General features: G+C 38.6%; 1 protein-coding gene across 3 annotated transcripts; it reads left to right on the top strand.

Annotated features, from left to right (window-relative positions):
• Positions 1 to 20928: 20928 nt before the first annotated feature.
• On the top strand, positions 20929 to 65384 carry Hif1a (hypoxia inducible factor 1 subunit alpha). 3 transcript variants are annotated; one of them, XM_027418247.1, is made up of 15 exons: positions 20929 to 21292; positions 45373 to 45563; positions 46550 to 46695; positions 46779 to 46863; positions 48999 to 49111; positions 50769 to 50971; positions 54237 to 54343; positions 55851 to 55998; positions 57747 to 57967; positions 58554 to 58840; positions 59712 to 59834; positions 59959 to 60404; positions 62041 to 62155; positions 63068 to 63194; positions 64008 to 65384. In XM_027418247.1, exons 1-15 carry the CDS (start codon positions 21258 to 21260, stop codon positions 64157 to 64159), a joined length of 2499 nt encoding a protein of 832 aa, XP_027274048.1. In that variant the 5' UTR covers positions 20929 to 21257; the 3' UTR covers positions 64160 to 65384. The 3 variants fall into 3 exon arrangements, with proteins under 3 accessions (XP_027274048.1, XP_027274049.1, XP_027274047.1); XM_027418248.1 differs by having other exon boundaries at positions 45370 to 45563; positions 62041 to 62149; XM_027418246.1 differs by having other exon boundaries at positions 45370 to 45563.
• Positions 65385 to 72089: the final 6705 nt, after the last annotated feature.

The following is a 72089-nucleotide window of genomic DNA, read 5'->3' as shown; positions in this document are numbered from 1 at the left end:
GTAAAATACAATTAATGCTCTACTGAATGACATGAAACATAATTTAATCTCTTTAAAACTTCCAATGCCTGTGGATTATGGGGACCCTGAAAATTATGATGAGATTATATCCTGATAAACACATTCTAATTGGAAATATCATATACTATAAATACATTTAATTCATTCAACCAACCAGGAGTCATATCTAGCAGCCTGGTACACTGAAGAGTGTTGGTTGTTCTCCAGATAGCAGGAGGCTACCTGGCAATTGTGATTTGATGCTATGCAACCCTACAAGAGAGTGCTGTATTACAAACCACTAGCCTGGGAAAGAGCAAAATTCTCAGTGTGATTCCCACTGAATACGGATTAGTTTTAAAAGCTTTTTTTTTAAAGGTTTATTTATTTTATTTTATGTGTATGTGTGTTTGGCCTGCATATACATATGTGTCCCACATGCATGCCTGATGCCCAGGAGGGTCAGAAGAGGGAGTTAGAGCCCTTGGAACTGGAGTTACAGATAGCCGTGAGACAACATGTGGGTGCTGGGAATTGAATCCAGGTCCTCTTTAAGACCAGCCAGTGCTCTTACCACTGAGCCATCTCTTAGACCCTGGAATATGTATCAGTTTTACACATTTTACTTTGTAAAATCAAAAGGCTGTTAGGCCAAGTCATTGTAAATCCGTTTTTATTCTTATAGATGTAAACAAAATGACAATATAATTGGCCTGAAAGCATGAAAGAAGGACAGGAAGTGCTGGCTGTGGAAGTTTCTGGGTGAAAGAGTCATACCATTCCACTGTGAGCAAATGACATCCTGCACAGCAGGAAAAAAAAAAATGCTCTTCTCCTGCACTGCTCTCAGAGCTCTGCTTATGATGTCAGAGATAGGAAACAAACAAACAAACAAACAAACAAACAAAAAACCTGCCTTTCTTCTCCATAGTCACACTCTACAAAGAACATTTCTGTGACCAAAATGCATGAGAATTTACCCATGCCAGCCAGATTTGGGTCACTAGTTGGTTGCTCTACACTCAACTCTGATACAATGTGATGGCATCAGATCCCAGAGGTGAAGGGTTCAATCTCAAAAAGCTGCTCCTGATTTCATACACAAGCATTTCGTCCCCAGGCTGTCAGAGCTCAGTGTCACTGAGAGGTTCCCACAACTCCCTCCTTAGACTCAATAATTTGTTACAGTATCACACAGAACCCACAAAATGGTGTATTTACTATAGCTTACTTATTACAAAAGATATTTTGAGTGCTACAGATGAACTGCCAGATGAAGAGGTTAATATACCTCTTAAGGCAAGGTTCAGAAGGGTGCCAAGGCAGCGGATTCTTGGAACTGATGTGTGCTGCCCCCCTGGCACATGGGCATGTTCACCAACAGGGAAGCTCTCTGAATGTCATACATCGGGCAACTTAGTGGAGGCTTCCCATCAGCAGGATTGGTTTTAACTCAGTCTCTATCTATCTCTTCTCCCCTTCCTGGAGGATGGGGCAGAAGTAGGAAAAAAAAAACCCAGACTTCTAATCCTGCTTGATATTTCTTTGGACCATCAACAAGAGTCACTTTCTAGAAATACAAGATGCTCCTATAATCCAGGAAATCCCATGAGATGGCTGCTTCAGTGTCAGAAACCAGGGTCAAAGACCAAACATTAGAATAAAAGACCTACCAAATACCCTAATCACTCAGGAAATTACAGGCATTTCAGGAGCTTTGTGACAGGAACTAAGTCAGAAATCAAATATATATTTTGCTTAACCAAGCCCCTTGTTTACAGGTGTGAATCTGGAGTTCCTGTGGTTTTTAACTTCAGATCCCCACCAGTAAAGAAAGGTTTTGACCACAATCAGTTGGGTCTTAATTTTTATGCTTAACATGTAAGAGGTTTTTAATGGACCTAAGTAGTGTGCTAGAAATTCTGGTCAGAAAGGATGTTTTTTGTGAGCGGTATTCAAAGAATTTTTTAAATTGACACAGCTTCCACTTACCAAGTCATAAAATCCCCCACGGCAAAGAACTCATTGCAGTGCACGTACACACACACACACACACACACACACACACACACACACACACACTGTCCTAAACAACAAAGGATTGAATTTAGGTCAATCTCTTCTATAAGTTCTTTGCTATGGATAATTATGAAACATGAGGCTAAAAGTCTCACTTCATAGAAATGAATAGTAACAATGTGTTAAAAATCTCTAAATCTACTTGACTATCTGTTGATGACATCAGACCAGCAGAACTTCAGAGAGATCTCACTGTGTGAGAGGGAAACCTTTTTCTTTGCTACCTATCTGTCCTTTCATGTTCACCTGTACTTCTTCATCCCAGTTACCTCTGGGGGAGAAAAAAAAATCAATCCATTTTGTACTTAGAGATAAATGCTTGTACTTTTCCACAAGTCACAAACTGTTCTATATCTGTTTATACAACAAGAGAAACTTCTTTAAACATGAGTAAATAAAATAGATATTTATTTACCTCAGACTGACAACAAAAAAAATGTTACAACAGCCACTAGGTTGCTAAGCTCAGTTAGTTTGGAAGTTTGGGTGATAGCTAAAGTAGTTCCTGAGATTGGCTTTCCTGGAAACATACTTGGAACTCAAAAGTTGGGGTAAAAGGATTTCTTGAGAAGAGCTGTAAGAAGTACAAAGAGAGGAAGGCAGACTTGGGGAGTTCGAGAAGACATGGACAACCTGTTTGTCATTGAGGCTTCAACAGGGAGCTCTAGAGCTGGGTTGACCTTTCCAAGTTACTTCAGACTCGGAGGCTGTGCTGTGCCGTCTCACTAGCAACCAGCTAGCTATTGGTTGCAGTCTACCCCATAGGGTAGATAGAGATTTCAGCAAGCCCCTTCTATAGCTAGAGACAGAAGTGCAAGCTTCCAGATGATATTCTTAGCAGCCACAGTTGAATGTGCCAATGATGGATCAGGCTGGGGCAGGGGCATCATGAAAAGTAGTTCCCAGGTTTCATGTGGGCAGCTCTAGCTGAAATAGCACTTGAGGCCTGTGGTCATATGATCTCTTTAACAGTGGCCACAGCCTACCAAACAACATTTTAGATGGTTTGTAGCTCTTCACAGCCTTGTACCAGAGCCTCCAGAGCCTGTGCTGTGACTTTCATTTTAGAACTTGTCACAAACTTCAAATAACATTTGTTCCACTTCAAGTATTTCTGACATAATCATTTTAATAGTTACATTGACCACAAAGGGACAAAAGTAGATTCTTGAGTGGAAAAAAATACCTAAGTAGTATAATGATGTGGTTCTCTCTAAAGTTCAACCATATCTGATAATCTTATTTCTTCATATTTCATTTCTCTTATTGAGTTTCATTGGGCATCATACTAACAATGTTGACAAAGACACAGACTGTATGGAAAATGCACAAAGGTACATAAAATCAGTATGTGTAGTTGACAAATAGAGGGCTGTAACTGGTAGACTTCAAGATGCTGGATTTTGTGTATGTGTTGGCTACTATTGGATGTCTATTGGATTCTATGTACAATTTTTTTATGCTTTTTCCCCCATGGATTGCATTTTGAGAATGAAATAGGACTAGTTTTTAGGCAGGTGGTGCATGTTTCTATCCCAGACCTCTGAGGCAGAGGCAGGAAGATTAGGGGTTCAAGGTCATAGAGATTCAACAAGATAGAGAGTTCAAGACCAACCTTAGTTTTATTTAATTCTACAAGTCCTTTAACCCATCATTAGTTATGTCAAGTACTAAAAAGAATTATTAAAAATACCTTACCATCAGCAAATGACTTTATTGAAAGCTCATTCAACTCAAGGCACTGTATATGGTTGATATTATGATGCTTCTTTTCTAACTGACCCTGTAAAGTGACTAAGACTCTTTGATCCAGGCTGCAGAGATGGCTCTGTGGTTAAGAGCACTGGCTGCTCTTTCAGAGGATCCAGGTTCAATTCTCGGCACCCATGTGGCAGATCACAACTGTCTGTAACTCCAGAATCTAACAGCCTCACACAGACATACAGGCAAAACACCAATAAAATTTAAAAATATTAATTAATTTTAAAAAGGCTCTTTGATCTTGTGAAATGAAAATATCCTGATGGCGTAGGAAATCTAAAAATAATCCCCAAATTTTTATATATAATTTTAAAGAATGCAACATTATTGTTTCTTTAGTTTAAAAGACACACAAACACACAATGCTGATGATGTTGGAATAACTGGGTCTTAAAATTTTTTAGAAATCATTAGAAACCTTGGTCATACTCAAACAATTGTTGAGACTGACACATGAATATAGAGTCTGCAATTATGAAGCAAATCCAGTATTTTGAAAGAACAGTCATTGGTTTGTGACTAACTTTGGAAATATGTCTGTGAGTTGTCAGATAACACTGAAAAGCAACTAATTGGAACATAGCAAACAAAAATTTCCCATTCAGATTGATCAAACAGCTCTGACAAAAGTCTTCTAATGACAACTGTTTGTTATTCCAGTGATGTCTGAAATTGCAAGGAAGTGTTCCTGCCAATTCTTTTGAAATTAACAATGCTATAGCATCTATTTGGTTTAGCCAGGCTTGGGGGTACAGGCCTGTAATTCCAACACTTGCGAGGTTGAAGTGAGGGACTATGAGCTGAAAGCTAGCTTAAGCTCGAGAGTGAGGCCCTGTCTCAGACAACAGCAAAATTTTGGTTTGATGAAACCTAAGTACCACAAGGAACTAGACAGTTCATGAACAAACTATGGGAACTATGCTCTAAAGTTCTTGCATTAAATTTTGTTGTACATCAATTCTTTGGAAAAATATCAATTCACAACTTTGTCACTTTTACACTGTAGATAGAAAATATGACTGCTTTTATAGAAAATACAATGTTGACAGGAAACACTGGTCAATGCTTTTTCTACATACGGAAGTCAAATAATTTCATGAAACCAATTGTCAGCAAAATTTGTAAAATTTCTTGATATGACAATTCATTTTTTACTCAGTAAAGAAATGCAGATTTAGCAGAGGGAATTAGCAAGCACAAAATACCATTTATGTTTGTGATTGCATTTCTTATTCAGTTAATGAAGCACTTAAGCAAAACTAATTTTGACAAGGTGCATATTAGCAAACTTCACTGAAAAACTGTTCAAGTAATTGGCTGAGAAATATGCCATGTTATATAGAAACTAGAAGAAGTTGATGGCTCAGATAGGCTGTGAATTTCTAATCAGAAAGCATGCTGTCATAATAAGGCTTAAAAAGTGTCAAATGCAGAAAAGAACACTCACTGTCTTATAACCCAGGACAATATTTTGCTAGAAGTACCCCCTTCCATTTAGTCAGGAGTTCCAACCCTCCAAAGTATTCCCGAGAACCCCAGAGGAGTGTCTTACGATCCTTGGTTCTTTAGTCTAGGACATTCACTTTCCCAATGGTGCCTGATTGCTGCCATGCAGGGGCTCTGTTGAAAATAATTATCAGCTGGAAATAGGTTCCAGTGTTGCTTGACCCAGGCAGGGCAGCTCACTCCCTCACTCCTGTAATCCCAGCATTTAGGATGCCAAAGCATGAAAGCTCAAGGGTTCTATGCCAGCCTGAATTCTGTGGTGAATTCCAGGTGAGCCTGGCCTCCATAGTTAGGTCTCCAAAAATAAATAAATAAATTTTAAAGTGCTGTCACATTCAAAATGTTCCACACCAAGTATAGCTCCTTGCCATCCACTGCAGCTACTTGTGGTCTTTTTGTTTGTTTCACTAAAGGAAACAGTTGTATCTCCTCAGCATCATATTACATTAGAGAGTCCTTCAGCAAGACTTCTTAAGCCCTAACACACTTTAAAGGGAAACAGAATTACTCTGCCCAACTCCTTAGCTTTTGTAGCTGCATCCATTTATGCCAAGACTTTCCCCTATAGGATAAATCCCCTGGACAGTCAGCTGTGTGCTCCCACGGGGCTCTTCTTAACCTATAGGGACCTATATATACCTGCAATTTGACAATTAGCATTATTCCAATAATTTTTCCTGAAATCAATATCAGTGTAAATATCTGTGTAAATAAAATTTAATGGACTAGATGCAAATAAGTTTAGGCAACAAGGATGTTGTCTGTGTCTGTCCATAGCTGTATTGGAATCTCAACTATAGCCTACTTAGATTGCATTATTACATTCTCGTGGGCATTGTAAAAGATGATGTATATCTAGAAGAGGAAACAAGCTGTAACTAATAGTCTTATATAGTCCCTCTTTTCCCAGGTGATCCAACTTCTTGGTGCACCCTATCAAACATTGTAGTGAGGCTGCTTTGAAAACCCAACAGGGTGATGAATATGAAAGGATATAAAAGTATGAGTATTATGATCCCATGTGAAAGATGTGGAATTTTGTAGTGTTAACAAAATTAATCTTGTCCACCTATTTAGTCCTGATTTTTACCATGTGTTTCTGTGTCTTGTACCTCTAAGGACTATGTGGGATTATTTTTATCTATTTATTGCTGTATTCATTAATTTAGTGATACTTGGCTTGAACTCAGAGCTCATTCGTGCTGGACAAGTGTTCTGTCACTGAATCACACATTTAATCCAAGACAAACTATTTTAGTAGTGATTCATTTTAAGGGACTTTGTGGTGACTTAGCTCAACTCCCTGACTTTTCTTTCTTTTTTTCTTCCTTCCTTCCTTCCTTCCTTCCTTCCTTCCTTCCTTCCTTCCTCTCTTTCTTTCTTTCTTTCCTCCTTCCTTTCTTCCCTTTTTTGGCTTGTTTGTTTGTTTGTTTTTGAGACAGGGTTTCTCTGTGAAACAGTCCTGCCTATCCTGGAACTCTGTAGACCAGGCTGGCTTCAAACTCACAGAGATCCTCCTGCCTCCACCTCCCAAGTGCTGGGACTAAAGGTGTGCCCCACCACTGCTCAACAACTCCTAGATTTTTCAAATGAGGAAAATGAGGTCCAAAAGAAGAAGGATCATTTAGATTGTGATTGACAAAACACAAGTTTCTGGTCCACACAAGTGCTCACTTAATTACATCACAGAGGAGTGATCGTAAAGATATTCTCTCTCACATTCTGGGCCATCTATAGCAACAGGTATCCAATATGCTCATTCATTTTGTCATTCTTATACCATTCCTCATTCTCTGAGCTTCTAGAGTGTTTATGGAGCTCAGTTTTTATAACAGCAAAACAATGGTATCTACTGACTTTCTGGGTAAGGCACTCTTCCAGAAACTGGGAATAAAGACAACTAGACAGACACACCACTGCATAATAGAGCTTATGGTCCACTGAAATGGTAATATAGGTGGTAAAAGTAAGCTGCTTTCTGAAGCCTGTAGGATCCACAAACAACACTAGTCTGAACAGTGTGTATCTTTAGTTAGAAATATCTACAGGTTTTCCCCCTCTATCCTGAAGTAATATGCAAACTTCACACTTCCAATAGGTGGTTCCCAAGTTCTCAAAACATGAAAGAACATCTCTATCTATGTGGATGTTAATTCACACTGTGAGAACCTCCCATGTGTCTCAGTTGTCTACCTCAAATTCAAACTATTTGGCCTGAATGTTAGTGGCATTCACTACCTAAACATGGCTTTGGCTGCATCTGAGCAGGGAGGAGCCAGCTCCTAGCCTCTTGTGTCTGCCTTTCTATTTTCCTTCTATGTTTCTGACCAGTGAGAATTCATCTAGGTAGTTTATCCTCTCAAGGTTTCCATCTTGCTTATTGACAATCATTCTAGTTTGAATATTTTGGTGAGTATAATGATACTATACCAGGGTTTGAAAAGCTTTGAAAAATGGAGCTGAGAGCCATGAGTCAATCTGCCACAGACAAAACCAAGATATACAACGAAAGGCTATGGTGTAGACAAAATCTAGGTGATCAACCAACTGACAATTAAAATGTAGCCTAACGGGATCCCATCAAAGACAAGAACGGAGATTAGACGAGTTATCAGTGAGTAGCGACACAGTCCCTGCTAATTGACTTAATAAAACATGATTTACATGCAATAAAACAATTTTTACTTTATATGAGTTTGGTGTGTTTTGAGGTACGCATATTCTCCCTTATCTACCACAGCACCAATAGTATCATGTTTTGAGATGCTTTTCCATTTTCTCACCACACATTCTTGGCAACTCCCTCTTCCTGCAGGCCCTAGGTTAGCTATGCTCTGGGATTGTCTTCACTCCAGCAGCAAATATCAAAGAAGCACTTTAGCCAGGCCTGGAGGCAGACACTTGATTGACCCTGAATCTAGTGACCACAGGCCTCATTAATGGGATACAAGACAGACAGGGTTTGGAGAAATGTGACACAGATGGGATCAGAGAGGTTCTGCTGCCTAGTGACAGGAAGAATGAATCAGTTCGAGGGACCAGACATTTACCTTCCAAATGCAAAACAAAAACAAGAAACTTCCGTAACTCACAGGACAGTCTTCCATTAGTCACTTACAGTCTCAGAATAGTAGAGCAAAAGTGAGGTGTGGAGCCAAAGCTGGAACTTAGAAAGCTTTGCTAAGAAGTGTATTAATTCCCAAGGTCCACCCCCAAACTTGGCACACAGGGTACACTCTATCATAATATTAAGATCATAAGATAACTCTGCAGAGCTTTGGCTTCCTTGGGACAGCCACTTACACAGGAGGAACCAACCTGTCTTTGCAAGTCCTTGTATGAAATTAATCAAGTTCTTGTGACTGACTCTGATGCTTCACAGGCAAGTTCTGACACACTTAACCATAGGAAACTTTATAAGTTTTCCAATGGAAGAGCCAAACAGCTAATGGTTCTGCATTACCCACCAAAAAGGAAGAAAAAAAAGAAAATCAAAGAGAAACATTATCCACCCGATATTTGGAAAATATGAATTGCCATTGGCTCAGGGCACATAGAAAGAAAACTGAGCTAAGATAAATATTAAACAATGTAAGACCCTTCTTTTACTTCTGCATTAATTATTCTATTACAAGTTTTATTTTAAATGCTTATTCTAAAATCTCAGATGGTTGAAAAAAGAAAAAGATGCAACTTGCACTCGAAACTAACATCTAGAGGAAAGATATTTTTGGATGTTCTATTCACTGGCATTTTTAATGTTTGGATAGTATTTTTCCTCTGATGGAAACCACAGTTGTTTTGGAGAGAGTGATGATGTCACACCAACAGCTTATTAAAGTGAGCACTTCTGTCCTAAGATTCATTCTGAGATTTTCTTTCTTACCTTTCATCACCTGACTGTCTGACTCATGGCATGGAGAGGGGCGGGAGAGAGAAAGCTAAGCTTTTCCTGTACTATGGAAACAAAGTTGGATACAAAATGCACAGAAATCCTGGAGCATTCACCATCTAACAAGAGCTTCTTGTTTAGTGATGTCTGGCCAGATGTCCGGCAGACTGTGTACAAAGCTTGAAATTTTTTTCCTCTACAGGCAGGAACAAATTTTAAAGTTTGGCTTCAAGTAAATGTTAACTACATAATGTTAATTTGTATAATGACTATAACATCCCCAATTTCTAGCAGATGGAATCTTTAAAAGTCCTCCTATGTTACAGAATCTTTAGAATGGTGGGCTGAAAAGGTGGCTTTAGTGGTTAAGAGAGCTGGTTGCTCTTTCAGAGGACCAGGGTTCAATTCCTAGAGTTTATACAATGGATTACAACCTGTAACTCCAGTCCCAGGGGTCCGACACCTTCTTCTGGCCTCCACAGGCACCAGGCATGCACAAGGTGTACAGAGAACATGCAGGCACAACACCTATACACATAAAATAAAAGTAAATTTAAAAAAGAATTCTTAGAGGGGTAGTATACTTTTTACAATTCACCATAATAAAAATCAGATTAAATTTAAGCTGATTCAAACTGCATTATGAAATTGCTAATCATCTGCCATGAAGAGATTTAGCATTCTTGCAGCTGAAAAATTATGCATGATGTACTTGGAGTCTTAACTCTATAGACAGTGAAGACTAGGGAAAGTAAAAGCTAATTTTTAAACTAGGTAGAAAGCAATTCTCCCTATTTGTAATTCATCCAAGGTTGGAAGCTTTCACAACCAGATAAGAAAATTGATATGGCTTGCCCAGAGAAAACTGTATCAGCTTTGCCTCTCTGTAATAATGCATTATGTTCAATCTAGCTAGAAGAACATAGTTTAATTTGAAATCAAATTCAAGTGATCATTGTTCATAAATATCAAGGTATCTTATTAGGGTTTCCTGTTGCTGTGAGGAGACACCATGATCACGCAACTCTTATAAAGAAAACATTTAATTGAGGGCCGAGGTCCAGTCCATTATGGCAAGGAGCATGGCGGAATGCAGGCAGGCGGTGCTGGAGAAATAACCAAGTGTCCTATGTCTTGTAGGCAGCCGAAAATTATCTGATACACTGAGCGATATCCTGAGTAAATAAAACCTCAAAGCCCACCTCCACAGTGACACACTTCTTCCAAAAAGGCCACACCCACTCAAGCAAAGCCACACCTCCTAATAGTGCCACTTGCTATGAGATTATGGGATTATGGGGGCCAACTACATTCAAACTACCACACAAGGCTTTACAGTAACTATAAATACCTTGCAGTTTCACATTTCACTTCATCATAGGCCAAGTGTGTTGGCATATGCTGTGACCCTAACTTTTGGGAGGTAGAACTGAGAAAATCAGCAGTTCAAAGCCAGTCTGGTCTACATAGAAAGTTGAGGCTAGCCTGAACTACATGAAACACGATCTAAAAAGAATAATATTTATATGTGAACTTATAAGATAATACCTAACGATATTGTTATATAATCAGTCTACAGATGGATGATACCTTATCATTTGTACATAAAGGAAGGAGCAAGAAATACAGATTAATAGGATATCTCTAGACCAACTTACAAATACTATCAACCTTGAACAACACAGGCTCAAAGTACAGAGCCACTTACAAACATATGTTTTGTTGTGAGATGTGTAACAATTTGAAAAAACTCACAGACCGCATTGACATTAAAGAAATTAAGCAAAAGGTAAGTCATGAATACATAAAATATAATTAAGCAATGATCTAGCTTATCACATACTACCATTAACATGTGTAAGTCTTATTTAAAAGTTAAAATAACTTTTTAATTGAAGCATAGGAACCTAAACAAGTACAGACATCACGCATGGCTCCATTCACAGTGGAGAGAAATGTAAATAAACGTAAAGATGCAAATTAAGTCAGATTTGCATCCAGTGTACATATGCAGATATGGAACTGGCAGAGCCTTGTACAGCCTTCTGCTGTGACTGATGTGCGCTCCCGTGTCAGAAGTATCTGATTAAAAGAAAGTTATGTGAAGATCATCATCTCTCTGTGAGCAGTAACTAACCTGTGGCCTGCAATGAAAAATAGCCTTTCATAGGCAGGGGAAATAATCAGTGCTAAAATGGTTATTAGGCAAGCACAAGGACATGAGTTCAAGTCCTCAGAATTCATGTAAAGCCGGCTAAGGTATTTTATGTTCATAATCTTTGTGTTCCTATAATTAGGTGGGAGGCAGAGACAGGAAAATCCTTGGAAGCTTGCAGATCAGCTAGTCTGGCATAGACAGAGGTAAACAACCAGAAAGAAACGTTGTCTCAAACAAGGTAGAAAATGAAGACCAATACCTGAAGTTACCATCTGATCTCCACATGTAAACACACACACACACACACACACACACACACACACACACACACAAATAAATAAATAAATAAATAAATAAATAAATAAATAAATAAATAAATAAATATTTAAAAACCTAGTTTATGTTGGGCAGCTTTGGTGCCACAATTTGAACACACCAGCTAGAGAGGTCCTGAGAGATTTCCTGAAAGTATTTGCTCATTTGCTGTTTTTGAAATGCCTTTAGCCATATCCATACCACACTTAGAAATACACACTGCTGTTATAGTGTTGTGAAATAGTTGATTAACCATTTTAGGGTACGCACGCACGCATATTCCAGAGCCTTGAGCTCTCCCAACACAACTATTACAGCAGCTTGAGTAGCAAAGGGTGTGGCATGGTCTAGAACCGTTTCTCCTGCTCCCTAACACTCAACTTAGTTTTTTTTTTTTAACCTGTTCAATCATTAACTTCTGATGCATTCTGTGATCATCATAATTCCCACATCGTGGGGTTATCGTGGAGCTGGAATGAAAAAGCAGCATGGGTAAAATACACAGCCTAGGTTTAGGATGCTTAAAAAAGAGAGAGATTGCATTTGTGTATCGGGTACCAAGCCTAAATTACAGACTGCCAAGATGAAAGGGTGTTCTGGCCCCTTAGTAATTCTCAAATGGCATGCAAGCAGGCAGATTAAAGTAAACTTGTATTTGACTATCATAGAATGGATACTTAATAGAATGACAGAGGGTCATAATCTAAAGTAACATATTGGTATGGTGGGGATAGAGGACAGAAGATGGGGAAGGCAGATTCACAAACATATCCCTTCTGTTCATTCATGTGCTGCCTTAGAGATAAATGGTGAAGCCATTTACTTTTGAAACGAGTGAATCTGACAGCTTAAAATTAAATCTACAGGTGAAGAAATACGGTGAAAACTTGCAAGTGTCTGGGCCAGGAGGGAAGTTACCACTGCTTTTCAGAGCTGAAACTCTTCACCCCTTTCTCTATGTCTTCCCTTTCTAGAACCTTCTCGAGTTGTGGCTTTTGAGAGATCCCCTGGCTGACTGTGATGTCAGCAAGCTATCCAAGTGTCACTTTCATCTCTAGTCAAAGAAGCACTTTATCATTCCTCATCTCAGAAAATTTAAACCTTCTGCTGTATTCACCAAGATTTGAACTCCTGGCCTTGAAAGGATATCTCATTTTAAAAAAATCATTAGACATAATTTCGTAAAGAAGATGCACGTTTACTCAAAAATTGAACAAAAAGCGCAGAGTTTCTACAAACTCCCTCTTTCCTTCCCTACACTTCAAGCCCTGCTGAATTGTCTTGGCTCCCTTGCCAGAGACGGAGTGACTATCTTATGTGTCTGTTTCTGGACTGCTGAGTTTTGCAGTTCTATTCCTTTGTTCTTTGCGAACAGCACACTGTCTTGATAACTACAGTTTTATAGCAGGTCCTGGTCAGGTAGTGCTGGCCCTCTTCTCCTGTAGTCCCTGTTCCGGTCTTCTTTACTGCATTCATTTTAGGACTAGTTTGGTGATAACCGCAAAACAAGTTGTTGGAGGTTTTATTACACTGCACTGAATCTACAGACCAGCTGGGTAGAAGAACTGACTTAGTCGTGGAGGATTTTCCTTTTCATTAATGTGAAGAGCCTCTCCACTTCTTTAGGTTTCCTTTCTTCTTTTTCATCATCATTATTTTGCAGTTTGCCTCCTGTGAGTCACATACATGTTTTGTTACATTTATTCTCAGGCATAGTTCCTGTTTTTTAGTGCTAGTATAAATGATGCTGTTCTAAACTCAAATCTAATTGTTTGTTTTTCTGTACACAGAAGAGATTAATTTATATATTAAATGTATCCTGCAGCCTTGTTACAATGGCTAATTTGTTTGGGGGAGTCTTTATATATGTGTGTGCTCAAGTGTTGTGTGTGTGCCTCTCTCTCTCTCTGTCTGTCTGTCTCTCTCTCTCTGTCTGTCTCTCTCTCTCTCTCTCTCTCTCTCTCTCTCTCTCTCTCTCTCTCTCTCTCTGTGTGTGTGTGTGTGTGTGTGTGTGTGTGTGTGTGTGTGTGTGTGTGCACATGCCCATCTATCCATGCATGAGTGGAGGACAGGAGTCTTCTACTACGACTTTCCAGTCTTCTGTGTTTTTTATTTTATTTTATTTTATTTTGAGACAGGGACTCTCACTAAGCCTGGAGCTCTCTGTCTGTCTGCCAGCAAAACCCCAGGATCCACTTATCTGGGCTTCCCTAGCCTAGGGTTACAGGTGTGTGCCACCTCGCCTGGTCTGGCTGTTACATGGTTTCTGTGGATCCAAACTTAGGCTCTCATGCTTTCATGGCAAGCACTTCATCCACTAAGCCATATCCCCAGCCCAGTATTCTACTTCAAAAATTTTCGTGGTTGCCTTGGAGTTTGCAACATACATTTATGACTAATCCAGGTCCACTTCCAAATATTATCCTGCCTCACTGGTAATGCAAGCAGCTTATACCAGTTTCCTGTTCCTCCCTTCCATCTATTTTCACAACGGTGTCGCTCATTCACTCTTCCATAAGCAAGAAGAAGTCAGAATACTTTTCTCTACTTGTTTTCTAGACAAAGCGTTCCGTGTTCGAGCAATTAAAGGTAAGAAAAAAAAATAAAGCGTTTTCTTTTCCTTTCCTTGGCTCCTTCTATGATTCCTTGCCTTGGTTCCTTTTTTGTTTTTACGAGGTTTCAAGTTTCTGATCTACGCTATTTTCAAGATCTTTCAGTGTTTCGTACAAGGCAGGTCTGCTGGCAGCAGCTTGCCTTCATTTTGCTTGCCTAAGAAAGTCTACTAGACATGTTTTTTGACTCTTCTATACTTTTGAAAGATAATTTCATCAAGCATAGAATTTGGGGTTTCCTCCCAATGTTTTAAACATTTCATTTCACTTCTTGCTAGAATGACTTTGACAGAAAAGTTGATGTCGCTCTCATCTTTGCTTCTGTGTAAGTAAGTTGTTTCATCTCATATCTCTTTATTCCCAGCCTTTTCTTCCTAACTCATCTTCTCTTGATTCTCCAGTTTGAATACACTATTCCTTAGTGCTAAGGTTTTTTTCAATTTTTATGGTTGATTTCTCTGAGATTCTGCATCTATGACTTGGCTTTTATCTCTAAATTTTGAAAATTCTGAGCTTCTGACATCCCCCTTCTCCTGTTACAGCTTAGTTTTATGTTTTATCATTGTCCTATGCTCATTTGTTGGGAATTATTCTGCTTTCTTTTTTTTTTTTTTCAGTTCTCGAAGTTTGTATTGACATATCTTCAAACTCATGGATTCCCTTTTTTTCTTTTGCTTTTTTGCTGGGTCCAGTCTATGGATGAGCCCAACACAGGCATTCTATTTCTATTCCAGTACTTGCAGTTATTCTTACACCTTCTACACCGTGTTTGCACTACTCATCTGGTATTGCCAGCTTTCCATATTTTCCATTACAGTTCTTAATGTAGTAACTGGCTATTTTACATTTCTGGTCTCTGCTACATGTAAACCTGATTCTGGTGTTTGGATTGTCATTTCAGATCATGCCTGGTGTGTGTGTGTGTGTGTGTGTGTGTGTGTGTGTGTGTGTGTGTGTGTGTGTACACCTGTGGAGGATGCACATGCATGGGTATGCATGTGTGTGTAGAGGCCGCAGGTTGACATTCAGTGTCTTCCTCAGGCACTCTCCACCTTATTTTTTGAGACAGGGTATCCCACCAATTTGGCTAGACTTGCTAGCCAATGAACCCCAAGACGCCTCCTGTCTCCGCCTTCCAGCATCGGGGTTACAGAAGCATGCTACTCTCTGCGTGGGCTGTGGGACTGAACACAACTCCACGTGTTTGAGCCAGCTGAGTTATCTGTCCAACCTCTTCCTCTTTCTTTTTTCTCTTTTTGTCTTGGCACTTCTTATTTTAAAACAGATGAGCTATATTAGGAATGTAGTAGACAGGCCTATAGATTACAGTTTCAATCTGACTAAGAGTTAGGCTATTACTATTTGCTGTAGCAATCAGAGACTAAAATTTCCTCCAGTATCTATGTTTTTATTTGCCATGTTGTCTTTGGGTGTCCCTAAACACTCCAACAATTGGGTGAGAGGCTTGAGATCTTTTAGGTGCACTGTCCTGCTATTATACAGACACTCTGATGTGGTGGTAAGGTAAGGGGGTAGGGTAGTGTTCTGTGGTCCTATGATTAGGTCTCAGTCCTCTTGTTACTCGGAGCTGAGTAATTCCCTTCTACTACATGCAATATTAGAACTGGGTGGAATTGGTGTTTCCATTTGCTTAGATTGGTAGACTTTGGTAGACCCCAGTTGATAAGGCACCAATTAAAATCATTTTCCTGGAGGGCTGTTGAGCCTAGTTAAGAAGGAGAGAACTAGAAGTATTCAAGCCTGATTTTTATTTTATTTCTTTATTTTCTCTTGTGTTTTCAAGGTTAGCATACAAAGTAGTGGGTTTTATTGTGACTTTTTATACATATGTATCATCATGCTTTGTTCCCCACCTATCTGCTTTTCCCTGTTACCCCCCTGGCTGGTTTCCCTCCTTCCCCATAGCCCCTCCCCTGCTTTCATGTTGCATATATTTCATTGCCCTCTCTTGTTCCCCCTGCATGCTCCTTACAGACTCCCTTTAAATCTCTTTCTTCTCTCTCCTAGTCTAAAAGCATATTTAAGGACTCTCTCTCATACACACACACCACATATGTACGTGCACGTGTGGCCCTTTGACAAAAGCAGAAGGATATTGCTCTCAGATTTTCATAGCAGGATCTGGTTGAGGGCAACTCAACCAAGTTCAAACAGTAAAACAAAAGGAAAGTCCATAGGTGAGAGCATCTGGAGTCTTGAGTTCTCAAGTTGCTTTACACTGAGCCTGGAAGATCCCTGGTCTGCAGATTCAAATGCTCCTGCTGATACATCTCTGACTATGGTACTGGCTCTGCTCCAGATAAATTAATGTGCTGGGTAGTTTTATGTCAACTTGACCCAGCCAAAGTCATCTGAGATGAGGGAAACTCAACGAAGAAAAAGTTTTCATAAGATCGGCCTGTAGGTAAGCCTGTCAGGCAATTTTCTTAATTAGTGATTAATGGGAGAGGCCCCATTGTGGGTGGTGTCACTGCTGGGCTGGTGGTCCTGGGTTGTATAAGAAAGCAGGCTGAGCAAGCCATGAAGAGCAAACCAATAAGCAGCACCCCTCATGGCCTCTGCCTCAGCTCCTGCCTCTAGGTTCCCGAGCTGCTTGAGTTCCTGTCATGACTTTCTTCAATGATGAGCAGTGATTTGGAAGTATGGGCCAAATAAACCCTTTCCTCCCCAATGTGCTTTGATAGTGGTATTTCATCACAATGATAACTCTAACTAGAACAGCTGATTAGCTGTGATTATCTATATCTGCCTGTCTCTCTAACTTTGGGGACAGTAGTTCCTCTGTGACTTTGATTCTGATTAAATAATTATTGATTTCAGTTTGATGAGCTTTTTTTTCTTGTCATGGAAACGGAAATGACAGCTTGTGCGTTTTGTCTTTGGGTGTTGTTTGGTTTTTGGTGGTACTGAATATTAAACCCAGGACATGCTAGGCAAGAACTCTGCCACTGAGTTACACCCCCAGCAACAGGTCCTATGCTCTTTTCTTTCTTTTTCTTTCTTTTTTTCTTTCTTTCTTTCTTTCTTTCTTTCTTTTTTTTTTTTTATTTTTTTGACTGGGTTTTTCTGTGTAGCTCTGGCTGTCCTGGAACTTGCTCTGTAGACCAGGCTGGCCTCAAACTCACAAAGATCCACTTACCTTTGCCTCCCTGGCACTGGGATTAAAGGCATGCGCAATCACTGCTCAGCTTCCTGTGCTCTTTCCACGTGGGACAGAAAACAGGAAGTCCCTTAGCATTTCTTTGTGAATTCTTTTTTTAAGAAGCCTATCTGGGCTATTCAGATAGGGCAAAGGGGAAAGCACCTGCTGTGCATACCCAATGACCCAAGTTCTATCTGTGGATGGAGAGAAAGAACTGACTCCTGAAAGTAGTCCTATGACTGTCACTAGCAGAATTAGAAAGTGCTACTTTCAAATGTTCTATTTGTATTTTCCATAAATTCAGACAATATACATCTTTACTTTGTTTAGATTCTTGTAAAGAAGAAAAATGTTTAATGGCTCAATTTTCTAAACACATTCCTTCCAAATCATGTACTTTTATCATTGTTGTTATAAATACATAGAAGAGGAGGAGGAGGAGTAGCAGAAGGGGGGAGGAAGAGGGGGGGAGGGACCAGCAACAGCAAAGGACAAAGCTAAGCCGCACATCACTTATCTTCCCTACACACTTTGTTGTATTTTAAACTGTGGGCACTTGGTATATTTCACTTTCAAAAGGCTCATTGCTCCATATTTTTTGTAGCAATTTAAATTTGAGTTTTACTCTGACTCCTTGTGAATCACTGCAAATTGGGTTAAAGGTCAATGAAGTCATTTCACAATGTTCTTTTAAACTCCTTAGTAAGTTCTGCAAAGTGAGTTGGAGTGGACCTTGGACATTGGGGAAGATCATAAAGTGATGAAATAAGACTGCTCACCCGAATGTAGTTATATGGTTGCAACCCAAATGCATGTGTTAATAGGTAGTTTATAAAAAGTGATTTTAGTTTTATTCAATAAGAAAATTTGACTTTTAGGGCTCAGTTGTTAGCAGGATTATCTGAATTAGAAGATAGTATTTGTCATCTTTGTAATTGTGTTAAAACTACTGGGTTAAATATTGCTGCTTTCCATGTTTGTGTCTATTTATTATACCTACCCACAAAATATCGTATTTTATACATTTTACACAGAAAATGGAAGTTTGATGAAATTGTAATATATATTCAAAAATATCTTGTTCACTGGATTATTATTCTGTTTAAACTTTTTGAAATAATTAAAAAACTTAGAAATAATAAAAAATACTTTTAAGTGAGTTAGATCTGCTATTACACAATGTTCATATTTTAATTTTAAGAATATTATATTCTCAAGCTATGATCCCTAACCAGAGAGAATTGCTTAAGAGTTGTAAGAAAGGAAATGATTGAGGATTTCAGGAACTGTCATTTATGCAGATGAAAACATTCTGGAAAGTTATGATGTCAGAAAAAAAGAGAGTCTAGAAGCATCTCCACTAACATAATTGGCATTTTTGAATAGTTGAAACTGGTTAAAGTACAGAAGCCCAACTAATTGCTGCTAGCAAACACATGAATTTGGGGATAATAAAAACAAGACCACCAGAATTTATTGATGGCTTCCTATTGCCGTGTATTGTTCCAAGTGCTTTACATGTGTGATAAATCATCCATAATTCTGTAGCATAAATGCCATCTTCTCCATTTTACAAGTGAATAAACCGAGGCACAAAGTAGTTACCTGATTGTGAGTACTAGTGCTTAGAACCAAGCTCACTCCGAATTCTGGAGCCATTGTTCTGAGCACTGCACTTTCAGAGTGTTCCACTAGAAAGATATTTCCATGATTAAAAACAAATGGAAGACAAGTAATTATTATTGGTCTTTTCCTCTTTTTAGATACGCCCTGTAGCTCTTTTGGAGGTGCATGGTGTTCTAAATTTCAAACAAAAATAGCATTAAAATCAATCTACATAGTTTTGGCTTCTTGTTTGTGCATGCCAGAGGACTGCTCTGCTACTGAGCTATATCCCCAGCTGTAATCGTCTCTTCATGGGTCGATTGAGATGCTTTATGCATTGTTTATTGTCTTATTAGACTTGGACTTTATGTATATTTATAGAGGACATTGTTTTAGATTTGAATTTTATTTAAATTTACCACAGATACCTACATGAATATGTAACCCAAAGTTAGATTGTAACAATGTATTAATAAGGCAAAGATGGGATATTAAACAGTTTAGTGTCAGGAAGAGTCTCAAACAGAGGCTCCAGATAAGGCTCAGCTGTACCCCCAACGTGTGTGTGTGTATGTGTGTGTGTGTGTGTGTGTGTGTGTGTGTGCAGTGTATGTAGTGTTCCTTTGTTGGGCTCAGAATACATAAAACAACAAAAACCCATACTGACCGGCCTAGCATTTTTGCTTCCAAAGCCTGACCAAAACTGATGTTTCATTCCATAGTTCCCTGTAGAGCAGGTGAGCAGTCAGTCGGTCACCAGGATCTGCAGGTTAGGGGACGCATTATTCTTCCTTTAGTCTAATCAGTGAATCAAACTCAGCCTCAAAGGATTCTTGCGCCTTTTTGGGTCCATTTAAGATCATCTTTGTCTCTTTTAAAAGCAACATGGAAGCAAAATAAGTCTCTCAAAGCCTTTTCCCTTCTTCCACTCAAATTCAGGCTTATGCTTTCACTTACTAAAGCCCCGTTATTTGTTTGTAAATGCTTAAGATAGTTTGTTTTAAAATGGCCCTGCAAAATAAGTCTCTCAAAGCCTTTTTCCCTTCTTTCACTCAAATTCAGGCTTATGCTTTCACTTACTAAAGCTCTGCTATTTGTTTTTAAATGCTTAAGATAGTTTGTTTTAAAATGGCCCCGCAACTTCACTTCCTTTGAGAGGTTTTTGCAAGAAGGATTTGTTCTATGTTTTTATTTGCATTTGCTCAGTAATCAAACTTCGGCCCAGAAAAATCTTAACGACATGGAGACTTCCCTTGTTCTGTGGCAGAGCGCAGAGACTGAGCCGCCTCCGGGTCACCTGGGAAGGAAGGACCCCACTCGAACACCAGGGGGCTGGCTGCCACGACGCAAAGTCGGCTTTTTCTTTTTTTTTTTTTTTTTTTTTTTTTTTTCCAACTGGAAACTCAGAAGGGCTGGGCGGCAACCCAGCCTCGGATGACTCCAGATAGCAGGGCGGTGTGAGCCAGGCTCGGAGCTCGGCAGCCCACCATCTCCAGCAGCGCCTCCCAAAGCCAGACGCCGTAGAAAGCTCGGAGTCCCCAGGCCCGGGCTCAGCCGCACCCCTCGCCCCTTTCTCTTCCCTCCCCAGCTGCACACAGACAAGCACGTGAGCGGGGCAGCGCGTCCCAGCTGGGTCTCAGCTGACCGCCTCCTGATTGGCTGAGAGCAACGTGGGCTGGGGTGGGGCCTGGCCGCCTGCGTCGCTCGCCATTGGCTCTCGGGGAACCCGCCTCTGCTCAGGTGAGGCGGGTCCGCGGGCGCGCGCGTCGGGCTCGGCGGGCGCGCGCACCCCTCGGGTCCCCTCCCCTAGCCGCGCGCCCGAGCGCGCCTCCGCCCTTGCCCGCCCCCTGCCGCTGCCTCAGCGCCTCAGTGCACAGAACCTCCTCGTCTGAGGGGACGCGAGGACTGTCCTCGCTGCCGTCGTGGGCAGTGTCTGGCCAGGCCCTGACAAGCGAGCGGGAGGAGCGCCCACGAGCCCGAGCCGGAGCCCGGCGAGAGCAGCTGCAGCTCCCGCCTCGCCGTCTCGGGGAGGAGGGGGGGGCGTCTCGCCTCGCACCCCGCCTCTGGACTTGCCCCTTTCTCTGCGCGTGCGGACGGAGCTAGCGCTTAGGCCGGAGCGAGCCCGGGGGCCGCCGGCCGGGAAGGCACCGCGGGCACCGATTCGCCATGGAGGGCGCCGGCGGCGACAACGAGAAGAAAAAGTAAGCCGGGCCGCCGCGTTCCGGGGGCTGGCCTTTTTTGTCTCCGATCCCCTTCCGTCCCCCCCAGCCTCGCGCGCCGGGCTCCCCCGCGGTCCACGTCGCCATCTTGGCGCGGGGGGTGGGAGTCGCGGGCCCAGCGCTCGGCGGGGCTGGGTCTCCGCCCCGGACACCCGCCCCGCGCCGTCGCTGCCCAGCCTGCCCCGCGCGCCTATCCGGCCGAGCCGGCCGGGGCCGAGTACGCCCCTCGCTTCTGCGCCTTCCCGCCCCCTGTCCTCCGCGTTAGCCGCGAGAAGCCGGCCCCGGGCGGACCCTGCGCGCGCTGCCAGCTTCCTGGGGTCGAGGCCGATCCGGGGCTACCCCCACCCCCCCCCACCCCCGGGCCGTCTTGCTGAGCCGCGGCCGCCGCTGCCTTTGTACGTTAGGGAGTTGCTCCGGGGGCCCGAAGATGCTAACTTTCTAGTTTGCACGTGCAGGTTTCCGTTGTGATGAGGGGGGGGGAAAAAAAAACCTTGCCTCCTCCAGAGTAACGGGAATTTAGGGAAACGGCATCGTTTTAAACAACTTACAGTTTTTACAAACTTGTGCCTGCATCACCTGACTGACAGGAGAGCCCACACGTTATTACGCCTATGTATATGCCTCTTTTCACTCCTGAAAAGAGCTTTCCTGATAGTTTTGGTTAAACTTTGGCCGATGATTTAATGAGATGGGGGTTGGGGGAGACTATATAATGCGAGCAAATGAAACTCATCAGTTAAAATGTTGCAAGTTTGTTGAAACACCTGAAAGAATTGTATCGGGAAATACATCCCAAGTGAGAAATTGCCTCTGAAAACTTAATGTGAGTTTATGAAACGTCTTGTAGTTTTTTGAGTCTAAGGAACACCTTACAGAAGTGTGACTGCAGCTGCTAGTAGTAAGATCGACCCCTGCCGCCAGCACACAGTTTTGTCTGCTTCAATATTTTAACCTTGAGGAAATCAGTTTAAGGAGTTGAAGGTTTATAGAAAGAGCTGTGGTTAGAAGGCTGGCTTAATATTCTGCTGAGTCCTTCCAGTCTTCTGGAAGAGATTAAATCCATATCAGCAGAAGATAAACTTTCTTGTTTTCTTGCTGTTCTGTGGGTCCCTTGTCTTGGTCCTTACTCCATAGAAGGTTCAGGTCTCAGTTTGTGTGCACCAAAGGAAGCACTTCGGAAATGTTTTAAAAGTGCTTAAACAAGTCTAGACTTAACTCCACTAGTTACCAGAATTAGTTGCAATTAATTTTGCAGAAGTTACTACAATGCTTTTGATGAAATGATGGGGCTGCTATAATCTAAACATTAGGCAGATTGCAATTGGGTAGTGCCATTTACTGTCCTTACTAAATGCTGAATTAGATTTAATACAATACACCAGGTCATACACCAGTCATTGTTATATGCAATATTTTTTAATCAAAAGTAATTTTATAATGAATGAGTGAATTAGTTGTGCATTGGGCCAAGTTCTAAATGGTTTTTAGTTTTTCCTCAGACCCATCTGTTATTTAGTTTTTCTCACTTGAGATGTTAGCAGCTTTAGATCAGATGGGATTATATTTCTTAATATAGAGGTTCTTAATATCGCTAAAAGATAATGAACATGAGTGTTGGGTCACTCAACAACCTTTAGGTGCTGTTTGTTAAAGATGTACTTTTGAAATCATAATTTATTTGAAAGATTGAGGTAAAGATTTTCTGTCTGCAGTTTTTCCTTCTTAAATGAGCCTCCAAAGTGAGCATAGGGGAAATAAGTTTGCTTTTTTTTTAATAGAGGGCATAGAAAACCCAGACCTTGAAGATTTGGAAGAAAGCAGAACAGAAAATGCATAATAGATTTAACAGTGGGTACTGAGTGTTGGGGCTGCACTTGACTGACTTAACATGCATATGGACTCTTAGATTTCAAAAACGTGTCAAGCTCATGCTGTTTCTAGCTTCAATGGACCTCATTACAATTCAGCTTTCTCCCTGTTTGAAGAATCAGCATTCTAAAAGTTTAGAGGGTAGGGATGGGGAGGCAGAGAATTACCCACAAGTTGGAGTCCCAGGCCTTTCCACTTGTGATCATTAGCAAGTTAGTATTTCTGGATTATATGCCCCACTCCCAGATGATAATACTAGCCCTCTGAAGATGAGGTAATGCGTTTAAAGCACTTAGGCCAACATGGAATGGGAGTCTTTGTAACATTTCTTACACTTGAAAATATGTGTTAACTGTGAAAGTTATAGTTCAGACTTCCATAACCATTAAACTTTCCTGTCTATATCTAAATATATTTTAGTTCTTATGTGCCTTCATGTAATTTTTTCTCTATAGCCACCTAAATGAAGAGACTAGCATTGAATTCAAAGGTTGAAAAGGGGTTCTTCCCTGTTGAAGCAGTATCTAGCATCAGTTGTTTTACTGAGCATACGATATACTCTAGACCCCCTCATCACAATTCCTCAATACAGTGTTTCCTCCATAAACAGGTTATTGTGAATTTACTGTGGGCTCCAGTCACAAACACATATTCCAGTTATGCTCTTCATTTCAGTAAGAGAGACCTAAAGTAATGTAGTTTTAGGACTGGTAGTAACTTTTTCTTGTTCTGATGCTGGAGTTTTGAGTAGACTAATTTCTGTAGGAATTCAGTAGCAGTATGGTGCTTTGCTTATGCCTACCTCAATAGTTAAGACCATTCATTGGCTTTCATCTCAAGGCAAGACTTTGAATTTGTATTGGTCAGATGTTTGAAGCTCATTTGTTTGAAATATGGGTTAGTACACTCTCCTGTTTAGTGTTTACTGAGCTGTCAGGGTATTTTAACATGTTCCAGTTCACTTCTGTAAGCACCTTATGCAGTCTAGAGAGCGTCCCAACTTTCTGTGGGTTAACTTCCATTGTGTTTGTGCCTCTGATGGTGTCCAGATTCAAGGTTTTAGATATTGTGCTTACATTCCAAATTTTTGTATGTCAAGGATGGTGTATAGGAGGCTAAGGTAGATTAGTCTCTTGACTTTTTTTTCTTAATAATTTGAAACAATTTATGATGTCTGGTTGTAAGATAGTATTTCCATACATGAATAGTAAAGATTTAGGTTAAATCTCTAAATATAGTTTTTAAAAAGCTGGATATTGGAAACACTGCATCACTTTTTTATCTAAGATTGTTAACAAAGAGAAAGTAGTCTAAATATAGATGTGGGGTTGTACTGCCTTCCTACCAAGAAACTTATTTTAATTCACAAGAAAAAAAAACTTATTTTGTTTCAGTCCCCCCCCCCCTTGAAACTAGATAGCAGTAGGTGGGTTTTACCTAGCCTTTGCTACTTGTGGTATTAGGTATTTAGTGCATGTTTTCTGCTTGATTCTGAAGGGTTTGGAAAGGATTTTAATGAGCCAGTGTTGTCATTGCTCAGTGTTTTTGGTAAAAGAATAGTGAGAATGTTTCAACAGACCATAAGTTTTTCATTGTAACAACAGTTTTATAACATATCTTGAAGTATCAAGAATGAAATACTTTGAGTGTGCATTGAATTTAATATTAAAGTTCATCCTTTCTCCAATAAAAATTAACAAACTTGTCTGTTTGCCAGACATAGTCTTTTAGACAAATGTAATACAAAGAATTCAAAATTCTAAAACAAAAATTAAGAGATTACTCCTTTACTACTTTCCTACAACTTTTGAAGTGATTGTGTATGTCTTATTTAGTTGTTAAGAAAAATACAACATAAAATTTCCTATTCTGGCCATTTCTAAATGTAAAATTTATCAGCGGCATATTTTGCCATGTGACCAATCTTCTTGCAAAACTTCATCTGTAGCCATTTTACAACTCCCAGCTTCCCACTAGTCTTAGCCCCTGGTGCCACCATTCTCTCTGAATCACAAACCTGGCTACTCTGGATGCCTCATGTAACTAGACTCATACGGGTTTTGTCTTTCTGTGAATCTCATTTCAAATGATGTCTTTTCATTCATGTTGTAATATGTGTTAAAATTTCCCTTCTTTCTAAGACTTTGTATGATTATGCCGCATTGTTTATCCATTGACACTTGGATTACTTCTCTTTTGCTTCTGTGTGCTGCTGAGAATGTATGTGTAATTATCGCATGAAGGTCCTGTTCCCGGTCAGTCCTGCTAAATTATAAGGCAACAAGTCAGTTTTTGAAGAGCCGTCATACTTTTCCCATAACAGTTTCTACCTTTTTATTATTCCTACCAATAGCACACAAAGATTATTTCTCTATAGCCCTCCCTAGTACTTTGTACTCCCCCCCAGGGGGGCAGGATATTTGTTCTTTGTGGTAGCCATCCTAATAAATACATTGAAGAGGTTGTTTCTTTTTTGGCTTGAAAAACATCTAATAAGGAATACTGGCTCATATGAGCCCTAAATATTTGAATGAACAAATAAAATAACTAATGGATAATTAGAGGAACACGGAAAATGCAGAGGATCTTAAAGGGTGCTGTTTTCTTTTTTGAAGTCTTTTCCTATCTCCCCTCATTTTTTTATAGGAACCCTTCTTACCATTTGGAATCTAATGCTACTTTTTTTAAATCTTGAAATTAGTTTTCTGTCACCTTTTTAATACTTTTTCTATGTATTAGAACCAAACTAGAGAACATATTTTGTTAATAAGCATAGCTGTGTAATATGTCCAAGGCCTAGGAAGTAAGTTAGTATCCTTTAAGGTATGTTAAAAAATGCCTCTCTGTTCTCTATGATTAGAATGCTGAGTAAACAAGGCTTCTGTGTATGACTGGGAAATTTGCTAGGTAAACATGTGCAAAGTATTCAGTCTTGTTTCATCTTTAGCAAACATTTATTATGTATGGTACCCCTGTCCATCTCAAGTGGATAAGTGCATATTCTCTGGAATCTGGCTGCCAAATACTCCATTGTGTACTACTGAGTAATATTTAACTTCCCGTGCCACTGTTTCCTGTGGTATAAACATTAAATCTATGTACCCTTATGCAAGTATGATACAGAATAATTAGAATATTAATGATAGCTGTTAACTGTACAAGTATTTTGCTGATGGAATAACAATGACTAAAATAAAAATACTCTTAAAAAGTTCATCTACAGCCAGGCATTGGTGGCACACACCTTTAATCCCAGCACTCGGGAGGCAGAGGCAGGTGGATCTCTGAGTTTGAGACCAGCCTGGTCTACAAGAGCTAGTTCCAGGACAGCCTCCAAAGCCACAAAGAAACCCTGTCTCAAAACCCCACCTACCCCCCAAAAAAGAAGTTCATCTACTGGAAGGGTCATCCATAGGACAACATAGCGTTGCAGGTTTAGAGTTAACAGGCTGCTATTGGGGTCTGTTTACTGCCTTGAAGAAGGTAATCAATTCAATTCCGATGTAGTAAACAAAGAACATTCCAGAATCTCTTGAAGAATTTGGATAATACTTCAGATCTGGCCTTTAGGTTTTTATGATCAGGCTACAATCCAAGCCTTCTCAGAGAACATTTAAACTTTTTTTTCTTTTTATAACATAACACAATTACGACATATTCTGTTTTCATTGATATATATTTATTTATATAAATATATATAATATATATTTATTTATTTATATATTTATTTATTTATATATATATTTATTTATATAAATATATATATATATAGAGAGAGAGAATTATAGAGTAGAAGAAAAATTGAAAGTTCTCTTCCTTACTAGCACTAATACTAGCTAAAACTATACTACTAAGTATACTTTCATATCCTTTTTCACTTTTTGCTAGCATTTCCTTTTTGTGTTTTAATCACGTATTCTTACAGAGTAGGGACTCTAGAGAGGTGGTATTATGAATTACAAAGCACTGCCGTTAAAGAGTGCCTGGGTTTGTGTGGAGTGGTGTGCACACCTATCCCAGCACTCAGGAGGCAGAGGCAAGCAGTTCTTTGGGAATTCAAGACTAAGACAACCAGAGCTATATAGAAAGACCCTGTCTCACAAAAACAAAACAAACAAAAAAGGAATGCCTAAGTTTAAAACTTGGTTTTATTACTAACTAGCTGGTGTGACCTAATACTTATAATGATAATGTTTGGTATTATTTTGGTATTGCTAGCAGGTGCCTTGTGTTAGACATTGTTTCTAGATTTTGTTACTATTAGCTGATTAATAATTGTAATTCATAAACAGGAAAGGCCTAGACTAAATTAACTTAAGACAATCCCCTAATCATTTCTTCCTATAATTTTAGGCCTTTGAGATGAGTATAAATTTATTTACAAGATAGAAAGACTTTGACTAAAAGATATGAGAAAGTTGAAAATAACATTATTACAACAGCTATTTAGAAATTGGAAGCAGTGGTACAAGCCTATATTCCGGCACTCTGAAAGCCAAGACAAGAAGATTGCCAAGTCTTGAGGCTAGCCTGAGCTATGACTCAGGAAATCAAAACATGCAATAGAACAAAAATTGTTTTATAGAGGCTAACATATCATTAACATTATCCTTAAACTTATACAGTCTTTAACAGTTTTTACCTCCAAGGAACATTAATATTCAGTATTTGATCCACTGAATTTTCCCTCTTCTTATTGAGTAAATATGAAATATTTACAATTTTGAATTGTAAATTCAAATACAATTTTGAAAACATCTTTTTGAACAGCACATAGTGCTTTTAAGTAGTGCAAATAAATAACATTTAATGTTTAATTTGAGATTATACTTCTAATTTTGAGCTTTCAAGTCCTACAACATAATGTTGAAGCTTTCATTTGAAGCATAATTGATGACCTTTAGCTAGAGATCAATTCATTTCTATCAATGAGTATAAATTACATATGGTAAACATAAGCTTTAAATTGTTGGAGTCTGTTTAAAATCTATTAAATGTATATCATAACATGAATCTTCTGTTGAATGCCATTAGAGTGCTATATTTCTACTTGGGAACATTAGTTATGTGTTTCAGACCTGTAATGTGGATATCTAAAAACAAAGATGAAGGCATATGACCTCAGCAACTGCTGAAGTATAACGTTTCTTCTGTTTTGATTGGTTGTCTATCACCATGCAAAGTCCACAAACTGTTCCTAGCCCGGAGTTCTTGCATTTATATTAGAGCACCTCAGGTTCTGCTTTGCATTATTGCATCTAGTCTGAGGCTCTGTTCTTCAGCCATCTCACTCCTTTTTGTCTGAGCATTTTTTGGTTTCCTTTAATTCTTTGTTTCTCTTCACTGTATTTTCTCCTTCAGCTGTTTTTTTTCTCTTGCACTACCTAAAAAGAAGAAAGTTAAAAGGTAATATTCTTTGACTTTTTAAAATAGATATTTAAGTCCTCTTCCTTCCTAACTTCACAAAAATTTCTTAAATCTTAGTAAGGGTAACAGTAATAAGGCTGGTACAACTGCCTTCTCCCATATTCATAGTAGATATTAGCATCATTTTCTCCCAGTGGTCTCATGACTGGCTTCAGAATTTTGTTCAGTATACTATTATAGGATTTAAACTAGTCATGGAGGTAGCCATACTTATTTCTCACCCTAGCCATACTATGATATTAAAATTATTAGTAACTTAAAAAGAAAACCTGTGGGTTCAGTCAGTACTCTTTGTAGACAACTTGCGTTCAATTCCTAGAAGCCCTGTTTAAAAAGCTGGCTATGCTATAACATGTACAGTCACAGCATTGGTGAAACAGAGGAAGATCCTTGATGTTTGCTGGGCTAGCCAGTCTAGCCTACTTGGTGAGTTCCAGGCCAATGAGAGACCATGTCTCAAAGAAAAGAAGTTGGATTGTATTTGGGAAACCACATGAGTTTATTTGCTAACCTCTACACACATGTATACTCCCACATATGTACACCTAAACACACACAGACATAGATAGAAAACTTTGGACATTAGGTCCAGGTATATTATAATAAAACAAAGTTGGGGTTTGATCATTCTCTTTGACATTTAAGCAGGAATTCTCTGGATATATTCAAAATCATTTGATTTGCTAATCCATTTTTAAAAATATTTAACGAAACTTAGGTTTGGTGGATAGAAACGATTTGAAAACTATGCAAATACACAGAAATTATGAACACCTATTATTTCACTAAATAGAGACCCTTGTTCACATATGGGTGTGTGTGCATATATGTGTTTAAAATGTAAGATAAGAGTGTATCTATTGTTTTCAGTCTACTTTTTAAAAATATCTATATTTTTTCCAGTCTTAAAAATGGAGACTTTAGAATTGTATAGGAATGGTGGTTAAACAAGATAGTAGTGTTGAGTATGTAGCCAGTGTATAGCTCTCACTTTTCTTGAGATAGTGGATATAGTCTGCTTATCATTATCACCTTTATAGCAAAACTAATTCTCAAAAAAAAAAGACAAAGGCAAAAAAACATCAGAAAGGTAGATGCTTCCTAAGATTGTAGCTAGGATGTAATTTACGGGAGATTATTAAAGGGTTAACTAAAAATGTTTGCCTTGGTGTGTATCGTAAACACTTATATTGCCAATAAATAGTGCTGTTTGAAAGGCTGAATGGATGGCATTGTATAAATGTCCTCAAAGTCTCCTACTTGGCACATTTAGAGTAAATCTAAAGCTCCCTGTTATTAACAGAGGTAGGATTAATAATAGCTTTTAATTCACGTTGCTTAACCTCAGAAGTGGGATCATTGGATCAAAAAACGTGTCATTTTGTAATACTTTCAATTCCATTGACCATTATCTCCAAGAAAGTTTGAAATAGTTTATACTTTCTCCAGTATTGAGTGCCATTTTCTTTCTTTACTTTTTATTTTATATGTGTTGTATCTGTACATATGGTAAGTACACTGTATATGTACAGTGCCCAAAGAGGTCAGAAGAGGGCATTATATCCCCTAGAACTGTATTACAGATGGTTGTGAGCTGCCATATGGGTATTAGAAATCTAGCCCAGGCCCTCTCTAAGAGCAATGACTGCTCTTAACTGTGGAACCATCTCTCTAGTTCTAAAAGAGTGCCATTTTCACTTTATCATCTCTAATGATTAATTTGAAACCCTAGAAGTTTTCTTTTTATTTCATGTGATGAAATACAACTTGGCTAGTATAAGGAAGAAAACCCAATTGTAGCTCACACTGTTTAGCTTTGGTTTAAGAGACAGTTAAATTGAGAATCTCAAATTCTATGTCTTCAGAATGTAATCCCTGTCTTTCTCTAATTGTTACTTGGCATGTATATGTCTGCATTTGCATGCTATTGTCACTCTGCCCTTCACAGGCTACCTATGTAGAATTAAAGAATGTAACATTCTCACATCTACATGCAAATAGTTTATGATTAAAGAAAAATGAAAAGAAACTCCTTTCCTAGTATTTGGGTATCAGTTTCCTGGAAGAATGCCAATTTGCCCTGCTTGAGTTATTCATTATTAACTATGTGAATGGGGTTTTCTGATTACATGAGTCAAGTGTCTCACTGTAGATTTTTTGGTTGTCTCTGAGATTATCACTACCTCACACATAGGGCAAGACTGTGACCAATACTGGCATTGCAATAATGGGCTGTGGGTTTTTGTTGCAAATGAGCCGAATTAGTATTCTGTAGCTGTTTTTTTTTTAAATTGTTTTCTGATGATTAGCAAACTTGTCAATCATTTTCTGCTATCCCATCATCTTAAGTAAAGTGGCAATGGCACTTGTGTCTCTAGGTCTGACTTTCTTTGTGGATAAATTAAGATAATAGGAATTATTGCTTTGGAGGATTGTTAGCCCATGTGCAGCACTCAGAACAGTTCTTGGTACTCAAGATTCCCATTTTAGTGCTTATTAAATTGTTTTCAGAGAAGTTTCACTCTTTTGAACTTTGAAGAGTCTGTTTAAAATCATTAAAGCCTTTTTTTTTCTAATCCAATAAAGAATGAGGTCCTTGAGCCAAATTAAAATGAACTGTAACCATGGTAAAAATAATGAATGCTCCTCTTTATTTTTTCCACAAATACCTAGACTTTGTATATTAAAGGGTCTGTTTTGTTATGTACTGTATCCTAAATATTGTCCATAGTGATACTAATAAAGAAGGAAAAGTCTGAATGGATTTTCAGTTGTTATAGGGCAGGGACTTAAAGATATTTCCATATTCTTTTGGTATCAAGTATACTATCAAATAGCTTTTAACTTATTAGTAAAGGAAAGTTGGAGATTGCCTGTCTTTGTAGACAACACAATTAAAATTGTATTTAAATGATTCTTAAGTCTGAGCCTCCACTGTGAATGGAGTAAGGTATATTGCCTTATTAAATATGAATAAGTTGATTGTCTTTTCTATTTTTCTTTAGGGACTGGAGAGAGAGCTCAGCAGTTAAGAGTGCTTTGCTTCTCTTTCAGAAGACCTGAGTTCAATTCCCAACGTCCACATTACAGGCACTCACATCCACATATAACTCAAGCTCCAGGGAATCTGACATCCTCTTCTGGCCTCTAGCGCACGCGCATGCATACACACACACACACACACACACACACACACACACACACACACACCACCCCTTCACCTTTAAATGAACATTTTCTATTAACTATTAATCACAAAGCTAACATTGAACAACTATGGCCTGTAACTAGTTACATAATTACTCATGTATTACAGATATTTATGTATCAATTTCATTGATACATTAATTAAGTTACTAATTACACTAATAATTTTGATGGCTCAGGCTACAATTGAATAGTTTTGATATAGTTATTTTTACTATGTTCTATTTTATTAGATTTTTTAGCACAGTGTGATTTTTAAGCTTACGGTTCTTGGAACATAATGGCCTGGATTTAGGTTTTCAACATTATTTTTCAAGATTTTTAAAAATTTATTTGTACGGGTGTTTTGCCTGTGTGTATGTCTGTGCTGCATGCAGCCAGTAGAGGTCATAAGATCCCCAGGAGCTGAAGTGACAAGTGGTTGGGCACCACCGTGTTCGTGCTGGGAACTGACCGAAATCTTGAGCTGAGTGTAGTGGTCCATGACTGTAATCCAAGCCCTGAGAAGGCTGAGATGAGAGAATCTCAAGTTCAAGCCCAGCCTAGATGCTATATCAAAAGGGTAGAGGTGGGAATCCTAGATTAACTTGGGCTAGAGCATGGTAGTGTCTTAACAAATTGTGGATGTTCGTAGTCTTGCCTGTAATCCCAGAATTTGGGAGTCTAAGGATTGCCACCAGTTCAAGACTACCTTGGGTTACAGAGTGTGTTTCGGATCAGCCTTAGGCTAAAATGTGAGACCTTAAATAAACAAAGCAACCTTTTTAGTGATTATCTCATACCAGTCTGATCACCTTAAATACAGACTTATGACAGAAGTGTAAAACTATGTAGAGGTCAGGTTGGAGAGATGGCTCAACAGTGAAGAGCACTGCTACTGCTCTTCCAGAGAACCTGGGTTTGATTCCCGGTGCCCACATGGTGGCTCACAGCCATCTGTAACTCCAGTTCCAGGGGAATCTGACACCTTCTCATCTCATCAGGCACCAGGCAAGCATGCATGCGTGCAGGCAAAACATCCATGCACATAAAATAAAAAACAGGGATCATTTATAATCCATAGTATACTTAATTTCCACCAAAATGAAAAGTTTTATAATTCTCATAAAATGTACCTTTAACACTACTTTGACTTCTTTGATTGAAGTCCTGCCATGTTGTAATTTCCCACTCTTCTATTATCTGAAGTTGTATAAGTCACCAGGTCTGTCTTTCTTTTAAATGTCTGAAATGTAGAAAGGCATAGACCACTTTAACAATGGAGGTATCTTTTTTCACGTGGAATCTGAGACTACTACATATGATAATGTTACCCTTTTCATAGACAAGGAAATGAGATCAGAGGGTTATTACTCAGAAAATTTACTAACATTGGTTGGGAGCAGTTAGAGTAGATGGTGAGTAGAGATTCTTGTATTACAAGAACTTCTTTGTCATCATTTTACAACATCATCATGGTTAACTTAGTTTAGAACTAAAGAGGGAAAAATCTTCAAGGTATGATTACTGTGTGTAAAACTTAATCATCTTCCATCATATTCAAGGAAATCATTTTAAATGACATGCCCTTTTAATATATGCACAAAGTTTAGTTTCTCTGGTTTAAATTTGAATCTATTACTGTGTCATAGTATATAATCAAATAATCTGAAAGAAAGAGGTATTGTTTGCTCTCTCTGTCCTTGGGTGCTGTATCTATAGATCCAGCCAAGTAGGGTTAAAACATTTGGGTAAAAAATAACATTTCTGCTGAACAACACACAATCATTCTTCAACAGTGTAGCAACTAGTTAAATAAGTTTATGTAACTATGAGTGGGTACTGTAAATCCTCTAGAGAGAGAATGTTGCCATTTTATTTGGGACAGGAACTTCTGCAGATATTGGTATCTTTAATGGAAGTGGAAGGGGCTTTTGGAAACAATTCCCTAGAATACAGAAGGATGACTAATGCAAGGAAGGTGCTGTTTGTACTTTGTAGCCTTGGGTGCACATCTATAGATTCAGCCAACCAAGAATTGAAACATCTTGTGGGGGCAGGGGTTGCATCTCTACTGAGCTCCCACTGTTCAGTGAGGAGTAGCTGGTATGATTGGAGTAAATCCATTAACACAACTGTTACTGATGGACTACTAATTCTTATGACAGTTGTGGCATTCAAAAAGGTGTTCAAATGTGATTTTTTTTTTTTAATCTTCATATGCAAAGCCCTTGCTTCCATCCCCAGCAACACACACTCGAGTTTCAGAGAATTGGGAGAAAGAAACCACCAAATTATTTTGTTTGTTTTGGTTTTTGAGACAGGGTTTCTCTGTGGCTTGGAGGCTGTCCTGGAACTAGCTCTTGTAGGCCAGGCTGGTCTCGAACTCACAGAGATCCGCCCGTCTCTGCCTCCCGAGTGCTAGGATTAAAGGTGTCGCCCGGCAAAACCAAAAAGTTATTTGACTATCTTTCGTCGCCCGGCAAAACCAAAAAGTTATTTGACTATCTTTCAACCCTACTTATATTTTCCTTGCTTCCAATTCCAACAACACACACATGAGTTTCAGAGAATTGGGGAGAAGAAACCACAAAATTATTTGACTGTCTTTGAACCCTACTCATATTTTTGAGGCAGCATTATTTTATATTTTATTAAATACACAGGCATACTTAAACTTTGTCATTATTTATGTAGTGAATGCCCAGCAATTAAGTCTCACACTACATAGTGTTTTATAGTATATTTAGTTACTATAGTAAAAAATATTGTCATTTTTCAAAAATTACTGGCCTGTATTTTTTAAATTTGATATAAACCAGTTCTCTGCTAGTTCTTATCTTACCTAGTTAATAACTGCCTGTTTAGTTTTACGCCTGTTGAAAATTGATTTGTTAGATTAGTTTGTTTTTAGATTATTACAAAATAATAAAACAAAATGCCTCGTGATCCATAGTTATTGAATCACTCAACAAATCTTTGATCCTTGGTATACTATAAGGTATTTTGCTAAGTGCATAAAAAATGTGTGTGCAGTTTCTATTATAATATGAATTGTTCCAGATTTTTTATTTATTTTTATTTTGTGTATTTGGGTATGTTGTGTGTATATATGTCTGTGCACCACATGTATGCATTGCCCATGGAAGCTAGAAGATGATATTGGATTCAACTAGAGTTATAGATGGTTAGCTGCCTTGTGAAGTATTGAGAATTGAACCCCAGGCCCTCTGCAATAGCAACCAGTGCTCTTAACCACTATCCCATTATATCAAATTTTAACATGCATCACAATCCCCAAAAGAAATTCTTTTAAAAGATTTCTGGACCTTAGTCCTCAGTCTCCAATACAGGAGATCTGGCCAATGATCGACCTTTGACATATATAACTACTTATTTTTACTTTATTCAAATAGTTCTGATAAGGTTAGTTTCAAATAATACATACAGAATTTTCAAGATCTTAAAAATCTTAAAATCTCAAGATTGCTAAGTTTCTAGTTTTTCTGGAAAGATGTAAAAGGTTAAGTTACTACTTTGTATTTTTTCAAAAAGGGTCTCCTATGTCACCTGGCTGACTTTCCAACTCTTGGACTCAGGTGATTCTTCTGCCTAAGCCTTCATGCAACCAGACAAGTATTTGATTATGTCTTATTCTTTTCCTTCTTAACATTTATTTGTATTATTTTTAACTTGTGGGTTTGGGTGCACACCCATGTAGGTGTCTGTGTGAATGCAGGTGCCCTTGGAAGCCAGAGGCTTCTGATCCTCTGGAGCTAGACATGAGTGTAGCTTCAAATCTCTTGTCCTCTGAAAGTTCAGCTGTTAACTGATGAGCCATCTCTCTAGCCCCCTTTACTTCATTTTGCGTGGTGGTGGTGGTGGAGCTGGAGAATAAACTCAGCCAGCACAACTACCTCCCACCCTGCTTGTTACTGAGACAGTGTCTTCTTGCTCTGTACCCTTGGCTGGTCTGGCACTTGCAGTGTCTTGAACTCACAGAGATCCACCAGCTTCTGCCCTGAGTGTGTGATTAAAGGCATGCACCACTATACCACCTAAATGTTCATTTTTAAGTTTATTGGTTAGAATTTAGGAGATATTTTATAATGCCAAAACTATAATTTGTACCTACATTTGCTGGGTTTCCCCATTTGTGATTCTTTTGTATCAGGTTTAGATACTCTAGTTTTATTGACAGATGAAAAGAGCCTATTAATAAAAAATACTCTTAAAATAAATATAAAATATTTGTTTAAGAATACCCTCTATTCCCCCTTTTAAAGTGAAAAATTGATGTGGAACCAATCTACTGAACACTAACAACACTTTTGGGAAAAGATTATAGAAAACAAAATTAATCCAGTCATGTTTCTGGCTTGGTTTGAGAGATGTGTTTATAAGATAATAAATTTGGGCTAGGGAAGTGACTTAGTAAGCATGAGGCCCTCAATTCAAATCCTAGCATCCACTTTAAAAGCCAGGTGTGGCTACACAGTGCCCAGCACTGTGAAGTGGAGACAGTCCCAGATCAGTAAGAGAGCCTGTCTCAGAAGAGTGATAGATGAAAATACCACCCTTGTCCTTTGGTCCTCTCATGTGGGCATACACACACACACATAGGTTGAATCAATAGATTCAACATTGTAATTTGTACATTTTCATGACTACATTAGCTCAGGACAAAATAGTAAAAGACATGAGTGTTATGTTTGTAATCCAGTACTTGGAGAGCTGAGGCAGAAGGTCTTAGCGTTTGAAACCAGCCTGGTCAACACAGCAGGACCTTGTTTCAAGAAAACAAAACAAAAAATAGTGTGGAAATGATAAGCTAGGAAATTTCTTCAGCACTGGCTCTCTTTCAACAAACTGCTTCAGTATCTCAGCTCTCTCCTTTGCCTATAAATCCCTTTTTTGATAAGATTGCTGTTTGTATTTATGTTTAGGAGGACATTTGCTTGCTGTTGGACCTGGCTAATGCCTAGATTAGCCTGTGTTCACATTTAGTCCATAATTTGTTGACTGAACATTTTGTTGTTTCTTTCATGTGCTAGGACTGTGCTAGGTAAATGAATAGATTTATATGTAAAATTAGCTGTCATGGTTAGTCATTGTTGTATTTATTCTGGTAGTCATATACATATATATGTATCTATTCCAGCCAAGCAATAAAATTTCAATTAAGCCAGTTGTGACATATGTTTATAATTTTGGCTATTCAGAAGGCAGGGACAGGAAGACTAAAGCAAGGGATACATAACAAGATCCTTTCTCAAAAAAAAGAGAACAACTTAATTCATGTATTTGTCCAGCAATTACCAAATATATTTTATGTCAAGAATTGTTCTAAGAACTTGGAATGTATAAATGGAACAGAACAGATTTAAAAAAAAAAATCCCTGCCTTTGTAAAAGTAATTACATTTGAGTGTGAGTGTAGGTTTGTGGAGTAGAAAATAAATATTATGACAAATACATTGATTTACATGTATAGATATGATTAAGTACTTCTGGGAAAATAGAACAGGGTAAGAGGATCAGATTGGAGGCAGTAGTTAAGGAATCTCATCACAATGAGAATTCGAGACTGAAATAAAACTTGAAAAAAGTGGAAGGGTAAGTTTTGTTGGGTATTGGGGAGCTGTGGTCCAGAACAAATAGTGAGAAGGTCCTGGAGGGAATGTGAAGTTTAAAGAACAGGAAGGAACCAGTGTAGTTAAGAGCACAGTGGCCAGTGTGGTAGTGCAGACCTTTAATCCCAGCATTTGGGAGACAGAGGCAGGTGAATCTCTGATTTGGAAGTCAGCCTGGTCTACAGAGTGAGTTCCAGGATAGTCAGGGCTATGTAAATAAGAGATCCTACCTCAGAATAGAGAAAAAGCAAGAATAAGGAAGGGGGAGGGCTAAGGTAGGTGGAAGGTGAAGTCAGAGGTGATGGAGCAATTCATGGGGGACACACAGAGGCTTCGATATAGTCTTTGGCTTTGACTTTTATTAAAGGATGAACAATATTAAGCAAAGGAGTTTATGACTTTCCTGTTAAAAGAATTATTCTGGTAACTGTTGTAGGCAAAAAAGGACAAAGCGAGTAGAAAAGGAAATGAAAGACTTTAAGGTTTATACCCGCTATCTAATATGCTGCCTTACATTTTCAGGTACTTATGCCAATAAATACAGTTAATCCCAGTAAAAAACGCTTTGTTCCTAGTACTGACTTTGTTGTACTGGACTCCAGGCATGGTAGCATATTCCTGTCATCCCAGTGTAAGGAGATGGAAGCTGAAGGCCCAATAGTTTGGGGCCAGCCTTGGCTACAGGAGACCCTGTCACGAACAAAACTATAGGATCATAGGAGCATTGACAGAGCACAAATTTGGAGATATTTAAAAGGGATGTTGAAAAGGCCGTTAGTTCTTTTCTTGAAATCAAAGTCAAATTTATGTACATTTGTGCAGAGAACACAGAAGTAAATGAGACAGTTTTCTTCTGGAAGAGTTCTAAAGAATATGAATGAAGATAGCCAAGGGAGGAGCAGGTTTGGGAAAATACTAAACTAGAAACAAAACAAAGAAAATGGTGCTTGAATTGAGTCTTGGAAGTTTCTCTCATAAATTTTCCATCATGTGTTAGGAAGGGAATCCAAGCAGAGGGTAGAGTAGTGAGCAAGCCCATAGGAATGAGATGAGGTACTTCTTGAGTAGTTGAGAATTGTGTAGCAAGCAGTTAAAGAGACAAATAGGGAATTAGGGAAGGGTGGGCTTTTTAAAATAATTAACACTTTAAACAGAACATAATATATTTTTTCTTTGTTTTAAAGAATACTTGCCATGGTACTTTGAGAGCAAAATTATGTCAATTAACAGTGACAAAAATTAGTCAGTGATTCCCAAATAAATATTATACTTTTCTTCAGAATAAAAAATGATATTTCTGCATTAGATCTACTGAGTTAGAATTTATAAAGATGAGGAACTGATAGTTGAAATTTGTATCATCTCTCAAGTGATTAATGGTATAGCTAGACCAGCTTGTGGAAATAATTGCATTAAATCACCTTCAATAAACCATTATCACTATATATTCTTTGTAAGCACAGTTCTGGTATATGTATATAGTCAATACTAATATAAATTTATTATAAACAATAAAATAATTAATTAAATTTCTGGTCTGTTTTCTTTCTACTTTAGCAAAAAAGTTTATGTGTATGAGTGTTTTCTGTGTATTATGTAATTGTACCATGTGTTCGCAGTACCCTCCAAGGCCAGAAGAGGACATCAGATCCTCTGGAATTAGAGTTACAGACAGTTGTGAACTACTATGTGGGTTTTGGAAACTGAACTCTGGTCCTATGTGAAAGCAGTGAGTGATCGTAACTGCTGAGCCATCCCTCAGCCCTTCTCAGTATTTCTGGAATGAAAAAGCAATTTCTACCATTCTGAGGTTCAAGAAGGCCGCTTGCCTTTTAGAAGAGAGGGGGCTTTCTAAGTGAGCTAATAACATGGAAAGCACTTAAGACAGTGCCTAGGTATAAGTGCTCAGTAAATATTTTTTTAAGCCCTCATCTTTTCACTCATGATACTTCATGCTGTTAGGTATCTTGGTAACTGGTTTATACTTGTTCAGATCTAAAGGGGGACACACATATTTGTTTTGCCTTGGATCTTCTTCATATAAGGAATGTCTTAAGATAACTAGTGATTACTAATGCTTCTTGCCACATATTTAAATCATTTTATCTGTACAAACTATGAAAAAAATAATTTTAAAAGTTAGTTGAACAAAATAATGTGTGTCAAAAGCATTTACTTGCTCTGTGCAGATATCAACTTGTGGGAACACATAGGGTAGACTGAATTACCAGCCTGATTCTCTCTTTATAGAAGTTGGCCAGTACCCATTTTAAAAGTTGTCTTGCTTTGAAGAATTAGTGGTCAGTGGTGAGCAGTTGATTGCCAACAGAGTAGGTGCTTTTTAGATTAGATTTTTGGATTTATGAGTCTGGTAATGAATCCTCTGAATAGCTTAGTGTTCAGTCCTATATTCCAAAGCTAACCTCTGTAATTTCTTTATGCATTTGGGTTTTTTTTTTAAGTCAACAGAGTTTAACTTCGTAATAATAGCCTAGATTGATAAATATTTGTCTTGGTAATTGTTAATAGTATGGATTCTTAGCCAGTCTGCTTAAGCTGGAATACAGGTCTTATCATATAGCTTTGTAACCTTGGTAAGTCGCTCTCTCTCTCTCTCTCTCTCTCTCTCTCTCTCTCTCTCTCTGTGTGTGTGTGTGTGTGTGTGTGTACATACACACAGATATATTCATGGGTTGGCAGAGACAAAAATGAGTATAGACCGTTTAGGAAAGCCAATACTCTTTTAAGTGAAGTAACCATTGTCTTGAACATTTATTTCTGAATGTCAGTCTTGTAGAAACTCAAACACAATTTAAAAAAAAAAAAAAAAAGGAAAGAGCAACTTATTTTTCAAAGCCGCAGAGATTTGTTTGTGTCAAATATTAGAGTTCAGGGATAATTTAAAAACTATATCAGCCCTTTTAGGAATAAGTCTGATCATCTGCCAGTATTTTTAATGTTGTGATTCAATTTTGGGTTTCTGTTATTGCTCATTTGTTTTTTGTTTGTTTTGAGACATTTTCTTGCTCTGTAGCTCAGGCTGACAGAAAACTGCCTCAGTCTCCATAATTTCAGTTCCTTTTTAAAAGATTTTGTCTTATTTATGTATATGTGTGTGTGTGCACATGTGTGCAAGTGCCTGTGGCATCGTGAAGAGTGTTGGATTCCCATGGAGCTAGAGTTACAGGCAGTTATGAGCTGTCTGTTATTGGTGCTAGGAACAGAACTCTAGTCATCTGCAAGAACAGCAAGCACTCTAACCCAGTGGGCCCTTATTTCAGCTCTTAAAGTCAGGAAGCCAACAGGCTTTCTGATGTAATGAAGAGACAACACAAGTATATGTCTTAAAATATTTATAATTATTTTGTGTTCTTAACCTAAAGAATAATAGGGTCTCATCATAATACAACTTCATTCACAAACTTTGTATGTAAACTTAATAAGGCAGTGGTTTAAAATACTTTCTGGAGTTCTATACAAAATAATTTTAAGATTATTAGTTTTATGTCTAGTGCTCTCATTTTTTAAGGCAGAAACCACAATGCTACAAAGATTTAGCTATTTTACTAATTTATATTATATCTAGAATAGTTGTGAAAACTGATAAGCAAAATATTCAAAAGACAAAACTTTTTTCTCAGATTTTTTTTAAATTTGAATTAGAAACAAGATTGTTTTACATAACAATCCCAGTTCCCTTCTCCCTCCTGTCCTCCCCTCCCCCTCCCCCAACTAAAACCTTACCTGTCACATGTCCTTTCTGCTCCCCCTGGATGGTGAGGCCTTCCATAGGGTGTCATCAGAGTCTATCATATCCTTTGGGATAGGGCCTACACCCACCCTTGTGTGTCTTGGCTCAGGTAGTATTCCTCTATGTGGAATGGGCTCCCAAAGTCCAAACCCATGCTAGTGATAAGTACTGAACTACTACAGCAGGTCCCGTAGATTTCCGAGTTTTCCTCACTGAAACCCATGTTCCTGGGGTCTGGTTCAGTACCATGCTGGTATCCCAGCTATCAGTCTGGGGAGCAAGAGTTCCCCTGATGTTCAGGTCAGCTGTTTCTGTGGGTTTCGCCAGCCTGGTCTGGACCCCTTTGCTCTTCACTCGTCCTTCTCTGCATCTGGATTCCAGTCCAGTTCAGTGATTACTTGTGGGTGTCTGCTTCTACTTCCACTAGCTGCTGGATGAGGGCTATCGGGTAGCATATAAGTCAGTCATCAATCTCATTGGGGGAGGGCATTTAAGGTAGCCTCTCCTCTGTGGCTTAGATTGTTAGCTGGTGTCATCTTTGTAGATCTCCAGACATTTCCCTAGTGTCTGATTTCTCTGTAAACCTAAAATGCTTCCCTCTATTATGGTATCTCCATTCTTGTTATCTTCTATTCTTTGCCTGACTCAACCTTTCTGCTCCATGTCCTCTGCATCCCTCCTCTTCTCCCCTTCTCATCTCCTAGCTCCCTTCCCCCTCTTCATGTGCTTCCAATTTGCTCAGGGGATCTTGACCCTTTCCCTTTCTCCAGAGGACCATGTATGTCTCTCTTAGGGTCCTCCTTGTTTACTAGCTTCTCTGGCAGTATGGATTGTAGACTGGTAATCCTTTACTCTATGTCTGAAATCTGCCTATGAGTGAGTACATACCATGTTTGTCTTTTTGTGATTGGGTTACCTCGTCAAAAGACAAAACTTTATATACTTGGCCAAAACACCACTTCATATGGACATAGAAAAAGCAGAATTTCACTTCATCTGTACTTAAAAACAACATAAATGGAATTGGTAGTTTGCAGGATACAGTACTTTGCATGCTGCAAGTCTGCTCATTTCCTTTGTGAATATATTCTGTGTGAATCCTGCAGTTCTGCTGTAGATGACTGATACAGAGCTTTCCTGGGAGTAGATTAGAAAGTAGGCAGTTCAGGTTCTAAAACCCGGAAGCTTTTTTCAGTTTTTTCCCCTCAAGTGCTTCATTTGAGTGGCTGTTTTTCAGTGGTTTAGAAAAGAGAGTAGTTAAGAATTCTGAGTTGCTTATAAGGTTCTCTACACCTAGATTGATTTAATATTTAGGTTGATCGATGGTCATCCAAATAGAGTACTGCCACCACTGCACATGAATTTAAAAGAGGAAAAAATGTGCCAAGTGTGATGTCACATGTCTTTAATTCCAGAACTGGGGAACAGAGACAGAGATGGGTGAATGCCAGCCAGGGATATATAGTGAGACCCTGGAAAAGTGTGTGTAAGTGTGCGTGTGCGAGTGTGCGTGTGTGCGTGTGTGTGTGTGTGTGTGTGTGTGTGTGTGTGTGTGTGTGTGTGTGTGTGTGTGTGGCATTTGTTAGTGTCCATTATAACCCAGTGGATCTCTGCTATCTTCCTTACCCTCCCCCAGAGTATTGTATTAATGAAGTGAGTTTCAAGAGCTATTTTATTATACACTTTATTTCAAAATTCAAATGGAAAAGAAACCACTTTTAATACACTTAAAAAATTTCAAACTGTTGACATTGTGGAATTCTCTTGTGGCTTTGTTTTATTTTTTATTTTTGAGTATTAAGAATATACTGGTTCATTTAGATAAGTAGCTCCAAGTGATGCTTTCCTTATAAAATATTTTTATTCTTTCAGAATTTTGTACTTGTGTGGAGTGTGTTTTAATCATACCTACCCCCCATTTGTGACAAGTTTCTTAATAGCTCTACTTAAAATCTTATGGTTCTTGAGTCAAACTGTTTTGTTTTGTTTTGTTTTGTTTTTTCGAGACAGGGTTTCTCTATGTAGCTTTGAAGCCTATCCTGGCACTGGCTTTGTAGACTAGGCTGGCCTCAAACTCACAGAGATCCACCTGCCTCTGCCTCCCGAGTACTGGGATTAAAGGTGTTTGACAGCAATGCCTGGCCCAAGTTATGAGGTTTTATTGAAATTTTTTTGTTGCACAACTGATGATAGTGTTGTATCCCAATGTCAAAAAGCTTAACAGATTCACTGAGTGTTTGAATTGAAATTTTTGTATTGCAGTGTAGAACCTAACAAATGTATACATTCTTTGTTAACCTTGGAGAATTGTATAACAAGAAAGTCGCTGAGGACTCTTGACAGTTACTTGAGAAAGTGGTTTCTATGCTTGTAATTTTCAGCCTCACATTCAAAGGAAGGAGACCATGCTTCCTTCATAGAATACAAGAACTGAATAAAATAAGTCCCTATTATATTACTAAATGTTTAATAGATTCTAAGCTGCTTTCGACATTTAGCAAATAACTGGCCCAGTAAGATTGGAGCTTAGGAATAAAATAGAGGCAGCATTCTCCATTAATAGAGAAGACTGTGGAAGAATAAAGACAAACACTGATGTTCCTATCCTATTTGCTGTTTTTAATCTGTGGAGCCCCAGTTTCTTTTCATAAAAACAGGGTGCTGTTTAATCTATCTATAGGTTGTTATGAGATAACTAAGCACCTCATACAGAGTAATATTTGATAATGGAAGGCTTACAGAAGCAACTAAGAACAGAGCCAGGTTTAGCCTGACATTCAGTTCAAGTTAGGAGAGCATATTGCTAGGAAGGTAAGCAAAGGAAGACAGCTCTGCTTGTTATGACTTAAACAAATTGGACCAGGCTTTTTCTTCTTTAGGCTCCCAAATCATGACACAGAGACTTAATATTAGTTATGAATGCCTGGCCTTAGTGTAGGCTTTTTTCTTATTGGCTCTTATAACTTAACCTGTTTCTCTTCATCTACTTTTTACCTCAGGATTTTTTACCTTTCTTTCCTTCTGTATATCTACTGTTAAAAGAATTATTCTGGTAACTGTTGTCTGGCTGGTGGCTGCCTGGCTTCTGGCCCTGCTTGTGTCTTTCTCCCTTATTCTCTTCTCGTGTTCTTTTCTCCTTCTCCTCTTGAGCCTGAATTTCCCCTCCTACTTATTCTGCCTACCAGCCCCACCTATTCCTCTCCTGCCTAGCTATTGGCTGCTCAGCTTTTTATTAGGTCAGTCGGGTACCTTAGGCAGTCAAGGTAAAACAAATGCAACACATCTTTACATCGTTAACAAAGGCAGGAGAAATAAATGTGACGTGCCTTCACATAAAGTAATATTCCCGAAGCATAAGAAAATCTAACACTTTTTTTGGGGGGAGGGGTGGTTCGTGACAGGGTTTCTCTGTGGCTTTGGAGGCTGTCCTGGAACTAGCTCTTGTAGACCAAGCTAGTCTCGAACTCCCAGAGATCTACCTGCCTCTGCCTCCCGAGTGCTGGGATTAAAGGCGTGTACCACCAACGCCCGGCTCTAACACATTTTTTGCCTAGCTAAAATAATATTCCACAACACAAATCTGTTTTTGGAAGATTGTTCAGCATGTATCATTCATTGTATTGATGCTTCTGTTACCTTTACTAGCACTCCCATGGGTTGGTTTTCTGATGCATCCTTACTTCTACATTCTTGCATTTATTTGGTATCAATTATGTTAGTAATAGATAGGGAGTGTCTAAAGAAGTAAGCAACTTGAAAGTGGTAGCTTGTCATAGCTTCTAATGTAAAATCCCATGGTCAGAGAGTAGGTGGGAGAGTATTGATATCAAAAGAAACTATAACTATTGATATCTTAAACTGACCATAAAATTACAATTTCAGTTTCTTCAAACTTATTTAGGGTTTCTCTATGCTGAGAATACTTTGGAATGACTGTGAGGCATCAGATAATCTGCTGTAAATTTGGAACTGTTTAAAGTTTGGACATCTTAAAAGAATTTTTTATGTTTTCAATGATCCAAAATATGTATAGCTATCTTATATAAAGTTTTGTTCATCTCCCATACAAGTCTTACATAATTACATGCCTTCTTCTAATCCTTATACAGTACACAGGAAAATGCAAAATTGGTTTTATTCAAGTTAAGACAAACTAATATATACATTCTTGTCTTTCTCTCTCTTTCTGTTAAGTAGGATGAGTTCTGAACGTCGAAAAGAAAAGTCTAGAGATGCAGCGAGATCTCGGAGAAGCAAAGAGTCGGAAGTTTTTTATGAGCTTGCTCATCAGCTGCCTCTTCCCCACAATGTGAGCTCACATCTTGATAAAGCTTCTGTTATGAGGCTCACCATCAGTTACTTACGTGTGAGGAAACTTCTGGATGCTGGTGAGTTCTACAAGAACATAAGAGACCTAAAAGTTGGAAATTAAAAGCATCTAGAAATTACTCTAGCAGGTGACCACAATGCTTTTAGATTTATTGTGTGTCTGTGTGTCTACATATGCTCACTCATGCAGTGCAGGTTAATGTGCTCATGAAGATGCCTGTGGAGGCCAGAAGAGGGTGTCAGATCCCTTGGAGCTGGAGTTACAGACAGCTGTGAGCACTGGGAACTGAACCAAGCTGATCTGAAAGAGCAGCCAGTGCTCTTAACTGCTGAGCCATCTCTCCAGCATGGCCTCCACATAATGCTTCTTAAAAGTGCCTTTCAGTATTCTTGCCTCCTTTAATCAAGCTTTGGTTTTCTTAGTTACCTTTTTGTACTGTAAGTTGTTTTGGTTTGCCCTTTATTTTTAAACATGCAAATATAACTCTGTAGCTCCTGGTACATTATTAGCATGATCAGTGAATAGATATTGTAGCCCAATGAAGTTGTCACTGTTCATCCTCTAGAATACATTCTTGATCTTCCACATGACAGCATCCCTTTTCTTACTAGCTTTCAAAGCTTCATTCAGGTATTTTCAAGATACTGACCTTTCCCCTTCATTTCCTCCTGCTTTACCTATCTCCTACCCTCACATACACATTTTTTTTTTTTTTTTTTAAGACAGGGTCTCACCATGTAACCCTGGCTAGTCTGTATCTTGCTTAGATAGACCAGGCTGCCTTGAACTCACAGAGATCCACCTGGCTCTTCCTCCTTAGTGCTGGGTGCCTTCCTAAAGGCATGCCTGTCTTCTTTTTAAAATACTATCCTTCTTTTTTTCTTCAGTGGTTTGCTTGTTTGCAAATTTATTTTAAACAGTTATATAAAACACCTGAAAAAATCTCATGAAAATGGACAGAAATAAATATATGTACTGTAGATATTTAAAAGTATCTGAGATAAAGCCTCATTTTGTTTCTTCCCTCTTATTTTGCCCTTGTAGGTGATCTGGACACTGAAGATGAAATGAAAGCACAGATGAACTGCTTTTACTTGAAAGCCCTGGATGGCTTTGTTATGGTGCTAACAGACGATGGTGACATGATTTACATTTCTGATAACGTGAACAAATACATGGGGTTAACTCAGGTAAAATCCCCATATATGAAGAGTCCTTCTGGGTACTTTATGATTATATGATCTAGATCTAACTTTTTTTAATGTGTTTACAGTTTGAACTAACTGGACACAGTGTGTTTGACTTTACTCATCCATGTGACCATGAAGAAATGAGAGAAATGCTTACACACAGAAATGGTGAGAAGAAAAGTCTATTGTTTGATTTAATATGACAGGTGATTTTTCAGTCAGATACTGTTACTAATTTTATTTTATTTCTTGGTAATCTACTCATTTAAGAGAGAACATTATTTTACATTAATGTTAAAACTGTTCTTTGTTAAAACTGTTATTCTACATTTTAGAAAATCCATAGAAATGTTTTAAAATTCATTGAATTAGTAAGTAATTACACACTCAAGTAGACAAAATGGAAAAGTAAATAAAAAAACCAAGACATTTATAAATGAAAATACAGTAGTAATGCAAGAAATCGTAATACAGATGGCAGGTAATAGGATTTTAGATGATTATTAAAAACAGTGGCAGTTTGGCTTCAGGCTTTCTCAATGCCCAAAGTGGGGGGGGTGGGGAGTTGACCAGAATTTTAAGTGCTTTGACTTATTAATTGGGAACTAGTTTGAAGTCCTACATGTGGTGGTGCGCACCTCTAATCCTAGCATTTCGGAGGCAAATACAGGCAGAACTTTTGAGTTTTGGGCCTATCTGGGTTATGTAGGTAGTTTCAAGCCAGCCGAGGCTATATAGTGAGACCCATGTCAAAAGCAAAAGTAATATGTTGTGGATACTTGCACATTAACAGCAGTAGTAAGAGGCCTGTAACTAACTCCTGAGAGTTTTGTGAAGTACTTGTTGGATTACAGAGTCAGCAGTTGAAGTTTCTTCACACTAGTGTCTTCTTGTATAGTACACTGGTTTCTCTTTCTTGATTCCCTCTGGCAGCATAGAGATTCTTCTCTTTGAAAGCATTCTTATTAAGCTTTGACTACTTTGCATTACTATTGACCCTACTGTATCTAATACATGCTTAAAGGCATTGCATCTAATTATTCATCTTTGCATCACTCATGGTACACACATTAGGTCCTGAATAATGAGTATTTGAATTTTTTCTAAGCTTTTAGTTTTATATACCCTAAAATGTACCCATTTGATACATTTCAGTGATTTTTAGTATATTCACAGGCATAGGCCAACTACCACCAAACCTTTCATTTTAAGAAAAAAAAAATTTATTTTGTTTCTTTGTATTGAGACAGGGTCTCGCCATGTAGGCCTGACTGGCCTAGGACTCCAAATAGACCAAGTTGTCCTTGAACTCATAGAGTTCTGCCTGCCAACTGCTGGGAGTAAAGGCGTGTGCCATTATTCTCAACAATTTTAGAAATTTTTCATTGCCTCATCCATCTCCTTATACTTCTTATTCAGTCCTGAGCAACCTCTAATCCACCTTCTCTGGGCATTTCATATAAATGAAACATTTGTTTTGAGCCATACTAAGCAATGAAAATAGGAAATCAAGATGCTATTTTAGAGCCATCTGAATCTAATCTCATTTTTTAGTTACAAGGTTTGGCATAGGACAAAATAGACTTGAATTCTTTATCTCTGCTTTATTTCTGTGACTTTCTTTTCATGCTGCTGGAGAATCAAACCCAGGGCTTCCGTACATGTGCTAAGGAAGTGCTCTTCCATTGAGCAACATTTCCAATCCCCATTTCTATAACTTTAAATTTAAACAAGGTCAAACTGTGTAGCTTAGGTTGGCCTAGAAGTCTCCATCCTCCTTCCTTAAACTCCTAAGAGTATTGACATGTACCACTATGGCGTGAGTGCTGTAACTTTTGATTAAAACATTCTGTCTGGGTTTCACACAACAGGTGCTATTTACTACCAAAAGTTAAGTTGGTATTTTTAAAGTTCCATAAATATATCGCTGCCTATTCAAAATTGAATTACTAGGTTTGGTAGAGGACATGATTTATTCAAGTTCTTGGGGGGGGGCTTACTTACATACTGACAGCACACTTAGGGCAAACTCATACCATTTTCATTTTTTCTTTATACCACCACAGAAGAATAACAGTCATCTAATCATGTAAAGTGTGGACTCTGCTCCTAAAATTCAAGAAATCTCTGCAGTCTTATAAACACTGCCTCTGGGTGGAGCTGTCAGAACTAATCAGTGTGTCAGAGTGGGTGAACAGGGAGCAAATGTTGTCTTAATGCTGAGATGTCACTTTGCTACTCCTATTGTAACAAGTTTCTATGTTTAGCTATGACTTAAAACTTTTGTTTCTTGTTTTCATTAGGCCCAGTGAAAAAAGGTAAAGAGCAAAACACACAGCGAAGCTTTTTTCTCAGAATGAAATGTACCCTAACTAGCCGGGGGAGAACAATGAACATAAAGTCTGCAACATGGAAGGTAAGTAAGTTGAGCGGGCACTTGATTTATAGATAAATCTACACACTTACATGTTGCTAGTGCCAAGAGCTTTCACCAGGAGCGGTGAAAGTGACCCTAGCACCTGGGAAGCAGAGGACTGCTGTAAGCTTGAAGGCAGCCTTGTCTACACAGCAAGTTCTCTGCTAGCTAGGGAAACACAGCAAGCCCTACCTCAGAAAACAAAACAAACAGTACCTTGTCTCAACCCTCTAAAAAGAGTTTTAGAGGTATGAGAGGGAGCTGGAGAAATGGCTTAGTGGTTAAGAGCACTTACTTGTCAAGGACCTGGGTTTGGTTCTCAGCATCCATGTGTCAGCTCACAATCATCTGTAACTCCAATTCTAGGAGATCCGGTATCCTTTTCTGGCCTCTTCTTTAGGCACCGGGTACACACACAGTGCACATACATACATGCAGGCAGAACACTACACACATAAAATAAAAGTAAATTTTTTATTTTTTATTTTTTATTTTTATTTTTTTTGGAGACAGGGTTTCTCTGTGTAGCTTTGAAGCCTATCCTGGCACTTTGGAGACCAGGCTGGCCTTGAACTCACAGAGATCCGCCTGCCTCTGCCTCCCGAGTGCTGGGATTAAAGGCGTGCGCCTTTACTTTTACTAATAAAAATAAATTTTAAAAAAGAATTATAAGGGGGAAATTATAATTGTTCCCTTTTTGCATATTTGCACTTGCATCCAAGTCTATGTAATCTCCATTCAAAACAATGACGTAACTTACCAGTTTGAGATATAAACTTAAATTATGGGAAATGTGGTATTTCAATACCAAGCTAACATAGTCAGTTGGCTTTGGCAACTAGTATTTAAATCCTGTTTTAGTTTAATTTTTCTCCTCATCACTGTTTCATTTCCTTGTTCAATACTGAACCATAATCAACACAGCAAAATCAACTATAATAATAAGATGGGTGAAGAAGACAGCCCAGATTTACACAAGGGGACTTTTAAAAAAAAGACTCATTTATTATTTTTGTTTTGCATGCATGTGTGTGCACACGTGTGCACATGTGGGGTGTGTGTGTGTGTGTGTGTGTGTGTGTGTGTGTGTGTGTGTGTGTGTGTTTTACTTGGATGTATGTAAGTGTACCAAATGCTTGCAGAGGCCCGAAGAGGACATTAGATCCATATTATGTATTATAAGTGATTCCTAGTTTTTATTTTATGTGCATAATATACATACATGCTTGGTGCCTGAAGAAATGAAAAGGCATCAGATCCTCTGGAACTAGAATTACAGGTGGTTGTGAGCTGCCATGTGGGTGCTAGGAATCACATCTTGGTCCTCTGGGAAAGTAGTAAGTACTCTTAACCACTAACTCATCTCTCCAGAACCCCACCCTCAAAATGTTCTTTAAAAAAAATACCTAAATATCTTACATCTTAACTGCCAAGCCAGCTCTCCAGCTCTTCCCCTACCCCTACTTACTTTAAAATAACTGTAATACATAGATTAGATTGTAGATGGTGTCATGGGAAAAACTTTTTTTTTTTTTATTTTCAAAGATACACATCTATCAAAGTTTGTCAGGTCAAACTCAATTACTGACCTATATTTCTTTTTGCCCCTTTAAAAAAAAAAAAAAAGATAACTGCTTGTTTTCTTGCTCATGCACAGGTGCTTCACTGCACAGGCCATATTCATGTATATGATACCAACAGTAACCAACCTCAGTGTGGGTACAAGAAACCGCCCATGACATGCTTGGTGCTGATTTGTGAACCCATTCCTCATCCATCAAATATTGAAATTCCTTTAGATAGCAAGACTTTTCTCAGTCGACACAGCCTGGATATGAAATTTTCTTACTGTGATGAAAGGTAAATTAATTCTATTTTATACTTTTAAATTTTAAATTTCTCTGTAGCCTTTTTACACTCACTGTAGTAAAAACTTAATGGTACACTGCATGTGTTCATGAAATTAAATATAAAGATGCATCCTGGAACACAAAAAAAACATAAGATTAGCTTTGTAAATTCATGCATCTATTAAACATTGACTGTGTACTATAAATATTCTGCCAGGTGTTCTGCAAATCTATTAAGATGAGATTCTCAGATGGATCTGGTGGCACACTCCTGTAATCTCAGCAACTGGGAGATGGGCAGGAGGAAAGGGAGTTGAAAGTAAGCTGTCTCACAAAAATATGTTTCAGGATAGGGATGTAGGTCAGATGGATCACTTGTCCAAGCATTCAAAAGGTATTGAAACAACCACAAAAATCATGACGTTCTTTTGCTTTAGGGAATCTTGAGAATGTAAATTTCAAAGACCTAAAGCTTATATAGAGTAGGCAACAAAATTTTGGTCTTTAACCTATATGTTCTCCTTGAGCACCTTCAACTCCACCCACAGTTCCTGTCCCCATTTCCCAAATCTGTTACTACTTGTGTGTAACTGCCAACTTGATATTCCTGTCTAGATCGTTTTCTGTATAATGAAGTAAATACTTGTGTTCCTGAACTGAACCACTGCTGTTCCCAAACAGCAGCATGACAGATTGCTACTCCTCTTGTGATGCCTAGTGTTGTTGACATAGCACTGTTGACTCTAACTTTTACCACACATTACACTTAGTTGGTCTCTAAGTATTGTAAATGCATTGTTCATTCAACTGTCTCTCCTCATTGTTCTATCTACCTTTGTGCTCCTGTCATGAATTCTTTACTTCATTACCTTTGGCCTGAGTTGTTCCCACAAACTTGTGAGCTTCATTTCTACCAACAGATCTGTGCCCTTTTACTCTTACACCCATTGTGCCCAAAGAGGGCTTCCCAAGGTAATGATCAGATTATGCCAATTTCTTATTAGAAATGCATCAGTTGTTTCTTGTAGGATTGTAGATGGGAAGATTTTTATTTATCAAAAGATGCTGTACATTCTGGATGTGGTGGTTTATGTCTGTGATCTCAAAACACTTGGGAGGCTGAGACAGGGAAGTCACCAAAAGTTCAAAGCCAGCCTGGACTACATACGGACTCCAGTCTAGTCAGGACTTTGTAGTCTGTCTGTGTCTCAAAAAAAAGAAAGAAAGAAAAAGTGTGCAATTAAATCTAAATATAATAAAATGACAAGCAAGTTATTTACCAGAAGATTGCCCACAGGTTAGGTTTTCTCATTGTGTTTTCATGTCTAGAATTACACCAGAAACATGAATGTTTAATTAAAAAGTATTTCATTATGTTGGAATTTTATTTACGTGTGTAAAACTATGTAAGAGCAATTCAAATAATTTTTAGGGCTAGATGCACCTCCACACTCAGCGGTAGCATGTGTGAGTGCATGTATGTGGGTTCATGTGGGTCACAGCACAAAGGTAGAGGACAGAGGACAGTTTGTGGGAGTTCATTCTCACCTTCCACCACGTGGGTTCCAGAAACTGAATTCACGCTGCCAAGTTTGGTAGCAGGTGCCTTACCTGATGGCCCATTTTAATGGTCCTGGATGCTAGAAATGTGATGTAAAGGTTTTCTTAAAATTGGGCAAATTTTTTTCTGTGTCTTGATTCTGAGGTGGTATAGAGCAAGAAATTCTTAGCAAACATTTAAAACTGAAAACTAGTACAAATCACCAGCTCCAAATCACCAGCACCAAGATGGGGTAGGGAGGACCTTTGTCTAGCATTGTGAGCCCCCATATCAGGGTTCTCAACCAGTGAGTCATGTCCCTTTTGACAGTTGACAGGCCCTTTCACAGGGGGCCCAAGACCATTGGAAAACACAGATGTTTACATTATGATTCAGAACAGTAGCAAAATTAGTTATAAAGTAACAATGAAAATAATTTTATGATTGGGGGTCACCACAACATGAGGGATTGTGTTAGAGAGTCTCAGCAGTAGGAAGGTTGAGAATCACTGCTCTAGATTTAATCCCTACTACCATTCTGGGATGAAGGAGAAAACACATATTTTTAAAGTATATTTTATTTATCTTTGTAATGCTGCCATCTAGTGTTGGTGTATTTTGGTTATCCCTTTTTGAAGAGTCAAAGTTTGATTTATGCTTCAATAAATCTGCTTTGTTGGTTTTAGAGTAAATGGCAGATCTTAAACTGTAACAGCTAAGCTATATTATTTAACATACTGTTATGAACAAAGATACCTTCCTTATGCCCATTCTGTAATTAGGTGTTTGCTTTTTAGACATATGAGTATCTTTTACCTGCACCTTGGTTTTTTTGTTTGTTGGCTTTTTTTAAGTCCTCTGGAATCTAAACTGAGAAGTGTCAACACTTGGTTCATGTTTGTTCCCAGAAAGACTTCAGTGAAAAATGTTTGTAATTGGTTTAATGTGACGAGGACAGACTTGTCTTTCTCATAAAATGGGTCCTCATGGTTTCCAGGCTGATACCCAGGGACCAGGAGGCTCCCTGAATCCGTTTTCAGCCCTTTTTCTTTTAGATGCCGTTCTTTCATGTGAAATCCTCTTAATTTTAGAAAATTAATATTTACTTTCCATTTAGTATGGATGTCCTTGGCTTAATAGTGAAATTTTATAGTTGATATTAAAGTGAGGCCTTGCCACAGGCCTAAAAATAGGGTAAAGATTTTCACTGAATGAAAAATAAACTGCTATAGATTTATACTGTATTTTAAGATAATTGTGACTGTCTTTGGAACTTTTGTCATTTCATTTAGCATCATTAAGATTTACTAATATACCCTGCTTTGATACCAACAGTGTGTATAATGAAATGTGTTTTAAAAAATAGGTCATGAGTTTGGGTAAAAGGGATAAGTCAGATATCAGGGACTGATCTAAGTGACTTTATACTAAGTACAGAATTTGGGGTTTTTTTGTTTGGTTTGTTTTGCCGGGGGGGGGGGGGGGGGATGGGGTGTTTTTTGGTTTTGTTGTTTGGTTTTTTGTTTGTTTTCTGAGACAGGGTATCTCTGTATAGCCCTGATGTCCAGGAACTCTGTCAGTAAACCAGGCTGGCCTCAAGTTCACAGAGATCCACCTGTTTCTGCTTCCAGAGTGCTGGGATTAAAGGAATCCACTGCCCAGCCAAAGTATAGAATAGTTAAGTGTGAGTTCTAAACTTATTAAGCAAAAGATAATCTTTTTTTTTTTTAAACAGAATTACTGAGTTGATGGGTTATGAGCCAGAAGAACTTTTGGGACGCTCAATTTATGAATATTATCATGCTTTGGACTCTGATCATCTGACCAAAACTCATCATGACAGTAAGTACAGTAGAGGAACTCAAGGAAATAGTGTCATTGCTTAAGTCCTGCAGTCTGTACTGTACCTCTACTTTCTAGTTAAAATTACCACCCAGTCTCCTTAGACAAGCATCCTACAGCCCCTTCATAAGATGTCTTGATAATGAAATTATTGTTTTGTTACAAATATTAGCAAAAAGTAAAGTCATTTAATAATAAATACATAAAGTATCCCATAAAAGTCAAATATTATAGATTATCTAGCCTACGTACATATGTACTGAAATCAGTGGTTGGTCAATAGGAGGTAGTCACAAAGCATTTGTTCATGAACTAGTGAGTAGGATTAGTATACACATGTGATAACTGACACCCTTGACATATAGGAGGTTTCTGAATTTTACTCAAATAAATCTATGATACCAAACTAAGTTAAACTTCATAATTCCTCACTTGCCTATTTAATCTGGACCTAAACATGACTTCCCAATATGATTGAGGGTACTGAGTTGAGTATCATTGAATTAGTGTAATTTGCCTTGAACTACAGAGTATGCCTAAGTTGTAGTCAGAGCATGGATACTCACAACGGCATCATCATGATTGATTTACTACATTCTCTTAAGTCAGTAATTAATTTAGACTGCATGAATTGACAGAAGGCTATAGTATGACATGAACTTATATATTCAAATGTTCTGAGTATAATTTTTTACAGTGATTGGTTCTCTGGTGCTTAAAAAAACTGGTACCATTTTCTTTCTTTTTTTTTTTCTTAAAAAGAATTTATTTAACTATTTTATGTGCATTGATGTGAGATCTCCTGGAACTGGAGTTATAGACAGTTGTAAACTGCCATGTAGGTGCTGGGAATTGAACTCAGGACTTCTGGAAGAACAGCCAGTGCTTTTAACCACAGAGCCACCTGGCCAGCCCCTTTTTTTATTTTTGAGACAGGGTTTCTATGTAGCTTTGTAGACCAGGCTGGCCTCGAACTCACAGAGATCTGCTTGCCTCTGCCTCCTGAGTGCTGAGACTAAAGAGGTGCACCACCACTACCCAGCTCCATTTTCTTAAATGTACCCTGTGATCAGTCTCTAGTCTGACACTTTCACCATAAGTCATTAAAGAAACTGCAGACACCTTGTCCTTCACTCCTGGCTTAAGATAGGAAATTTCTTTGGGGTTTGTTTTTAGGTATGTTTGGCCTTTCTCATTTTAAACAGTCACAACTATTTATTTAAGTATATCTCCCTTGAAACAAACAAACAAACCAACAGCAATGGTTCAGTCAAGCACAGCAGCACCAGCCTTTACCCCCAGCACTGGGGAGGCAGAGGCAGGCAGATCTCTGGGTGTGAGGCCAACCTGGTCTACATAAGGAGTTTCAGGACAGCCAAGGCTACATAGAGAGACCCTGGCCTGGAAAAAAAAAAAGCAAAAAACAAAACCCAACAGTCTACATTCATCACTTTTTTTTTTTATTGAAAATTGAGTTGTTTTCTTTGCAATCCTTTATTATCCCTAGTGTTTACTAAAGGACAAGTCACCACAGGACAGTACAGGATGCTTGCCAAAAGAGGTGGATATGTCTGGGTTGAAACTCAAGCAACTGTCATATATAATACAAAGAACTCTCAGCCACAGTGCATTGTGTGTGTGAACTACGTTGTGAGGTAAGATTGTGAAGAGACACTTTCTACATTTATGTGCCTTTATTAAGAAGATATAAAATGATAAAAACTGAGTTTTATTTTTACTTCTTCTACTGGATTATGATTTATACTCTGGCCCAACTTTCCAAACCAGCTATTCCAGTGATCCACAAAAGAGTATCATTTTTTTTTTTTAATCAGTCTGTGGATCTGTTTTCCTGGTAGTTGTGTTTTAAGCAGCTGCTATCCTGGGGCCAAAAGATTCTGTGAAAGTTAAATGGCTGTCTTGTAGGAGGGCACTGTGACAGGCTGTGTGTTGTGACACAGGGCTTTTGTTACAGTCATGAATGCTATAAGTTATTTCAGCAAGCTGTGCCCCATTTAGTCACTCTTCACATGACCAAAACATTCTAATTTAATTGCCAGGCAGAGTTCTCTAATGTGGATAGCTCATTTTCCTATGTTCCATACCCTTCCCCTTCTTTTTTCCTGTCTCACTGTGAGTAGGCTTGGCTGGCCTAGAACTCACTGTAGACCAGACCAGCCTTGAATTTTCAGCTGCCCTATGTAGGTTTGCAGGGCTGTGCCAGCATTCTCCAGCATAACTTTCACGGATGCTACCAAAATCCAGGTCACCTGTCTTGTGAAGACTTTGGGCCATTGTTTTTGTTCTTACAACTTCTAGTTTCTATTGTTTCTTTGGGGGGATATTTTTGATGCTAGGATCAAACTCCATGCCTTACCACTTCTAAGCCCAAAGAATCATCTTAGTTTAAAGAGTTCTTTTGTGGTTTTTTTGCCTTTATATAAAACTATTCTTCCTCTCCCAGTCTGCCTCATGATTGTTACTTGAGCCCAAATTCCAGCTTGTTCACCTTTCTATGAAACATCCTTTCCCCATCTTAGGAGTGATCACAGTGTATTGTGATCTTATCCATTTCACATTGGATATAAACTACTTGAAGGCAAGGGTTGTATACATCAGTCTTTGTATTCTTAGTTGGTTTCATAAATTGAACATGTAATGGGTTAGCTAAAAGTACGCTGATGCCAGACATGAAGCTGGGTGGTTGTTCATCATCCCTTTCCCTCTTCTTTCCTATCTTATGAATGACATCACTATATTATTTCCACCAAGAAAGTATGGCGCCTCTCATAAAGACTATGGTCATTAGCATTATATTGTAAGATCATCTGTAGATGATGTCTCATGTGTTAATGCTGACGAGTAATTTTGTGGCCTTTTTATTGTGTGCATTGCACAAATGCCTTACTCTGCTTGTGTTTCGAGTGTTCTTGTCACCACCCCTATTCTCAAAGAATGTTTCAATTCAAATAAGTTGAATATTTTAATTAGTGAATTTTATTTAAATTTTTATTTTCATATTGGTGATGTTTTTATTGTTTTTGGGGGGTGGGGGTAGTTCAAGACATCGAACTCACAGAGATCCACCTGCCTCTGCTTTCTGAGTGCTGGGACTAAAGGCATGTGCCACCACCGCCCGGCTTCATATTGGTGTTCTAAAATAATACACATTTCTCAATAGTAGAACGCTTTCCTAGTGTGCAAAGGTCTTGGGCTCAATCATCAGCACTGGGAGGGAAAAGAAATGTGGCAAATATGCATGAGAGATTATTCATCTCAAGGAATGTTGAGATGCTTTTTTTATATAAAGCATAATTGAAGAGACAAGGTTGTTTCACAGTCCCCCTTATTATCATCATGTCAAGTGCTAATTTACAAATACTAATCTCTCCTTTTTTGACAGTGGTATTATTCAGCACGACTTGATTTTCTCCCTTCAACAAACAGAATGTGTCCTCAAACCAGTTGAATCTTCAGATATGAAAATGACTCAGCTGTTCACCAAAGTTGAATCAGACGATACAAGCTGTCTCTTTGATAAGCTTAAGAAAGAACCTGATGCTCTAACCCTGCTGGCCCCAGCTGCTGGGGACACAATCATATCTCTGGATTTTGGCAGCGATGGTGGGTGCTTAATTAGTCTGTCCACTTCTTCAGCTGTGTCTGCTGCTTCCTGTCCCAATTCAGCTGCACTTTCTTGGCTTACGTATTTGCATGATGCTTACACTTTTTTTTAATAGTATTTCAAAGGTATTGTTTAATGTATTTGTTTCTGAAATTTCATAGCCTTCCTACTTTTATTTTTGTGTTCTGTTGGGAATTGCAGTTCAGAGTATCCTGAAGGTACCCTCTAATACCCTCCCTGCCACCCAGCTGCACCATTCAGTAGAGTTAAAATGCAATAGGTGTAATTAGGTAAATGCTAAACGATTAACAAAGCAATCATGCCATAAAGCAAAGATGAAAATGAAAAATGTTACTTCAAATTAGGCTAAGTTTTAGTTTATAACGAGATTGGAGATACACAACCTAGGAGTTGTCAGTGGTGGACAAAAAAGATAACTCAGACTTAATGATCATGCTGTTATGTCCATAAACTTTCCAGTTAAAGAGAACTGAGTGAATCACAAATCTTTTATAAAAGGTAAAAAATATCTATGACTGTTAAAATCCTGATGTTCTTTAGACTGAAGAAATGTTTCCTCTACAGACACGGAAACTGAAGACCAACAACTCGAAGATGTTCCACTATATAATGATGTAATGTTCCCCTCATCTAATGAAAAAATCACAAATATAAATCTGGCAATGTCTCCGTTACCTGCCCCTGAAACTCCAAAGCCACTTCGAAGTAGTGCTGATCCTGCACTGAATCAAGAAGTTGCATTAAAATTAGAGCCAAGTCCAGAGTCACTGGAACTTTCTTTTACCATGCCCCAAATTCAAGATCAGCCAGCAAGTCCTTCTGATGGAAGCACTAGACAAAGTTCACCTGAGGTGAGTACCATGATGAAAGAAAAGATAAAGGATAAATATGCCTGATATTGATAGTTCTCAAAACCCAACAGAAGTGGTTTTTTAATATCTAGGTTGGACCAGGGTTGAAAGTGTCACAAACAACTGTTTCCAAATCCAGAACAATTCTGTTTCAGAGCTCTCTGCTATTAACACTGTGCTTGGGAGCAGGAGAGCTTAGATTTGAACTTTGCAACTGGGTTAGTGAAGCACAAATAAATCTGGATTCTATATTAAACTGTTAGGAATTAAAGTTGGCAGGTGTAAGTTAAGCAATATGGTATCTCAAACCCTTTTGGAGAATATACTCTTTGCTTTGATTTGCCCAGCATGTAAGTATTTGATTCATTTTGTCATTGATCTAATGAAAAATTAGGAAAAGCAAACTGTTATACCAAGCTACAGTATTTTTTATTAAAATTCTTACCTTTAACTCCTAACATGATGAATATAAGATTCCAGTGAAAATATCTCGTTAACTGGATAATTAGGTGCCATTGTAGAACTTAAATTGTTTGGTGAATTTTATTCTTTAGAATAAACAAATTTTGGGGAGATGTTGGTTGGTTGGTTTTGTTTTGCTTTTTTTGAGACAGGGTCTTACTATGTAACCCTTTTTGGCTTGGAGCTCACTTTGTAGACCATGATGGCCTTGAATTTACAGATTCTTCTGCCTTTGCCTCCCCTTGTGCTGGGATTAGAGGTGTGCTCCACCACAGCCTACTAAACAAATCTTTCAATCATAGTTTTTAGTTAGATAAAGCTTTATAATATCTATGTGCTTGAAACTTATTAACAAGAAAACCTAAGGACTTCTTCAGGAAAAAGTAAATACTCCTAACTCCTTTCACAGCCTAACAGTCCCAGTGAATATTGTTTTGATGTGGATAGCGATATGGTCAATGTATTCAAGTTGGAACTGGTCGAAAAGCTGTTTGCTGAAGACACAGAAGCAAAGAATCCATTTTCAACTCAGGTGTGTTGACTCACTTATTTTGTATTTTATTAATTTTTAGCCCATAGTGACTGGGTTTAACTTGTTTTTCTTTTACAAGATGTGGTCATTATAAAAACTCTTCTATTTATTTATTGTTTGAAAGGATACTGACTTAGATTTGGAGATGCTGGCCCCCTATATCCCGATGGATGATGATTTCCAGTTGCGCTCCTTTGATCAGTTGTCACCATTAGAGAGCAGTTCCTCAAGCCCTCCAAGTGTGAGCACAGTGACAGTGTTCCAGCAGACCCAGCTACAGAAACCTACCATTACTGCCGCTGCTGCCAAGACTGCCACCACCACAACCACCACCGCCACTGATGAATTAAAAACAGTGACGAAGGACAATATAGAAGACATTAAAATACTGATTGCATCTCCATCTTCTACCCATGTACCTCAAGAAACGACAGCTGCTACAGCATCAACATACAGTGCTCCTCCTCACAGTCGGACAGCCTCACCAGACAGAGCAGGAAAGAGAGTCAGAGATCAGACAGAGAAAGCCCATCCAAGGAGCCCTAATGTATCTGTCACTTTGAGTCAAAGGTATTTGGAACATATTTGTTCTGTCATGTTCTAGTACATAGGTGACGTTAAATGACTTCTAAATATATAGCCATCTTTCTGACATGTGCTCTAAGGAACATCATAAAGTTACCTTATAACTTCTCCCACACAATCCTATCAGTTGTCCAAGTATAGAAGGTCAGAAGGATGTCTTCCAACACCTCTAAAACTAAGTCCGGCCGGTAAGCAAAAAAATGTCAGGTGTTTATACCTGAAGAAAAGCCCTTCAGCTAAATGGTTCTTTCCCATCCCAGACTGAAAACTGGTGGTGTTTAGTCCTCACTTGTAAATATGGATATTTGCAGGCCTTCTTTTTAAAATCTTGCATATAATTTCTAGCCTTAAACTTACTGTTATTCTTCATTGCATATTTTTGTGTTATCATTATTATTATAAAGAAAATAAGCTTTGTTTAGATCTACCAAAAGTTCTAGAATGACTTACAATATTGTTTCTATGGGATGAAACAATGGTTGAGCAAATATTTAGAATTTCTGTATATAATATGTAATGGTATTTGATGTGTTTTAAATTTGAAGCTGTACCTACAGGGAAGTAATTTTCACTAATTAGTGAGTGAAAGAAAAATGATTCCTTCTATTCTGTGCCTAGACAGAGCAAGCTGCCTCTGATAGCAGGCGAAAGGACGCTGCTGTAACTGGGTGGATCTTTGTTCCCCCTTCGTCTGAAGTGCTAGGACAGGCTGCCATTTTCTTAAGCTAGGAAAAATGCTTGGGGCTTTAGATGAATTCAGTATTTTCATTTGGGTATAGTAATATATGCCTTTAGTCCAGGCTCTCAGGCACCTGAGTCAGGAGAATTACAAGCTTAAAACCAAAGATGAGTGGTGGTATACACACACACCACATAAGTAGATAAACAGTACAACCAGAGATGATATTTATATGATAGACTGAATTATATTTCATGAACATAACATACATAAAAATTTTAAACCAGCTTGCTTATATACTACATGGTTTATAAATATTTTAAAATTAAAAACCTACATTTATAAAATCATTAGTCATATATGACTTAGCCATTTGGCTTTCTGTTGGAAAACCAAAGCAAATACGAGAAGCTTAACTGACTTTATCATAATTCCTTGTGGCCTAATATTTCAGGTACAGCAACTCGAATATATTGGTCAGTACTGAGGCCAGACCAGTAGAGTGCAGAGGTCCCTGTGGAGGAGATAGGTATGTGAAGACCTGGCATGTACTTCCATGGCTATAATTAATCAGCAGAGGGACTTAGAGCAAACTACCTAGCTGGCCTCAGTTTCTCGTTTATAAAATGGTTACGGAGTACATGTCATAGCCATCCTTAAGTGTTAGAGTAAGGTTAAAATGAATGTAAATTTTCTTTGGTTGTTGTTTTGGTTTTGAGGCAGGTTCTCACAGTGTAGTCCAGGCAACCTTAAACTTAAAATGTAGCTAGGTTGTATTCAAACAGGGATTATAGGTGTGTAACTCTTCGTCTAGCTAAAACAAGTATAAATTGAAAATACTATACAAAAATGAATGTCATCTTGCATTTCAGTAGTCTCCCAAAATATGAGTCCACGAACAGTGGTGGTCTTCTATAGAATGGTTGCTTTTTTCTTTTCCAGAAATACTGTTCCTGAGGAAGAATTAAATCCAAAGATAATAGCTTTGCAGAATGCCCAGAGAAAGCGAAAAATGGAACATGATGGCTCCCTTTTTCAAGCAGCAGGGATTGTAAGTGTGAGTAGTGGTGTGTTGTCTTCCAAATAAATACTACAGTTATATTTTTCAAAAGCTACCATGGGGCTTTTAAAAAAAAAAAAAAAACAAAAAAACTTGTATTTAATGAAATAAATTCAGGTGTGAAAAACAAACCTGGCAGATAAATTTAGAGGAAGAAGTAAAGTTTGCCCATTACTTTACCCTCAGTATCAACACCACTCTCATTTTCTTTCCAGTAAATTATTTTGCTTATTACCGAAGCACTGGGGCTGGAGAGATGGCTCAGTAGTCAAGAGTACTGACTGCTTCTCCAAAGAATGCAAGTTCAAATCCCAGCACCCACATGGTAGTGGTATCTTGCTTTGCCAGTGAACTTGTGGTGGCCACACCCTATGGGCGTGGCTTCAGGTGTTCAGAGGTGACCCTTTATAAGGTAGAGAAGATGCAGTCTCATGTGGCCATCACTGGCAAATAACACTGACAGAGCAAGATGCCACTACAATGGATCACAACCCTCTGCAACTCCAGTTCCAGCAAATCCAATCTGATCTTATGACCTCTGCTGGCACCATACACCTGTGGTGTTCACACATACACACTGGCAAAATACCCAGACACATAAAATAAAAATAAATCTAAAATATTTTTTTAAAGAAGCATTAAGTTTTGGGGACAGTTGAGGCTAGCTTATCCATAGAACAGATTGACTGGAAAGTACTTAAAGACACATTAGCAATAATGAGGAAGAAATAGCTTTATCATACTATTATAAGAATAAATGAAAGATTACTACATTAATATAAGAAAATTTTAAATTCTAGAGCATTGTTTAAGAAACTGGCTTATAGGTTGCTATTAAATGTATGCTGACTGCAGGTTTTTTATTGTGAACAGTTCAACATACTAAATGTTAACTTTATTCTTTTTTAGGGAACATTATTGCAGCAGCCAGGTGACCGTGCTCCTACTACGTCACTTTCTTGGAAACGTGTGAAAGGATGCAAATCCAGTGAACAGAATGGAATGGAGCAGAAGACAATTATTTTAATTCCCTCTGGTTAGCTTATTCTTTCTGTTCTTAACCAACACAAGGGAAAGTTTAAATATGAGATTATTTTAGGAGTTCCCCAAAAGGTTTTGGTTCCTTAGGAAATTAAAAAGTAGCTGGGTGATGGTGGCACACACCTTTAATCCCAGCACTTGGGAGATAGAGACAGACAGATCTCTGAATTCCAGGCCAACCTGGTATACATAATGAGATATAGACCAGTAATGACTACAAATACAAAGTGTGACCCTGTCTCAAAGAAAGAAAGAAAGAAAGAAAGAAAGAAAAGAAAGAAAGAAAGAAAGAAAGAAAGAAAGAAAGAAAGAAAGAAAGAAAGAAAGAGGAGAAGGGGAGAAAGGGGTGGGGGGGGAAGATCCGGGCATTGGTGGCGCACGCCTTTAATCCCAGCACTCAGGAGGCAGAGGCAGGAGGATCTCTGGGAGTTCGAGGCCAGCCTGATCTCCAGAGCGAGTGCCAGGATAGGCTCAATACAGAGGAAACCCTGTCCCGAAAAACAAACAAGCAAACAAACAAACAAATAAATAAATAAATCAAAAAGAAAGATGAAGTACAGTAGCATTTCGTCTGCTGTCTACAATTGAAATCCAGGGGTTAGGTATTTCAGAGCAGACTCTGCATAAACATCCTGGCAGTGGAAATTAACTTGATTACACTTACTTGTTTGCACAGCTGAGGGCATGGCCCTTAGGTTTAAAAAAAAAAAAAAGCCCTTCCAGAAATTTATTTTATTTTACCCAATACCTACTGCAAAATAGGTGTTTAATCAATTTAATGATACTTAGGTATCTTTTTGTTTTTCAGATTTAGCATGTAGACTGCTGGGGCAATCAATGGATGAGAGTGGATTACCACAGCTGACCAGTTACGATTGTGAAGTTAATGCTCCGGTACAAGGCAGCAGAAACCTACTGCAGGGTGAAGAATTACTCAGAGCTTTGGATCAAGTTAACTGAGCTTTTCATAATCTCATTCCTTTTGATTATTTCTTTTTTTGTTGTTGTTTTTGTTTTTGTTTTTTTGTTCAGTTATTGTTATGTTGTTTGTTTGGGTTTTTTTGTTTCTGTTGTTTATTTTTGGACACTGGTGGCTCAGCAGTCTATTTATATTTTCTATATCTAATTTTAGAAGCCTGGCTACAACACTGCACAACTCAGATAGTTTAGTTTTAATCCCCTTTCTACTTAATTTCCATTAATGCTCTTTTTAATATGTCCTTTTAATGCCAGATCACATTCACATTTCCTCAGTATTTTCACCATTGCATTGCAGTAGTGTCATTTAAAATGCACCTTTTTATTTATTTATTTTTGGTGAGGGAGTTTGTCCCTTATTGAATTATTTTTAATGAAATGCCAATATAATTTTTTAAGAAGGCAGTAAATCTTCATCATGATCATAGGCAGTTGAAAATTTTTTACTCATTTTTTCATGTTTTACATGAAAATAATGCTTTGCCAGCAGTATATGGTAGCCACAGTTGCACAATATATTTTCTTAAAAATACCAGCAGTTACTCATGCAATATATTCTGCATTTATAAAACTAGTTTTTAAGAAGAAATTTTTTTTGGCCTATGAAATTGTTAAGCCTGGATCATGACACTGTTGATCTTATAATGATTCTTAAACTGTATGGTTTCTTTATATGGGTAAAGCCATTTACATGATATAGAGAGAGATGCATATATGCGGAAGGTATGTGGCATTTATTTGGATAAAATTCTCAATTCAGAGAAATTAACTGATGTTTCTTTAGTTACTTTACCAGATCAAAAGAAAACAGTCCCCTATGTAGTTGTGAAAGCTTATGCTAATATTGTGTAATTAATATTAAACATAAATGTTCTGCCCACCCTGTTGGTGTAAAGACATTTTGAGCATACTGTAAACAACAAAAGAATCATGGATTGTTAGTAAAATTGCCTAGTATATTAATTTGTTCAAAATATGATGTTTGGTTTATGCACTTTGTCGCTATTAACATCTTTTTTCATATAGACTTCAATAATTGAGTGATTTTTTAGAAGCATTATTTTAGGAATGTAGAGTTGTCATAGTAAACATCTTGTTTTTTCTATGTACATTGTATAAATTTTTCATTCCCTTGTTCTTTGTGGTTGGGTCTAACACTAACTGTACTGTTTTGTTACATCAAATAAACATCTTTTGTGGACCAGGCCCCCATGGGTCAGCTTTTATGTTTAAATAACATTTGTTTCAACATTTCCAGGTCATAAAAGGACTTCCCCCAATTTAAATTCTTTATAAAAGTTACATTGTATGTTTCTACATTCATTATTGCCATTATCTAATGTATAATGTATTCCCAAATGTCATGTTAAGTAATGACAAATCACAATATTGCACTGTAAAGAGAAATTCTTTTTAGGAATTTGCCATTATAAATTTATAACTATTAAAATATAAAACACAAAACTTCAGTATTTTCAGTATGAATGGAATACATGAAACAAATCATGAAAATCATTATTATATACTGTTGTAAGGGCTCCAGGCTCCTCTACATTCCAAATCTGTTCCCAGTAGCAGATAAATAAAGCTAGGGCTGAAATAAGACAGTTCCCCAAGCTCCAAAGGCTAAGTGGCAGGTCAAAGACTCTTACATCTTAGAACATTATCTTGGTTGGTTTGGTTTAATGATACGGGTACATGGCACATGAACATGTAGATGCATTTTACAGATAATCGTATATTACCTGATGTTTCTTTACTTTGACAGGTAAAAAGAAAACAATATCCTGTAATTGTCAATTTTAGAAACTTCCAAATAAACACCACATATCTTCCAGCTATATGCATCACTATTAGTATTTTAAAAACATTTTTAAGTAGCTTTACTCAGGACTGGAGAGATGACTTAGTGGTTAAGAGCACTGACTATTCTTCTGGAGGACCCAGGTTCAAGTCCCAGCACCCACATGGCAGCTGGCCAATGTCTGTAACTCCAGTTCCAGGGTATCTGACATCCTCATATAGCCATACATGCAAGCAAAACACCAATGCACATTAAATAAAAAATTTAAATATAGATTTATTATTCTGTAGTTTTCTATTATAAGATAGCTGTTCTGCTTTTTACATTCTAATTTTTAAAAAATCAGAAAGTCTAGAAAGATCTAAACCTAAGAAATGGAATCTGGGACTACTGTGCACTCCAAGCAGAGGCAGGAGAACCAGGAATTCCAGCCAGCCTTGACTACACAGTGAGTTCTAGACCAGTGTTGGCTACATTAGAATGTCTATCAAAAAAGAGAGAGAGAAAGAAAGTTGGGGCAAGTAGATCGCCTAATCCCTACAGTCTTTTAGAACCATCTGTGTAGTGCTGAGGGTCCTACCTGGGGCCTTGAAAGACCTCTGGAGTCAGCCTCACACACATACCAAGCAAACATTATACCACTGTGTCAAGCAAACCCAGAAACATATCCTTACTGACCAATTACATAACCAGAAGAGAGCCTTTCCTATAGCCTGGCGTGTAAATCCTAAACAAAGTGAGCTTAGTCTTAGGGAGAAGCTTTTATCTTAGGATGAACCTGTGATTAGAAATAACAATTTTGGAACAGTATAGTAATACTAATCCAAAGTTGGGAGCACAGTATACCATGGGCCATCGTGCTTCCACATGTAATTACAGACAGCAATGGAGGTGCCATTTTAGAGTAAAGTTGTTGCTTAACATTCCCAGTTCACAAAATTTTATTTAACAAATTAGTGTCAGGTGAAAACTCGAAGTTTATGTACAGTTTTCAAATATTTGTAAATTTGTCTTTAATATAGAAGTCCAAGGAACTGACTTGTGAGCAATGGCTCAGAAGGGAGCTATAAGGAAAATGAAGTACCTACATGTGGTTTCTTAGAAAAGAAATCACCTGGAGCACCTAGACTCCAGATAGCCACTCCTTCCAGCATTGCCCACCATCTTGACTTTCTTTACACTACTGCCTTGATAACCTGCTCTGGTATCCTGAGCACTGCTCCCTTCAAAAATGCCTATGATGCCCTGTTCTCAGGGCTTCTATGAATGAATGACTAGTATCACTTGCCCCTGACAAAAGATAGCAAAGGACATTAACGTTTTGTTCATTTGTTCAGTGCCTCTACTAGGCTTAGAAAATGGTTACCCATTACCGTTGCCAAAGTGCTTTCAAAGTCTGCGTCTAAATGTCTGTTAAGTACCACATGCTGGACTTAATGCTAGCATTTTGCACATTAATTCACAACCTCTATGAATTCACGCTTGTTTTATACATTATAGATTCTGGCCATCAGTGACTACAGAGTCCTAACCACCAGTCCGCAGAACATACTGGTTTCCCCATTGCTGAATGTTTAAAAATAGCACAAAGGAAAACACAATGAGTAGAAAATGGAGGGTTGGGTGTCACTTGAGAAGTGAGGTGGCATGTCCAAAGGGGAATGGCAAGATACAAATGAACAACGTGTTTTTAAAGCTACTTACTGGGTTTTGAGTTTGAACTAAAAAAGTTCTCTGAAGTGATTAGAAGTGTAATGTATGACAAAGCACTTGACATATAAAAGGCTTACAGAAAGATGCATGTGGCTTTCTCAAAGCTGTTGGAATTAATGGCATAATGGACATGGTTAAACCCTCATAATTACCATTCCAATCCTAACTTCCTCCTCCAAGCTTCGATAAGAGGTTTGAAAAGTTCAAAGTTCTAAGGCAGCAATGTCAAGCAAGAGTTGGGAGGAAGACCGGGAGGGGGGCAGCGGGCCTCTTTAAAGTTTTAATTCAATAAAACTTCAAAGATGTTGCTCGCTGGAATCAACAAAAAAGTCAAAGAAAAAAACTTATTGCGGTGTTTCCAGTCTGCCCCGACCATTTTGTTCTTATTTCTTCCCCTTAAAAGTAGCGTTGACCCCGCTGTCCAGTTAGAGTTGGCGCAATCTGTAGAATATGATCCTACATAGTGTTCTGTCAGATTAAAACGATATCTCACTATACCCGCTCCTCTGACCGCCTCCTAGAGCTTGGTGTCACACCCTTCAGGGGCTTGGGAAACATTTTTATTCTTACCTGTCATGGGTGGGTTTTATCCAAGACGCTGCTCAGACACCCGATCTCCGCTTACTATGTAATTTCTTTTATTCAGTCGTGGCTGCATTCCGGAACGCAGAGAGAGGCAGGTGCCTGAGAGCGAGCGGCGCAGTCTGACCCTCGCTGGCAGGCGGAGAGCCTGGCACTCCCGCTCGGGTCGGGCGAGCGCGGTGTTACCTGCTGCGGATGGAAACGCAGCTTCGGCTGCGCTGGCCCCGCCCCGGTACGTGCCTGGGCGCAGCGCCCCGCTGCAGCCGGCTGGTGTGCGGGGCGCGGGACCGCCCGCGGCTCCCGCCTACGTGTGCGAGCGCATGTGCGAGGTTGGCGGGGGCGGACGCGCCTCAGTCCCCACGCAACCTGCGGGGACCAAGTTCCCAGTGCCATTTCTGATGGGCCTGGGCTGTCCCTATCAAATGCTTTTGGCTGCCAGCTGTCTTTTGTGGGACAGAAATTCCCGAGGTCTAGGGACAAGTTGGATCATCGCTGTTTTAAATGAGTCTTTAACTAATCTAGTAAAAAATGAGTTCCAGCGGGCGCGCAGCAGGGGGGAGGGGGCGCGAGGGGTTGGGACTCCAATCTCAGCCCTCCAGAGGCTGAAGCAGGAGGATTCCTTGAGTTCAAGGACAGCCTGGGATACCGAGGGAGATGATGTCTCAAATAAAGAGTTGTCCCTTTAAGCTTGAATAAATTACTTTGGGATGTCTGATTAAGTATATGAGAACTCTAGCTTCCCCAGGAGGTGAGCTTTGTTTGGTTGAATTTTTAAATTTGGTTTGGGTCCCCCCCTCCACCCCCGGTTTTGCTGTATGCTAACCATTGAGAATCAATGGGAGAAAATTATCTTATTGTACAGACCGAGATGAGTTTACAGAATATGGAAGCGCTTGGGGCCTTAAATTTAATCTCTTGTAATCTTAGCGGGACGGTTGTAGCTTGATGTTTGCTGTGAAGTGCAAACCGAGGTTTGCTAAAAAACAAGAAGCCCGCTCTTCATAGCCATTGTTTCCAATGCTTTGCAATTTATTTCCTTTAGGATTGTTTATATGTCTTCATTGGAAGTAAGGGTCCATTTTTTTTTTTAAATAAGTGGTCGAGGTGTTCTAAATAGTTTTTGCTAATGAAAATTGATCTGTAGCTCGGGTTTAACAACAGAGGTAGGTGCCATTTAAAGAGAACCTTTTGGTTTCTGTGGATGATTAAATCACAAAGCAGCTATCATCCACTGAAATATTTACCACAGTCATGACTTTCTGAAAGCTGAACAATGATATATATTATTGCATATATATGTGTGTTTATATATGTTCAGATATATATATGTGTGTGTGTGTGTGTGTGTGTGTGTGTGTGTATAAATGCACCTGTATTTTGTTCATATATATGTATCCTGACAAGAAAGCTAGGATTCTGTGAAGTCAAATTTATTTTTAGAAGTCTTTGAATTAAACTAATGTGCGCTGCTTTAGACAAATCCTTTCCAAATGATTTTTTTTTAATCGTTTTCAAACAGTTCTGTATACAACAGTACAACAAAACTGATCACAGGAACACAAACTAAACCGTGTGGTGACAGTGTGAACTGGCCTGACTCCTAATCTGCTTTGTAAACCACAGAGAGCCTCACAGCATGGACTGCTGGACACTGCAAATACTGTCACCTGGGCAGACAATGTCAGCATTCCTCTCTACCTCTGCCCTCATTGTCTTTCTCGAATCTTCCATGATTAACTGTGGGTGTTGCAAGCTCACATTCCCCATCCCCCCAGCTCTGAGTTCTCCGTTGTTTCACAATCCTTCCACTTGGACTGACTGCACAAGGGGCAACACACGATTGAAGGGGGAGGATGGTTTCTTATGTAACGAGGGAACCAGAAAGAATTGCAGTCATGGGAACAAAGTGGAGAGAACAAGACTGTTCTCTGGGGAGTGCTTTTCTAGGGGAGTGCATTTCATTCATGATTAATTGCACAAGAACACAATCTCAAACTGGTGCCTGCCATCCTGAGTCCCTAGCAAAAACAGTTAAAGCCTAAACAGAGGTTAGATTAGTCATTTGGGAAATCCCTAATCGCTGTCAACTGCCTTTTCTGTGAGCTGTCCTCTTGCTAATCTAATCATTATCAACAGCCCACACTACTAAACTTGGAATGATGAACAGAAAGCATAGCTTGGTCCTTGCACAAGGATGGCATGCAAATTTGTGAAACATCACACACACACACACACACACACACACACACACACACACACACAAACACACACCTGGGCCAACAAGTCGGCTCAGTAGTTTAAAGCATTTCCCTTGAAAACCTGATGACTTGTATTTGGTCCCTAGATCACACATTGGAAGGAGAGAACTGACTCTCAAAAGTTGTCCTCTAAGCCAGGTGTTGGTGGTGCACGCCTTTAATCCCAGCACTCAGGAGGCAGAGGCAGGCAGATCTCTCAGAGTTGGAGGCCAGCCTGGTCTACAAAATGAGTGCCAGGATAGGCTCCAAAGCTACAAAGAGAAACCCTGTCTCAAGAAACAAAAACAAGCAAACAAAAAAAGTTGTTCTCTAAGATGGGTCTGGTGGCATTTAGCTTTAATCCCAGTAGTCCAGAGGTAGAGGCAAGAAAATTTCTGTGACTCACAGGCCAGCCTAATCTACACAGTGAGTTCCAGGACAGCTAGATCAAACAGTTAGACTGTCTTAGTTAGGGTTTCAATTGCTGCAACAAAACTCCAATGACAAAAGAGCAAGTTTGGGGTAAAAGGGTTTATTTGTCTTATACTTCCACATTTCTGTTCATCACTGAAGGAAGTCAGAACAGGAACTCAAACAGGGCAAGAACCTGGAGGCAGGAGCTGATGCAGAGGCCATTGAGGGGAGATGCTTACTAAACTGCTCCCCATGAGTTAGTTGCCTAACCTGCTTTCTTATAGAACCCAGAACCACCAGCCAAGGGATGACACCATTCATAAAGGGCTACGTCCTCCCCCATTAATCACTAATTAAGAAAATGCCCTTCAGCTGGATTTTATGGAGGCATTTTCTCAATTGAGGTTTTCTTCTTTCAGATAACTTTAGTTTGTGTCAAGTTGACATAAGACTAGTCTGATGTGGGATGTCTTTCTGTACATTGTGAATATGTGTCACTTTCATAGATTGATAAGTAAATCTGCTTTGGTCCTATGGCAAGTCAGGATAGAGCCAGGCAGGAAATCCAAACAAAGATACAGAAAAAGAAGGGCAGTCTGGGAAACACCAGCAGCCACCCAAGGAGCAACATGCCAGAGCACCACCAGGAAGCCACAGGCCATGTGGTGATACACAGATAAATAGAAATAGGTTAATATAAATATAAGAGCTAGCTAGTAATAAACCTGAGCCATTGGCCAAACATTTACAATTAATATTAAGTTTCAGAATGATTGTTTAGAAATGGCTGTGGGACAGGGCAGCACAGAAAATCCTCCAGTTACACTAGCCAACACCCTGTCTCAAAAAAAAACAAACAAACAAGCAAAAAAGTTGTCCCATGACCTCCTCATGTGCACTATGGCACACACATACCCTCAGTCATGCACACACACATTGTATATACAGGAGCACGCATGTATACTACTACTATCAATGATGATGATGATGATGATGACGACGATGATGACAGACTGAAAAGCAAACCTAAGTTCTCCTGTGTGTTTCAAATGGCTCTCCTTCTGGAATCCCTCCCTTGACGGGCAAGATGAACATCCCCACTTACTCTGAGAAACCAGAACCCTGGATGCCGCTTATCACCATTACCTTTTCTACCCCATCC

The sequence above is a fragment of the Cricetulus griseus genome, chromosome 5, assembly GCF_003668045.3.
Source record: "Cricetulus griseus strain 17A/GY chromosome 5, alternate assembly CriGri-PICRH-1.0, whole genome shotgun sequence".
In the NCBI taxonomy this organism is placed as follows: Eukaryota; Metazoa; Chordata; class Mammalia; order Rodentia; family Cricetidae; genus Cricetulus; species Cricetulus griseus.
Note: the sequence above shows the minus strand (reverse complement) of the source record. Positions and strands in the feature narration are given on the sequence as shown.

Bases quoted from the DNA above. Each gene is read 5' to 3' on its own strand.
- Hif1a (XM_027418246.1), top strand. From the start codon at position 21,258: ATGGAGGGCGCCGGCGGCGACAACGAGAAGAAAAA. The intron at 21,293-45,369 runs GTAAGCCGGGCC...CTTTCTGTTAAG, and splicing joins GGCGACAACGAGAAGAAAAA to TAGGATGAGTTCTGAACGTC. The intron at 57,968-58,553 runs GTGGGTGCTTAA...TTTCCTCTACAG, and splicing joins TCTGGATTTTGGCAGCGATG to ACACGGAAACTGAAGACCAA.